The sequence below is a fragment of the Protopterus annectens genome, chromosome 1.part1, assembly GCF_019279795.1.
Source record: "Protopterus annectens isolate FY-2018-M chromosome 1.part1, PAN1.0, whole genome shotgun sequence".
Taxonomy (NCBI): domain Eukaryota; kingdom Metazoa; phylum Chordata; order Ceratodontiformes; family Protopteridae; genus Protopterus; species Protopterus annectens.
Genome location: NC_056726.1, coordinates 854,386,984 through 854,456,711, shown reverse-complemented (window position 1 = coordinate 854,456,711; position 69,728 = coordinate 854,386,984). Strand labels below are relative to the sequence as shown.

General features: G+C 39.9%; 1 long non-coding RNA gene across 1 annotated transcript; it reads right to left on the bottom strand.

The window, feature by feature from the left end:
• Nucleotides 1-21,714: 21,714 nt before the first annotated feature.
• On the bottom strand, nt 21,715-68,945 carry LOC122813414. The gene is made up of 2 exons (XR_006366681.1): nt 68,868-68,945; nt 21,715-22,101 (listed from the first exon to the last, which is right to left on the bottom strand). It is a non-coding gene; the product is annotated as an uncharacterized LOC122813414 (long non-coding RNA).
• Nucleotides 68,946-69,728: the final 783 nt, after the last annotated feature.

Below are 69,728 nucleotides of genomic sequence, written 5' to 3'. Positions count from 1 at the left end.
TTCCCAATGCAGCCTGCTGTGTGGTAATTGCAGTTCTCACTGTGATTTCAGGACACTGCTATAAAATGATAGGTTAGGTAGGCAAAGGCCTTTCAGTTTTGCAAGGCGGGGACCATGCTTGTTTGCTGTGGACACTGTTGAGTCAGTCAGAAGGTTGGTATATGTCTCATATCTGAAGCTGGGTTGTAGCCAGTGAAATGCATGTTGTACTGAAACTGACTGTTGCTTCTTCCAGTACACTCTTTTCAATGTGTAAGTTTACTCACACCTCCTAATGCTAACACTGGAAACATGGGAGTATGTACTTTCTTTTGGAATTAGGGAATTAACTGGCATACTACAGTAGTTATTGCAATGTATTCCTGTGGCTTTCTTATTTTCCCTTTACATTCACTCCTTGTAATGCATGTTATATTTCTTTATTGCAATGTATTCCTATGGCTTTCCTATTTTCCCTTTACATTCACTCCTTGTAATGCATGTTATATTTCTTTCAGCACCAAGTTATTGTATATCTGCTGTGGGTTAGCAGTACATCATGCAGACTGGTGAGTCCAAGGTGTGGGGTTTGAGACTGACAAGGGTATTTTATTTTGCTGTTGAGCAGTACAAGGGCCTTGTCATACAGTGTGACTAAGGCACTTTTAAGCAGTTGTAAGCAGGTTTGCGCAGGTTGGCGCGACGCTTAGCGATGCTAAGCTAAGCTTAGCTTAGCTTATTTCATGTTAGCAATACTAAGCTAAGCTTGGCGTAGCTTATCATATCTTAGCAATGCTAAGCTAAGCGCACACTGGTGCAAACCCGCTTACTACTGTTTACAAGTGCTCACTCTCGCTATCCCTCGTGCTCATTTCTTTGACAGAAAAGTAAATGAGGAGATAGGAATGTGGTGATAAAGGGTATATAAAGAGGGGAAGACAGTAGGGAAACCAGCTTGGGATGTACACGATGGGTGTGGAGAAGGTCCATAGCTGTCCATTTCTTTACCAGCAACAGATGTGCATATGCAATACATTAGGTGGGATATTTGAAACCTTCCACCCCTGAGATAGGGGTGAGGACAACTAAGTATGTTGTACTACCAGTTATGAATATCAGGCACATGCACTGTTTGTGAACTGCTATACTGTCATTAGTAAGTTACTCACTTCTGAACCGTTTGTGGTTTGTTTGTGTTGACATTAGCACAGTCTGCTCAGGACAACTGGACATATTTCTGTACTGTGTATGTCTACCTACACCCTTGGTTGTGCCTGACTACATGGGTATATAGTACCTTTGGGTAGGGGTGCAGAACTGCAGACTGCGTTATTTATTATCGTGTGATGTTTATCTTACTGAACATGCAGAGTTGCTGTGTACCTGTAAGTCTATGAAGGCTTGTAGTCTGTCTGAGTAGCTCCCACCTGTGGACATATCCAGATGGTAGACAGAGGTCAGCCTAGTATTCTTTGACTGTGCATCACAGCAGTGTTTTCAGAACCTGAACAATGGCATTGTCACAGGTGTTGCTAGCAGTACATGGCTACATCGTTTGATATTTCTGTGTTGTACTTCTATATAAGGGCATGCTTGTGGGATTCATTCTACAGCTATTTGCAGAGTGTTTAACAGCAGACAAGCTGATATGCCTTTGTGTTTCTGACTCTTCCAGGCCTTAGATACTCTCACATATATATTTGAACAGCCTCAGGGAAAGGTACATATAACTGGGATACACCTGTCATATAGTTCAGACACTTTGCAGTTCAGACTTTGGGGGATTCAGAGCATATCGATTACTACACCTTTTCTGATGTGCAAGCGGTGTCTACTCTCACTTATTGACATTTGCCATTAAGTGAGATTCAACACCTTTTTGCCTACTGTTAGTACATTTCACAGGGAGTCTGAGGGGCACAGCTAACATTTGTTTACAAATCAGGGTCATCACTGTAGAGCAGTCATTGTTGGGAGGCCTGGCCTGTGACCTATGCAAATCTGCCAGTGTTTATCCTGCTCTGATACTGTGTGTGGTTTGTAAGCTACTACTGTAACCGTATTCCCTACTAGCATGGCTGATTCTCTTTTCACAGTCATGTCATGCAATTCAACAACACCTGCTGGTTAAGGCCCACAGAACAAGATTTGTGTTATGCCATTCATATTTTCCCTTTACATTCACTCATGGTAATGCATGATATATTGCTTTCAGCACTAAGCTATTGTATATCTGCTGTGGTGTAGTGGTACTTCATGCAGACTGGTGAGTCCAAGGTCCCAGGTTCGAGACTGACAAGGGTATTTTATTTTGCTGCTGAGCAGTACAAGGGCCTTGTCATACAGAGTGACTAAGGCACTTTTAAGCAGTTGTAAGTGGGTTTGCGCAGGTTTGCGCGACACTTAGCAATCCTTAGCTAAGCACACACAAGCTCACACCTGTGCACCTTCACTAACTACTGCTTAAAAGTGCTTACTCCCGCTAACCCCCGCGCTAATTTATTTTAAAGAAAGGAAAATGGGGAGATAGGAAAGTGGTGAAAAAAGGGGCACAAAGAGGGAAAGACAGTAGGGAAACCAGCTCGGGATGTGCAGGATGGGTGTAGGGAAGGTCCATAGCTGCCCATTTCTTTACCAGCAACAGCTGTTCATATGTTTGAAATTTGGTGTGAAATTTGAAACCTTCCATCCCTAAGAGAGGAGTGAGGACAACAAAATATGTTGTACTGCCAATTAGAATTATCAGTTTACATGTCCAGCGGACAGAGTGAGAGTTGCTGGAGCCATGTCAGACTCGAAACCTGTCACAAGTGGCGTCCCACAGGGTTCTGTCCTGGGACCACTCTTGTTCGGTATATACTTTTCTGAGGTACAGGCAAACGTGGGAGGACTATGGCTCACCAAGTTCGCAGACAACTGCAAACTGGGCGCCATAATCAACTCTCCAGCTGACACAAACATCCTTCAGAAAGGTCTCACAGAGACAGATAATGGTGCCAGCGCCATGGTTTAAAGCTAAATGCCAAAAAATGTATAGTCATACCCTTTGGCAAAAACAATCTGCCCACAAATTACCACATAGGCGGAAACCCATTAAGTACAGAGAAAGTTATTAGGGACCTGGGGACCCAAGTTGATAGCAATCTCTCCTTTGAAAACCACATTGCCAAAGTGGTTAGAAAGACCTTCTACATAGCCCACCTCATCATGAAGGGTTTCACATCTAGATCAAGAGAGGTAATCGTGTTCTTTATTCATCCCTCATCAGGCCCATCATAGAATACAATGCCCCTTTGGGATGTACCTTACCCGACACCTACAGCAATTAGAAAGACCCCAAAAGTATCTCACCAAGAGGATCAAGGGTCTCAAACAGATGCCATATGCTGCTCGGTTAAAAACTCCAGCTCTACTCAGTTGCATACCGCCTACTGAGAGGCGATCTATGCCTGACATACAAAGCTATGTCAAATCCAGAATTAATGGACATGCTCCACCTCAGTAAATCTAAACCCTTAGAGCCACACACTGAGGACTTGAACCTCAGCACAGAAATAAATAGAACTTGCTGGAGGGACAGGTTCATAACCCAGAGGCTCCCTTCGCTGTGGAATAGAATTCCAGTTCATGTGAGGCAGAGCACCTCACTGAATCTCTTCAAGAAGAATCTCGATAAGTGGATGGGGGATCGTAGGTTTGTCTCAGGGATTACTCCCGTGTCACTATTAGACTGAGGCACAGTAAACTAAACCTTAAAAAGGGTACAGTATACTCAAATCAAGGGGTGGCGTAAGCCATACAGAATCGGGCTAGGCTTATAATTGCCCCAGGGCAGATAGCCTAGTATGAACCTATGAACCTATGAACCTATGTGTGCGAATTGGGCAGCTATGTATGGGGTGTCATTTTTTTGTCAGAACAGATTGCCCTTTTTTCTTTATTTTTTTTCAGGTGAGAGTGGAATGTGAGGTAGAGGATGTAGGTATATTTGGGGAGGTAGGTTGGGGTGGTAAACAGACAAGACAAACAAGATGCATACAGGGGCAGAGTTTGACACATGGGGTGGGTGAACACAATTGACGGGGAAGGTTGTTTAGGAATCGCAAGCCCATGAGCCCACAGATGGTAACTGTGGAACTGAGATCCCCACCCATGGGCATTCACCACTGCACCTTCACAGCCTTGAGGGTGGCTGTGCTGATGGATGAGTAGGATGGGCAGGCTCACCCGAGAGATGCGCCACTCTCGCCTCAAGCTGGCGTAGGGGATCAGTGACTGAAGGCTGGATCTCGCTACGCACCACAGCCCAGACCCTTCCAAGGGTGACAGGTGGCCCTTCTCCACCCACGCTTGCACGGGAGGGATGAGCCCCATCCCCTGCAGTGCTTCCACCCGAAGGTGGCACAGGACCAATGGAGGAGGGGAGCCCGGGCTGGGCACCAGAGCTGCTGGTGCCAGGTGCACTCGCCAACTGAGGAGGGACAGGTGGGTCCACTGGGACTGGCCTTCCCATACGTTCTGTGATTAGGTGTGTTTAATTACAACATAAACAACAGCATTCCAGATTAGTTGCAACAGCATGCAGTAATATTCCTATTAACCCAACACACCAAGGTTCCAACAGTTGAACAGCAAGCATAACACATGCATATATTGAACAACAGTGGATATTCCAACAGCATGCAGGGATGTTTGGTAGCAACAGGCCACCATGAACGTGGTGTTTGAACAGGGCACATGCATCAACATCAATTCCAATATTTATAAAACAATAGGACATATGTCCCAACAAATATTTAAGGTTACACATACCCATTGAGGTGTGGAATTGCATGGTTTAGGCACATACGGTAGGGTGTAGAAAAAACCTTGGTTAACATCTTATAATGACCTTTTAGTCTACACTACATTCCCAGTGACTGCAAGTGTATATCCCCTACCTGTATTATTACACTTGCCACCATACATTAGGTTGTGCCATGGGTTTGGCTAGTTCAATATATGCCTAACTAAAAAACACAGAGAACCACCGACTAGTAAAAACAAAATAGTGAACCAGAAAAAGAGTAATCCAAGGCACTGAGTAGTCCCGATAACAAAGTAATTAGATGCAAAGAAGTAAAACCACCAGGTTGAACTAAAACAGGAACCAAATTTAATTAAGCGCTTTTCATTTGCTGAATAGGCAAACTTCTTCAGACGATTACCACAGTACCACAATGCACTATTTAAAACACTAAACATCAACAATTAACAATTAAGTGAAGACAATTAATACTAATTAAAAAATGTATGTACTAACCAAAACATATCCATTAATACAAGTAAAATTCATAAACAGATTTGTCAACTACCAAATTAAATAAAATTTCTAAAAAAACACAGTAATAATTTTAAAGTAAAAATAAATAAGTAAAAAACAGGGGCACATGTCACCTAATCTAAACCATGACTACCCCTACTACAAATTATGATAGTAAAGTGGCTTTGCTTGCTACCATGAAAACCCACTTAAAAACCACATATATAAGGTGGTAAAGTCAGAAATCACTTGTACCCTAAACATTTAACAATATCACTATAAATGTACGTCTGCGACATAAAATATATTATGTTAAAATAAATGTAAATGATTTATGAACACTAAAAAGGCAAGTCGTGGTGTATTTATAAGAAACCTATCTTTTTAAACTTGAAATACTGAGTAGACTAGATATAGAACACGTTTCATTGAGACCTGGAGTATGGTATGCTTCTAGTCTAATCTGCCAGTGTAATTCAAGTTCAAGTAACTTGAGTTCCATTGGTCCACCTCTAATGTCCTGACTAACCTGATCTATCGCAATAAATTTAAACTGATGGGATGGAAATTCAAGGATGTGCCTAGCAAGAGCATTGGTTTCTTTATGCTTTCTTATAGCGTACTGATGTTTGTAGATATGCTCCTTGAACTTACGTTCGGTCTTACCTACGTAAAAAGCCAAACAATTTTGGCATTGCGCTAAATAGACAAGCATCCTAGAATTACAATTGTTCCTGTATTTTAGTTTAAATTCATAATTGTTAATCATGAATCTATTAGATTCAATAATTAATTTGCAATAGTTACAGGATTGGCATTTGAACATCTCCGGGGACCTAGTAGGTGGTGGTTTCATCTCAAACCAGGCTTTAAGATTCCTGGCCTTCCTGTATGCCACCTTAGGTAATAAACCCAATTTAGAAGAGACCACTGAGTCTGACTTAAACAAATGCCAATTCTTTTTAACAATGTGCCACAAATTAATGCTGTCCACAGCATAGGTGGTAATAAACCTAGGTAAATCCAACAACGATGACCCATCGTCATTTACATTAACCTCAATGTCGGAAGTAGGTAGTAATGTTGTTGGATCAAATGTGACACGAACCTGTAATAAGGGGACATAAAAACCAGACCTCCTTTTCAGTGAAACTTCACTTATTAGGTCCTCTACCAATTTGTTAGGGTACCCTCGACTCAAAAACATCATTTTTAAAATTGAACATTCCTCAATGAAGACGCCATCTTTGCTAGTGATTCTAGCAGCTCTTACAAGCTGTCCCTTAATAACAGCTCGTTTCTGTGTAAACGGATGACAACTTGTGAAGTGCGATAGAGTGTTAGAGTAGGTGGGCTTCCTATGAACCTTTGCTGTGAAACAAGCAGCTATTGGGTCCTTAACTAACAAGATGTCAAGATACGATATCCTCAAATCGCTGAAGGTTGAAGTAAACTCTAGAAAGTCAGTGGTACAATTTACATAACCTACATACTCACTCGCTTGAGTCTCATTCCCATTAAAGAGAATAAAAATATCATCTAAATAGCATGTGTAATACATTATGTATTCCGTATATGATGAATGATTGAAAATAAATTGGTGCTCCCATTGGGCCATGACCAAGTTTGCCACACTGGCACCACAAGGTGAGCCCATGCCAACACCAATTGTTTGTAAGTAATAGTTGTCACCAAACATAAAAATTTTTTTTGGCAGTATCAAATCCAAAAGTTCAGCTATTAGAGAGATGTCATAAGCACAGACTTCTCTAGATTTCAACCTGTCACAGGCCCACTCAACCGCTACATCCTGGGGGATACATGTATATAAATCTTTAACGTCCACAGTAAGGACGTTAAGATGGTCTTGGTAGTTTAACTCATTAATTTTAGATAGGAATGTAACATGAATCTTTGCAGATTTGCACCTCCTGAATGACGTATTTCCGTAATATATTGTCAACCACTTTCGCACAAGCGTAAGTGGGTGAACCACGCCCATCAATCAAGGGACGCATGGGGGGGTTGGTCAAATTTTTGTGAATTTTTGGTATACCGAAAAAGTAGGGAAATCTGGGGTAAGGAGTGGACATGTAGTTAAATAAATCCTGATTAATCCTACCCTCCAGATACATCTCATCAATATTGTTCTTTTCAATATATGCCTAACCTATATCTGACATACTAACTGTCCAGGATGCAGATGTTACTGCTACATATTTCTTGTTTGCATTTATATTTCTTTATCTACATATCTGGGATGTTTTCACATGACATTTTCACTTCGATCTGTACAGAACCCTGCATTTCTTGACACACACTCACATTTCTGGTGAATAATTACATGCTACATGTGTGCCAGGTTTACTTATTCATGCCAGCCAGTAACTGACTATTGTGGACTGTATATATGTTTCACAGCTACTAGCACTTCCATCACCCACTTTATATGGGACTGCATAACTCTGGGTTGCCAGCACATTTTCAAACAGTACTGTTTGTATAATGCAAAGGTACAACAACATTTCAGAATCTGTGACACAGACACACTCTGGGTTTTAGACCTTTATTAATGACATTGCCCACTTTTCCACAGGCTCACTCCTTTATTTGTTTTAACGGTGTTTATGGCAGACATGTTCAAGACATATTATACCTTTATTAATAGGTTAGAACAATCTTTTTTCAGGCTCACTCACTTATTTTATATGACAGTGCCTGCAGGGATATTATTCCAGACATATGTTACCTTTTTTAATGGGTTACTACACACTTTTTCTGCCTCTCTGACGTTTTTATCTGACAGTACATGCAGAGGACTTATTCAGGCAATTCTATGGCTGTTTTATTGGACTACAACACTTTTTTTCATGCTCCCTCCCGTATTTTATATAACAATACATGCAGAATAATCACTAGCCTGCCTGGTGGCACAGCCTTAGCAGCGTATCAGCATAGGCTTGCTGATTTACAGCACGGTCACCTGCAGCTGTAAAGTAAATGAAGGGATATTGAGACATACCTATCCATTATACATACTCCATTATCAATTCTTACATACTGCATTCCATGGCTACATACTCAGTTGTGGGGCATTCTCCATCCCATAGGCCTCCTGTATCCACTGGTTCAGGCGGTCCTGCTTTCATCTCTTCAGGTCTGCATGGTGGTGACGGACCTGCTCACCAGTCCGAGGAACACCTGTGGCACTGGTGAGGTCATGAGCTAATTGGTTCCAAGCCTCTGCCTTGTACTCCGTCCCTTGGAACTGGTCCTGCAGGAGTCTTGTCTCGTGATGGTGGACAAGGAGCCAAACCATGTATTTGGACTCCTTAATGCCCCACTGTTGAGCTCGGAAGCGAGAACCCTCTCCTGCACCTGACATTCTGACTGCAAATGTGAGCTACAATCAGTTATGGCGAGTATTCCTGCATTTCCCGCACTTTTTTGTGATTGGCCATTTTGTAAAATTCTCAGCTGACTGCAGACCTGCTTAGTAATGGTTAAACTACCATTCATAAGTTTATGAATGTTAATAGTGGCTGCTTCCCCTATGTTGTCATGGCTTAGTGGTTCTGTACTTTGGTTATGATGCAAAGGGTCCTGGGTTTGAACCTCATCATTCTTTTATTTTAATACTGTCTAGACAGGCTAGGGGGTGTGGCTGCATTTAAGCAACTTAGCTCTACGTTGCTCACCGGTGCCCTGGTTGGCGCAGCGCGCATGTCCACGCAAACACATTGCGCTGGGTAAAGCGCTTTTAAACTTTGGGCAACTCTATTGTGCTGGGTAAAGCGCTATTACACTATGGGCAACTCTGTTTATCTGTGTGAAGCGCTATTACATTATGAGCAACTCTGTTTAGCTGGGTAAAGCACTATTAAACTATGGGCACCTGTGTTTAGCTGTGTAAAATGTTGCTTAACAGCAGGCTATTATATATCTGGGTCCTTTAAAAATATATATTTTGTTCACTGATACATTGGCCATGTCATTGATTTTAATAAAATTGTAATCGCATATGTCTGGTATTATTTCAAATACTGATTTAAAACATAAATAAGAAGGGGAGTGGTGGAACTCAAACAGTGAATGCCTTCTCTTTGTGCATACGCTCTACCATTACGCTATTGCTATTTGGATTAATTTGCATAAGTAGTTCTTATATGCTCTTCAGTGTCACAATTGCTAACTGTGGCTAAGCAATGGGCACACCCACGCAAACAAGCGCAAATACGGGCAGCTATATCGTGGATTTAAAAAAAATAAAATTAATATTTTACGTTTTATAACTGTGATGGGGGTTTACTGTGTCAAGGAGTATGGTGTTGGGTGCAAGTTCATTTGAGCGAACTCGCTCTTGTCTGTTGACATTATGCTTTTTAAAACCTTGCAGTGGCGTGGACTTTTAGACTGCTTGGCAGTCTGCTTGCCTACTCAGTCCGTGTAAGAGTTACGGATGAGTCTGTTAAACAGTATGGTTAAAACCTGGTAATACATCAGCACAAAGGTGTATTATCCATTGATATTCCTTCATCTCAAGCTTATTGTTAATATCTCCCCTATCGCTTGAGATGAAGTAATATCAATGGATAATATGCCTTTGTGCTGATGTATTACCAGGTTTAAACCAGACTGTTTCTTTAAAACCTGTACTAAGGTATAAACAAATGTGTTTGAAATAGAGTTCTCTGCTTCTGCAACTATTGTTCTTAACTAGGATTGATTGTTTAATTGCATAATTAATGGCTGTGTGATTTTTGATAGTATATAAAAATGGTTAGTATGTGTTAGTATTTTATACACTGATGAAGGGTTTGTTTGACCTGAAAGCTTTGTTTTATTAAACACTTGTTCATTATCAGTATTGCTTGGTTTCTTTCATACTACAAACTGCATATTCCTGCCAGGGATTTCACCTATGACCCTCCTAGATATGGGCAGCTGTTTTTAACTAAGATCTCGAGTCTAGGCAAGATCCTTTACATTTGAGTTTCTCTAGTATTATATTGGGTATACACAGCTAGGCTTATAAAGACATTCAGGTCAATAGTCCAGTAACTACCTATGAATCTATGAACCTATGTCAAGCAGTCATGATGTACCCATAAAAAAGGTGGATGAGACAACTAATAGCCTAGCTTGTGTCTGCAGACAGACTGGATTTACAATACAGTATACAAATTTTAAGTATAATGCTAATTGAAGAAATCCATGCACTTGTGAGGTACTATTCTCTAATGTATATTGCCTAAGTATACATTTTCTGTAACTATGTAATCAGAAGAAAGGGGTTATTAGCATAGAAAAGCTACCTATCTTACTGCAGTTCCAGCAGGTATTCCCAGAGAAAAACAATGGTCTAGTAAGGACAATTCTTCCACCTGCAGAAATGTTGTCTTCAGGATTTGTTAAGACCAGATCCTACTAGCAGAAATGTATACCTGTGAGGGGGGTATAAGGAGTCTGGCTGACCACTCCCTATTAGCTTGACATGAGGGTGGCTATGATTTTTTGTCTTTGTGAGCTGCTCAGACAAATACATGATGGAAAGATTCTTATTTAGACATTGTTGCTGAAACTACATAGACAGATTTAATCAATCTAGACAGACAGGAGAAAATCCAGTTATGGGATACCCAAAAGAGAGGTTGCAAGATTCTCTGATACTGTGTAGTAATCATGCACAGAGGTGTATCTAGGTAGTGAAGGGGACAGTCATCCTGAATGTAAAGTTTTAGGGGGTGCAATCAGCAAATGCTGATCAGTCGATAATGCAGTAGTGGAATTCATTTCTGTACAACCAAATGAATGTCAATACTGATTTTGCAGTCTGGACTGAAGCACTTCAGCTCTTTGTGACTGGTACAAGTGGTAGCAAGCTGCTTGCTACATATGTATTGAGAAGCATGCTACAGTTTGTAGAAAGGCAGAAAGTTTTATTTTTATTTCACATAGAGGATTTTCTCTTTATTTTGCACCTCAACTTGGAGTTGAGGAGTGGGGTGCAGATGAAAAAGAACAGACCTGGCTTGCTGAGCAGTGTCACCTACTTAGACTTGAGGGGTGCCATATTAGGTAATGGCACCGGTCACCAGATGAGCCAGATATGCTCTGGTCATGCCTACTGAAGAGAAAACCCTTCTTTACATATCTACAGTTTGTGGTGTTAAAAACAGGTAGAGGGTTAAGATGTCTGATCACTTCTGATCAATATTCAAATGTCTGACCAATTCTGATAAATATTCAAATAGCCAAAACCTAAGAGCATCATACTCCATAGTGATGACAGCAAATTAAAGATTAAGTACTTCAGCATCTTCTATAACAGCCAAATGGGTGGGAGGTAATGGTGCTGGTCATCACTACATTTTTGATTTGCAGCATCATAAAATATATAGGTTTAATACCTAGCGTCCTCCTGTTAAAAGTAGGAAAGAAGGATGAGGTAGAGATGAGAGATTAAACCCAAAGACTGCATGAATTGCCACAAAGGTATGTTCCACCTGCTGTTAAATAGGATAGTGGAAGTCATACATAAAATGGTGCCAGTAGAAGGAGCCAGCTTTGAGAAGACTTTCCTAAGTAGCATCTCTTGTCAGTCGAGGAAAGGGGATTAAAATCAGGTTGATCATTTTCACTGAAATCTAACATAATCTGAAAAACATGAAGGCTTACCTCCAGTTAGAACAAGAAAGGAGGGAAGATGGTCCTGTACAAGTTGTACTGGACTGTATAGGAAACAGTGTGTCTTAGAAAATGGGGAAGCCTTTTCCTAAGAAGAGGCTGACAAAGTTAGTTCAAAGCAGAACATGATGAAATTTGACTAACCAGACCATAGAACATAAATGGAAAGTTAAGGTGAAGGCAATATACAAAGGTTAATGATAAACATTCAAATGAAACTTACATAAGTCAAAAGAGGAAAGGTGGGTGGAAGGTCTTGTACAAGTTGAAACAATGACAAAAGGATAGCTTCTGCTGAAATTTATATAAAATGAAACATAACTACAGTTCATCTCCAGTCAAATCAGGTAATAAGGAAAGAAGGCCTTTTCTAAGCTATCAGAAAGGAAAAAAAAAATAAGTCAGGGAAACCCATCAAGATGTTTGTCATGTTGAGGGTCAACACCAAACAATGACTATGAATAGCCAAGTTGACTGACTGAAGGTTGAGAGAATCAATGCCGAACCCTGCATGAAGAAACGCAACATAGGTCAAGCCAGATCTGACAGCTTAACCCAGCAGTCAAGGAGACACAGCAGCCAGTCTCACACTGGGAAGGGTTGAGGTCCAGATTCAATGAGGGACGGGGGTGAAGTAGATGTTGAGGTTGATCTTGACCTGATGGTGAACTTGGAATAAAAAAAGAATAACTTGAAGGAAGTCCAGAAGTTCAACGCTTATTCATACTACTGAGGTTGAATTTGAAGAGGCAGGCCCAGTAGATGAGGATGTCATTCTCAAGGGATATTTGGCCAAAACCTAAGCAGGACCAGTGAGTGGGTGAATGCTTAAAACAGTGAAATAAGGAACAATGTGCCTTTGGAGAGTGCCAGATAATTTATATCCAGGTCTAAAGAGAACTGAGCATAGTGAACAATTAAATACAAAAGAAAATTGCAAGCACAAAGGAGTGGGGGATGGGGGCAATGGCAGTCACAAACATCATGAACATATCTCAAAATTCCCTAAGAAAAATAAGCATACATACAGAGAAAACTTTGTATCCAAATGGTACAGGTTTCAGCTTTATCCAAATTGTTTGTTACTGGGAAATCATAATAGTAAGTACAAAGAAACAGAAAAATGTACAAAAATGACTGGAAACATTGCTATGTATAGATAAAAATGGTAACTGCAAAGGGGCAGGAAAGCATTTGAAATAATACGAAGCAGAAACGTTAAAGGAAATGACCATTGTTCTTCATTTGTGGATTTGTGGATTTGCTAGAGTTGTTTTTCCTATTTTTCATTTGCTGGTATCTTGGTTGTTCACATATTTATGGCGAGCGATCCACAACTTCATTTGCCTCACATTTTCAGCGACACAGTGGATGGCACACATATGTCGGACAATTTTTTAGCCAACTCTTTGAATCGTGCTGAAAGAAGTTCTTCACAAAGAAATGTGATTGGCAACGTTTCTAATGTTTGGGATAAATGGGAGGATGATAGGAAGAAACGTTTCCCTAATCCCTTCAATAATGTGGGGCGTAAATTACCGGCTTCCATCAGTATTGAAAGTAAGTCCCTGTTTGACGAGCTAGAGAAAAATATGTGGAAAGAGACAGCTACATATTTTAACATCTGTGGCTTACAAAAATATGTTGATTTGGACATAACACCTAGGGGGTTAAGAGTTTATAAAGATCCAACTACCCCTTTTGACTTGCAAAAAGATACAGACATTGCTTTCCATAAACGTTGGGTTGCTGCCGCTCATAAATGTGTTTCCGAATGGGTACACATTTTGATTGAGCGTGATAGAATTAAACAGCATGAATTGTGTTTAGAGATAAAGAGACTGTGTGAAAATCTTACAGTTTGTACTTCTGCTCCAACTATGGATGATTTTTTGAGCAACATGAATGAAAAACTAAGAGATTATGAGACTTTGTTGCTTGAAAGAAAGAAAGTTAAGTTATTTAGGGATCTATGTGATTATAAGAATAACAAAGCTTTTTTGTCTAGAGCCAATCGCAAGAAGCCACATCATCGGGTGCGTTTTCAAAACGACCATGGAAGTGAGGATAACTACAATTCTTAGTTTTCAGCGTCTGAAGGGGGTTATACTTCTTATGAAGAGATGGATAATACCAATGTAGAATTTCCAACACTACCAAAGCCTCAACAATCTGATAGATTTTATCAAACTTTTCGTGGAGAGACGAATAATGCCCGTGGAGGTCCCCAGGGGAGAAAACGCCAAAGGGAAGTACATGGTTCGTCACAAAGAGAACAATTTCCACAAGGTGAACATAAAAGAGGTAAATGGTGATGTTTTTTCTTTACCTCCAAATGAAAACTATGTAATTAATTTGTTGGGACATTCTTTTACGGAAATTGAGTTAACTGTTCTCAACCAGGGATTGAAATTCATTCCCACTGTAGTGTCTCGTATGCATGAAATGAAAAGTGATACTTACAGATTTGGTAGGAAGCTTTATTTAAAAAGGTTTTTTTCACAACTCATTTAATAATGTTAGTGCTGTGTCTTCCTTAGATAGTTTGGATTCTTCATGTGATAGTTTTTATACATGTGCATCTGAAGATATTTATGATGCGTATTATAAATTTGATACTAATTGTGTTAAGCAAGTTAATAGCTTTATTCCTCCAGTTTTAAATAATGATGTTGTGCATTTTGTCAATTTATTAAATTTTTCCATTGAATATGCATTTGAAGAATATATGAAATGTAGAGCTAATATACAGTATAATTTATGTCTTAAAGAATGGAAAGCTTTGTTAAAACTGAGCAAAATTAATGCAATTGTTTTTAAGCCATCTGATAAAGGCAACAAGCTTGTTGTTATGCACTATTCCCAATATTTTAGAATGTGTATTGAGCACTTAAATGATGAAAATGTTTATGAAAAGATAGGACATAGTTTGTATAATGATGCTTTAAAGGAATATGATGAGTTACTTGGGAAGGGTGAAAGGTTAGGTTATTTCTCCCAAATGGATTTAAAGAAGAAATTTAATAGAGAAGGTTGTAAAATGGCCAACTTTTATTGTCTTCCCAAAATACATAAAAGTTTGAGAACACCTCTAGGGAGACCCATTGTTTCGGGGTGTAATTATTTTTGCATAATTTGGGTCTTTTTTATATAATTTTTTGTTAACTAAGGTAAAAACTTTACCCTCATATATTACTGATGTTTTTGATTTTATAGAAAAAATTAAAGATGTTAAGTGGAATAAGCAAATGTATTGGATTACCATCGATGTTAAAAGCCTCTATACGAATATTAGTCATCAATTTGGCATGGAGGCCGTCATGTTTTTCTTAGGGGATTACCCTGCCACAGAGTATATTTTAGAGCTTATTCATTTTTCTTTGACACATAATTTTTTTGAATTTGATAATTGTTTGTATCAACAAAAATGAGGTACAGCCATGGGGGCAGCCTTTGCCCCATGTATGCAAATTTAGCTATGGGTTTATTTGAATCTGAATTTTTATATAGAAAATATTTTTTCCAGAAGTATGTTATTAAATATTTTAGGTTTGTGGATGATTTAATTTTTTTGGTTGAGGGTGGTGAAGTTTTAGTAGATAATTTTAATTTAGATTTAAATAGAAACAGGTTCTCTTTGGAATTTGTTGTGTTCAAAAAGGGTACATATATTCCCTTTCTTGATATTATTTTAAACATTGTTGATGGAAAGAGTTTAGTAACTTCTGTTAATAGGAAGTTTGATGGAGGTTCACAGTATGTTTATGACACTAGTTGCCATCCTCCACATACATTGGAAGCTTTGCCATATAGTGAAATTCTTAGAATTTCCAGATTATGTAATAATGAGGTTGTTTTTAATAAGGAATTAAACTTATTAATGCATACGTTTAGTCAAAGGGGATACAATAAGGAAGTTATACAGAATAGTTACAATAGGTTTTGTGGATATAGGTGTAAAAAAGTTGGTAACAATGTTTATACTAGGTGTTTAGATGTACAAAATGTCAAAGTTAAGCCGAAGGATATTTTATATTTTGTTTCGACTTATGGTTGTTTTAGTGGAGAACTGGTTAAGTTAGTTAATCATTATTGGAATTATTTCAGTTCCCTACATAATGTGTCATCATGGTTGGATGTTAATTTACGATTCTCGTATAAGAGAGGTAGGAATATAAAACATTTTTTAGTAAAGAGTAGATTTGTGATGCCTGTGGCTAGTTTACAACAAAGTTTATCATTTAGTGGCACTTTGAAGTGTGGGAAATGTAAAGCTTGTGATTTTGTGGTTAATAATTTTTCTTATATTAATAATGTTAGGTTTAACACTTGTGGTGTTTTCAGTTGTAATTCGGAGGGGGTGATTTATGCCCTTAAATGCCCATGTAATAAATTTTATATTGGTGAGACCAAACGGGCATTTAAGGTTAGGTTGATGGAACATGCTAGGGACATTATTAATAATAGAGAAGAAAGTTCTGTAGCTCTACAGTTTAAAGATTTTCATAATAGTAAAAATAAAGAACTTCAAGCCACAGTTTTAGAAAAAATAAATTGTTCCTGGCATAATATTTTGTACATCAAACAAGCTTTGGTACACAAGGAAGCTATGTATATTCTAAAATTTAACACTATGTATCCACAAGGTCTTAATGAAGACTTAAATTGGAGAGTATTTATTTAAATTATGCTACATTGTTAATTGATTAATTGAATTATTGTTTTATTAATTAATTTTGTATATATAAATGATGTGTGTTATTATGTTTTTTACTCCTTGAAGGCTACGGCTGAGACGTCAGAGGAAGAAATTTGTTTTCATTGTTCTTCATTTGTGGATTTGTGGATTTGCTAGAGTTGTTTTTCCTATTTTTCATTTGCTGGTATCTTGGTTGTTCACACACATATCTCAAAATTCCCTAAGAAAAATAAGCATACATACAGAGAAAACTTTGTATCCAAATGGTACAGGTTTTAGCTTTATCCAAATTGTTTGTTACTGGGAAATCATAATAGTAAGTACAAAGAAACAGAAAAAGGTACAAAAATGACTGGAAACATTGCTATGTATAGATAAAAATGGTGACTGCAAAGGGGCAGGAAAGCATTTGAAATAATATGAAGCAGAAACGTTAAAGGAAATGACCTTTCAAACTGCAAATTCTGAAGTCAGAAGTGAGCAAAACTACAAAAGGATTCTGAGAAGAACCCATAGCGCTCAACCTCTTAGCACAAATATCTGGACAAAGCCAAAAATAGTGGGGGAACAAAGCCCCGAATATAGGGACAAATTTTAAATATTGCTCTTATAAACTTACACAGTTGCAAGAATAAAGGGTTTTGTGCTGCCATACATTTTCTGAAGGATATGATGTCTGAAACTCAAATGCCTGTCATTATTAAGTGAATTCAGTCCTAATTGATTTGCACAAAAATCCAGAAAAACACAAATTTTATAAGGAATAAACCAAAAATATGAGGGAAAATCTGGATATTTTGTGGAAATCTGGATGGTTGAGAGGTATGGCTCAAGAACCACAGAAAACACACACACACACACACACACACACACACACACACACACACACACACACACACACACACACACACACACACACACACACACACACACTTTAGAAATAAAAAATAGTAGTCTGGGGCCAATTGTAGATGTGATAGCACCTTGTCTGGAACAAAAGAGATCTGGAGAAGGTTTTTTATTTGCAGAACATTGTGGGCCAACACAGTGGGACCAGATAGTCTGAGAAAATTTTAGATACCAACTTAAGTTTTACCTGCTTTGGTCCTGAAAAATGAAGCGGGATCTCCCAACCCCAGAGGAAGTAGTTGTGATCTAGCAAGTGAAAAAGAATAAGCATGCTTACATTTCCAGCAGATAATATACTATTTGTAATCTGAGTTTAATATTGAATTCTTGACAAAATAAAATATTTAAAATTTTAATAATCATTTTACCTCAAAAAAAAAAGATACTGTTTTTTATCTACTTATTACTGTCATTCCACTAATGTACACTCTAGTTGACATATATTAGTATATAGATTATACAATATGGCAATGAAGTCAAAGAGTTAAGGCTAAGAGGTGATAATGAGATGCTTTCTGCAGCCCAGGGTTTGATACCCACAGCCTTCATTTGCCTACTCTACAACTCTGAGCAAATCACTTAACCAGACAATGCAGTTATGAAAGTAGGGCTGGTGTAGTGAACTGCATGCCTAGCGAGTTCTGTTTCCCATGTGGAGAAATTTCTAACCACACATTGCCCCTGTATCTCCTTATAACAACATCCAGATTGTACTAAATTAAGGTGGCAAATCCAGATTGGGATAAGAATTGGTTCATTGTTTTCCAGCCATAGCCCAGGTACTCTAAATTCTAACTGCCACTGCTTTTTTATCTAACTCACTTTTCATTTAATCCATGGTAATTAACAATTTCACTTTTGTTCAGTGGCCATGATATTAGCTGAAAAGTTACCATAACCTTTTTACCACTAACATTTCCATCTTACACAGCTCTGACATTTTTCAAAAAAAATATTTTTTTTCAAAACTGGGTTTCCCTCTATCCATTTATCCTGAAAAGCAGTTCTAGAATATTCACTAGTGTAGTTATCCTAGTTTTCTTTTACATATTAGCAAGGCCAGTTTGTTCAAGTTTTAAACACTTGATTCTGTTCAAAAGAAGAACATCAAAATTATCATCCAAGGGAACCTAATTCACTTTATTTTTATTTGGAAATTTTTGAAGTGTAGGACATACATAGCAAGCCATTTTGTTGAATTCCTTTGTTAGATTTATTGTGTGGGCAATACTCCTCACCATACCCCCACAAAGGGACCTCTTTACTTACATCACTACCATAGCTAAGGTGGGGCAAAGGGAGCAGCTATCCTGGGCACATGTTGTTCGGGGTATGATCGTCCATGCAACTGACTTAACTATCAGGTATGACCACTGTATCAGAAGTCATTTAAGTAACCCAGATGGTATCTTGTGGTTGCATAAATGACTTTCAGTGTGAGTCCATGTTACTAACTAGCAAAGTGCTTTTACAGCTTATTATAATCTTTTTTTTTGTGATCTAGGTATACCTTTAACTTATATACTTTGCTCTGACATTGTGGGACCTCAAGGAGAGGATAATCATTCTATACAAGCATATGCAATTTCTATCAGCTTTATCTTCATATACTGTTGTTCAATGCAAAAACAACTTCTAGTTTTACAACAGTGAACGCCAACTGGATGGCTTTTACAACTTCTAGTTTTAGCTTGTACTCAGCTCAGACCTCTATATTTCAAAATTTCTTTGCATTTTTATTCTATTTCATACCCCCTGTTTTAATTATTTATTTATATTTAGCCATAATGCAGATTTCTTTTTCAGGATATCTGGCCAATGACGTGATGTTTTTAAAAACAATAAGGCCATTGTAAAATGGAAATTTTTTTTGTGGTTTGCAATCACTTTGCTGCTGTCCATATTGTGTCAGATGACTGAAAGGCAGCAAGCCACTTCTCCTAAAACCACCAGAGCTGTCATTTCTACCAAAACGTAACACAGGTTTACCATATGTTACAGTGACATATGTCACAATGCTCCAATTTCATCAATAGCTGAAGATCCTATTACTATATCTGTCGACATCAACATTTGGCAAAAAAGAACAAAGCACACATATACTGCACTGAAATCAAATGTTAGCTAAACTGCAATTACATTAGCCACCCCCCAGCATGAGTGGACTTAGGCAACTGGTGTCCTAGGCAAAAGGGCTCCACGGCACCCCCACAACACCACCTGGTGCCCGCATCCTGGTCTACCTACACCAGATAAATACTGGAAAAGCGCCCCTGCTACAGCGGTGGCCTACTCCTAAGGCTGGCTATGCCCCCCAGCCTGGTAAAATGAATAACTACTCAGCAGCCAGAAAGGGTGTAAAGCTTCCTTTTCTTCTTTTATCATTTAAGAGATTTGATAGCTCAACTGCCTGTCATGTGTCACCTTTATGTGTTTTATCAAGAGAGCCCCTTCAATTCCCTAATATTTTCAACAGTAGTAATTCTGCTTTTGTAATTTAAATGGAAAAGGCACACAATTTGCGATCTTTTGTAGCCCTACACAAAGATGTTTAGTAGACTTGATGAGCCATCTCGATTAGCAGTCCTTTAAATGGCACCCTGAGTCTGCCCAGTGAATTAGAGGGACACGAAGAATGTTGTCACCCTGCCTTCTAATTGCCATAGTATATTGCAATTGCTTCTCAAGAGGAATATTAAATATAGTTTATTTATTAGCATAATACACAGTACATGAACTGTCCCATTAGGAGCCAAATTGCAGACAACAATACTCCCAGGCACACACATTCATAAAAGAGCATTCACATAATCATCCTTAGTAATACATTCTTCTCTTGAACTGGATTTCACAGGTTCAGTTTACACACTTTGGCAGTCAGCTTGCTGGAACTGTCCGGTACATACTGTTGCAAAATAGCTATGTTCTACATCAATATTCTTTGAAGTTGAGACAGGTTAGAAGAAATATACAAGAAAAAATACAGTGTAGTCAGCTCCTAGGACTGTTCTACAAAATCAGTAAATGTTACAGTTGTAAAATCGCTTTGAAATCATTTCCTAGGTATGCCAGGTGGATGAAAGGAAATGCAGCCAGCAATTTGTACACACATTATTACTTGGCAAGGTTGTGTTTAGTTATTAACCTCATGTGTAAAGTGTGGATGCTGGATGTGCTGGCAAGCAAGTAGAACTTTATGGTGATCAGTCCCACAAAGTTTGCAGGAATACAACTTTCTAGAATGAGCTCATTTTCTGGAAATTGCATTAGGGAGAGAAAGATATCAGATACAGTCCACTGTTCTGTCAGACCTATTACATATTCATAAGTCTAATAGTACCACTTAAGAGATTCCAATCTATTTTTCAATATAAACAGAACACATTGGACCGACAGGCATGTATCATAGGAAATACTTTGTTGGTACTGTCTTCCACTCCACATAAAGCAACGCACTTCTCTTTCTCTATTCAACTGTAATTTGAATAAATGGATTTGATCTGCAACTTCACTGAAGGCTTAGCACCCCTGTCACTCCTTGTTAAGTCTGTCTCTTTGTTATTTTGTATGTAAAATACAAGGGATAAAAACTACCATGGGAATGTAAGGATAGGCTTCTTAAGATTATCACAGATCAAAAGCTTAGTAAGTAACTATGAGCCTATGATGCTAACTACATATTTTGTCCATTAAAAAAAGGCATAGCATCTGCAAATAAAGTGCACACACTATCTTATTCAAAAACCTCTGAATTTAAATAAGTGCATAATATAAACAAGTCGCGCTGAATGCAAGCAGCAGAGCTCAGACTTACAAAATGTATACATGAAACATAGTTGTCTGTTATATCAAAATGTTAAATTGTTTCTCATATGAAATAATATGTGCTATATTCAATAAAATAAATAATGTAGAGAAAGAGGACTTCATAGTGATGATAATAAGTAAAACATTCTATGGAATTATTAATTACTGCGAGCCTTAGTTTAAAAAATGTCAGTATCCATAGTTCTCATGTATTTGCTTTCTTATATATGCCATATTCTTCCCTGACCTAATCCGACCTTCAGCTTGTAGAATCTGCTGTTTGCCATGGTAAGAGTTACTGTGACACTTGAATTACACCAAGACATTACACTTCATGACAGAGAAATTTTATTACAGTAAATCAGACGAGGCAAAATCCCATCACAGAGTCAGAATCAAATATTGTTTGCGCCTTTTACATTTATAAATACTTTTTCTCTTTCCACATAGCTTCAGAAATTTGTCAGATTGATTTCTTCTTCGATTTCCAGGCTCCAATGACTAAGCCCCTAGCAATGTAGCAGAAGCATTTCTGCACATACAAGAGGAGTAGTCTGTGCACTGATGCTTCCACTCGATTTCTAGGGTTGCTATAATGAGATTTCTTCTTGTTTTCTGTTTTATTCTCTCTCTCTCTCTTCTGTCCTTTTTACTTTGTCATCTCCTTCAGCGCTTGAACTGCCTCAATGGGTTTCCATTCCTGATTCACTGTAATAAACTGAGAAAAAAAATGACAGTTACTTAATTTATATGATAGTGTGGGCATATGTTTACCCAAGCAGAACTATTTGGATAAAGTTTTCAAACTCAAAACATTCTAGTGTGACCACAACATCATCCTATAATTAAAACCAAGGATAGTATACTAGCAGGACAGATATCTACTAGCGTACATTACTGTATCAGAGATACTGGATGACCAGAAACGCCCACATTGTCTCCAAAAGAAGTATAGGCTTCATGGGTACAACAGTACGGCAGGTGAACAGAGAGGTCTTGTAATTCTTTTCATTCTACATTCTAGACAAATCACAATTGCGATTTATGAAGAGCAGCTTTCTTCATTTCATAAAGTGGACTTGGGGTAGTAATGTGAGGTGGAGACATTTTCAAGTGCATGCTAGTGTGCTGCTGAAAATGGAGATTCAAAATACAGAAGTGTTACTGAGTCAATTTATGTATTTTTGCATATGTGTGTGTGTCTCTCTGTCTGTCTTTGCATGTATATATATATATATATATATATATATATATATATATGTGTGTGTGTGTGTGTGTGTGTGTGTGTGTATACACACACACACACACACACACACATATATATATATATATATATATGTGTGTGTACTCACAAATATGCATTTGTGTGTATACATGTTTTAATGAAACACTGACAGTTCACTGAAAACTCAGTTCTTCAAAATAAGAATTTTTTTATCAGGCTTTTATTCATTTTTCTGCAATGTGGCATTGTGCTCTTGCACTCACCTTAACTAATACAATTGTGAAACAATGAAACTGAATTAAAAAAATATCATACTCAGAGAGCTGTGTTTTCAGTGAAATGTTTTATCCATTCATAATGTGCAAATTCTAAAGTTCACGGAAGACACTTTTTTATTTCAATGAGACTTAGAGCAGTTAGCGCAGTCAGCACAGATGACTAAGATTATGATCTGTTAACAAGCTTTGTCCTAAAGTCAATGGTTTGCTTCCTTCAGCATCCACTTGCCTATTGTGTGAATCTGAATAAGTCATTAACATAATAGTGCTCCTTGGCTGTCCCTGCGTACCAATCTACACCTCTAGTAAACAAATAAAAATACATACACTGGTGGGCTGGGCATTCATTACTATCACTGATGATTGACAATGATTAGACTAATCAGCTGAATTCAGTGACATCATAACAGAGGATATGCAGCCTTTGACCAAAACGTAACACTGAGCTGCCACAGAAATCTCCCTGTCATAGGGTCTAAAGACTTTCTAGGCATGAAGGTTTGGGGTTGGTATAACGATTAAGTTGTCTACCTTGCGGTCACACTACAGGGTTTAATTCTCAACTTTGAAAGGGAAATGAACTAGTCTTAAAGTGGTCCACAAGGGCTACTAGCTTAGTACTTGCCTATGAAATTAGAATGTCCATTTAAACCAACTTGTGAATATTATGTATATGGAAAAAAGAGAAAAATTGCATCAGTATTTGACCCCCTCAAAATAATAAAATACAAATATAGTTCTTGCTGGCTTGAAATCTTAAAATGCAGGACAATTTTATTGAGCAGGGATATCAAATAACAGGATGGATATAAGAATATATAGACTCAATAAAGAAGATAATTTGCTGCCATTTCTGAGTGACAGTGCCTTGATATCAGCTGCTCATGGAGAGAACACAATGTTAACAGCAGGACACATCTGTGCCTGGCCAGAAATAGCACTCACTGATGATGAAGTTTAAACTCTTTGCTCAAAAAGAGTAGATGTTAAAACATGCTGTAACTTAAAAGCAGGAACTTTATAAGGAAATAAAATGTGCCAGGGCATTGGCTTTTCAACCCTCACAATGTAACAAAGAAAGTAATAATAACCAGTTATACACCTACTAGGGAGCAAAAATATCACAATACCCCAAATAATGTACACGATCTATCATTTTGAATGATCTTTAGAGCAGTAACACTACGCAAATATACTTAGTAATAACAGGCAATAACTTTGCACTGGTCCTGCTGTACAGCTGTTCTAGTCAGCTGATGTATTATACCCTGGTTAACACCAAAGATATTCCAGGTCATCTGTACCCCCCCCCCGGCAAATATCTGGTTCACGTGACGCTTGACATATCCACTTTATCGTATGTACAGTGACTCTGCCATAATTTGAATTATACACTGGATTTTAATGATAATGGTGAGGTGAGGTCAGAAATATTGTGCAAGTAATTCATGGACAGCAGTACCTAAATGTCAATAAAATGTTTTGATAGTGCATTTTATTAATGTTTAAACATAACTAAAATGTTTTGTTAGTGCATTTTTATTTCTGTTAGTGTCCAAATGTCACTAAGATATTTATGTTAGTACATTTCTATTGCTGCTTCACAGCCTTGCTATACTTTATTTGAAAGTTTATTGTCTAGAATATGAGTCTGAGGGACAAAGAGGATGCAAAAATATTTGATTGTAATATATTTTGGAAAAATGCCTTAAGATGGAATCTGCTACACTGCAAACTCTTTCTCTGACAAAATCTAAATGACAATTGCAGAAACTTGCCTTAAAATATGCACCCTACCCTTAAAAAATCCATCTGGCAAAGAACCTGTAAAATGATGGCCTACAATCATACCAGGACATGTTCTATCATTAATAGGTGTCAGTGGCTGTGGTACAACAGGTAGCACACTCCCCTTTGGTACTGGAATACCAGAAAGCTGTGGTCCTGTTCCCACTCCAGGTGACTGGATCGCACCAGGACATGTTCTATGCTTTTGATAGATGGCAGTGGTACAACAGGCAGCACACTCACCTTTGGTACTGAAACACCAGAAGGATGTGGGTTCTATTCCCACTCCAGGTGACTGGATTGCTCATCACCAGATGTGACATTCAACCAAGGTCCCATCTGTTATAGTTGTGGTAATACAGGTGGATGTAAAAGATCCCATGACACAAAAAGGAGTAGGGGAACTTCCTTGTTGTCCTGGCCAAATTCTCCCCAGTAGTATAAATACTACCCTTCTGAAAAGAGGCTGATAGCCTTGGTCAACAAAGGATAAATAAACAAAATAAATAATACTCACTGATAATTGAGATCACTCCTAATAGCTGATCATATAAGTTGCTTCAAAAACTGAAACTGTCTTTACCCAAGTAGCATCTGTTATTGTCATCCAAGTGCAGGACTTAGCTTTCTGCTGGGTAGGGATGTTTGTTTCTAGGGACTACATGTAAACCAATATGTATACAGCTAAGCACCTCTCTGTGACTACTCCAGCACAACTAGTACTGAGATGCATATGCCATTATCAGAGCCTCTGTCTCTGTGGAGCTGCTAAGGATATGAGATAAATAAAATGAAGAGATATGGAAGAAGGTCCCTCTGGTCATTAATGAACCCCTTGTGTCTTCTGAGTGTGGTATGAAGAGATTTCATTCCTTTCCTGCATTTAGCACACATCTAGTGACCATAAGTCTACCCAAGACACAGTGAAAGTGCCAGACATGAACCTGAGTGACCTAACCTAGAACTTTGACTGGATAATAGTGAACTCAGGGTGGATATACAGTGGGGCATGACAGCACAGCAGTTATCATTGCTGTCTCATTGCCCTCAGTTCTCCAGTTTGGTTCTCGGCTACAGTGCTATAGGTTTGGGTCAGCACATTCTCCCTGTGTCTGTCTGGGTATTTGACTGATCTTTCAGTTTCACACCACATCTCAAATACATTTGACATGGGTGAGCTGGCAATCTGCCAAATGACCCAAAGGTGTCAGTGTGATCTGTGGGTGAGTGTGTGAGCTCATCCTGTGATGAGTTGGTACTCAGGTTTATTTTCACTCCTGATTACCCAGTGAGTAATATGATATGCTATGCCTCCCTGCAGCCTTGACATGGATTAAACAGGTTATCATAAAAATGTCTGAGGTTAGACATGCTAACTGACAACAGATGATTAAATGAACTCCCCATAATTAGTTGGGTCTTCACTGTACACTGATATGCCAGAAGACAAGCCATAGTTATTCAAGCCTGACTGACTTGTAAAGATGTTGAATGTTGTTTAAGATGTATGCCTCAATGGAAGGAAAGACAAATGCCAGGGCCATCTTATCAGTTTAGGCTGATAGGATACGAAGTTATTCCAAGTGTACTTCTATTCTACATCTCAGAGCAAATGATGAACAAATACATGCCAGGATTTCGAAAAATGCCAGTACATGGTATGTGAGGCTGAGATGCAGTGTAGACTGGGATTTTGCCCTTTCTCTGGTGTTACGCAATCTCAGAATTGATATATATATAATTGTTATGGGATGTGAAGGCTGCAGGTGGCTTGCCACCCTTCATAAACATTGTTCTTTAGATTTTTTTCAGTCATCCTGCATTCTATGTTTTATGTTTGACTTTGTGACATTTGAACATATGTGCTTGATATTATGCCATAAGCCACCGGGTGGTCTGAACATTGGCTCTAGGTGATGGTTTGATGGTTACTGTTGATGTGACACCCTGACTCCATGTACAAAATTGAAAAATGGGGTTGATGTCAATGCCGATGCATACGATGTATATGGGGTGATGTCAATTCCAATATATATATATATATATATATATATATATATATATATATATATATATGTCTGTGTGTGTATGTATGTATGTTTATATATTTTTTTATTTTATTTTATTTACCTCAAGCTTAATATTCAAAGATAAAACAGTAGTTGACAATAAAGTGAGATGACAAGTGATTGCAATGATCTGTAAATCCTATCTGGAAATACTGTCTGCCTCTCTACCCTCTAGAAAGATAGTAACCTTCTCTGTGTGCCTCTGGTGATATACTTGAATGAAATTCAAAATAGGAATTGCTACAGGCATATATTATACAACTGAGGGTCTAGAGGAGGAAACCAGAGCCCCTGGACAAAACCTACAGAAAGACAATGAGGAATTAACAAAGGTTACTGCATCATGTGTACCTCAAGGTAATGTTTTCAGATTCATAGGCATCCCTGCCATAATGATTTTGCGTGAAGATATGCAGCACTGCAGTAGCCTGTCTCTGCAGCAGTGCTACATACTAATGAGACAGTCCGAGGGAGAGGCAATGGCTAATTAGTTATGTGCTCTCTGTCCTTCACACCTGTCTCAGGGAAGACATAGCTCAGACATGTAGATTATCACAGTCACTCTCTCCATGCTTGTGTGTGCGTGCATGTGTGCGTGTATATGGCTAAACTAAATGAGTGTCTGTGAGTGCCACTGAGTGAGGAGGTGGCTTTTTGTGTGTGTGTGTGTGTGTGTGTGTGTGTGTGTGTGTGTGTGTGTGTGTGTGTGTGTGTGTGTGTGGTGGAGGGTTGGCATGGCTATTATACCCCTGTCACTCACCTAGACTACCAAGCAGAGTCTGCAAGACTGGGTGGAGGGGTGGATATTGGCCACCTTTGATAACTCGAATTCTTGTACCTTATTGGCACATTATCAGCACAGAGATCTGGGGGAACACTAGCCATCAGGGATAACACTTAAATGTTCATGTACATGAATGGCATGCAAATAGAATGGGGATCATGGGGTGGGGAAACACTAGACACCAGGGATACTCAATATGGAGTTCCTGAAAGACACATATTTAAAAAAATGGTGCAGGGAACCATTAGACACCAGGGGCAAAGTAGAGTGCCTTAATAGTCACTAAACAGACCTCAAACCCTCTACCTTCCCACCTCCCAAAGAAGATATTAGTCCTCAGCGCTGTGACTAGACACCAGGAAATGTTTTTTAAATTAAATACAAGGGAAGAATACATATGGGGACAAGGGGATTTGAACCATGCATACTGGGCATAAGAAATCCTTGCATTAGCCCAGTGTACTAACTGAGAAATGAGTCCGGATGCCGTTTCTTTTTACTATATATTGTGGAGCTTGGGCATCATGCAATGCCTGTAACATATTGTGACATATGAGGGATAGGGATGGGAATCATTCAGCATACCACTAAAGCTCATCAACAGCTTTTGACGTAGCAAGCATTTCCTAAAGGATATGAAGTCTAAGACCTGAATATATGGCATTAAGGACTGACCGTAATTATCCACGTATTACCTGGGTAGGAGGAAAGGAAATATCATTGATGTTCTGACAACAGGGACAGGTGTGTGGTATGTGGTGAGGGTGTGAATATGTGTTTTACTGTTTTATTGTGTGCTTGTGTATGTGGCAGAGTGATTGAAGTGGGAGAGGTACCTGTATTTAAATGCTGTGACTGCCATAGCTAAATACTGCGGGAAGTACTAGTCTGCACTTTGTGGCAGTTAACTGCAATTCATAGACAATGAGGTTTTTCCTCATTGCAGCTAATGTGGCTACGAATCACAAAATACTGTATCATGGTAAGAGTGCTTTTTACTGTAGGCTAGTGAAGGAAATCCTCATTGATTTGCCAAATTAAAACAGAAGCTTTAAAAGGAACAAAAATATGTAAGGCAAAATCAGTTGGAGACATTTTGCAAAATCAGGAATAGCTGAGAGCATTTGTAACACACACACACACACACACACACACACACACACACACACATATACATACTCGCATACATAACTACATATGTAAGCACACACACACACACACACACACACACACACACACACACACACACACACACACACACACACACACACAAATATACATACTCGCATACATACCTACATATGTACACACACACACACACACACACACACACACACACACACACACACACACACACACACACACACACACACACACACACACACACACACACACACACACACTTCAATTCAAAAATAAATGCTTCCTTTCCTTCTTTCAGGATAAGTGCTAAACCCACTCCTATCAAAAACATACAGTATTTTAAATAATTAATTACATTCCACTTGTTCATTTGCTTATATCTTTATATGCATCCAGTACTTTCCTTATAGTTTCATTTAGGCTGCCTGAACCAATAGAAATGGCTCCTTGCTGCTTCATACAAAAACCCAGGAAGCCCCTTTTCAAATTACTTTTCTGAGTTCTACAGCATTGCCTTTTTTCTTCTTTTGAGCTGCACATAATGCTGGAGCTGGTTTTGAAAGCAGCCTGGCTATGCAGTATGCCAATTACCTTTTTGTCTTGGATTCTTCAAACTTAATGGAGTCATTTGAACTTGGAAGGGCTCAAAACTATCCACATGTGCAATGGCATGTAAGGATTTTCAATATCAAGTTATGGAAATAATACTAAATAATATAAAACTATGATTTTTGTAAGTAAAATTAGAAAATGGTAATTCAATTTGCTTTGTTTTTTTTTTCCACCAGGAAGGCAACAACCCAGCAGACAGTACCATGAGATGTCCCTGGAAAAGGCTCAAGCAAACCATACCGGCTATACCAAATGCAATATACACTCTGTGTGAACTGAAAGACATTAACCCACAAGTAAAGGCACCTTTCTTTCTCCATCACTTTTGAAGGATTCAAGAAAAGTATACAGTCACCTACATAACATAGCCTTACTACAAAAATGCCATCCATGAGCCACAGTGTAACTGCTTCCAAATTGAGGAAATTTTGCTCAGGAGATATAAAAATGCACTTTGATATCTAAAGTGGCATTGATGAAATGTTCCTACAGAAAGATACCATTCACATGTGGTCAGTCTATAAGTACCAAATATTTTATAAACAGAAGGAGTTGTCTTTTTACATTTAGTCTTCTTCAGACACAATTTGCAGTCTGATATAATATAGATCAAAATGTATAGCATGCTAGTTCATTTCATTCAATGCCTCTCCACCACTGATAAATACATACCCCTGGATTCACGAATCCTCCATGTAAGACTAAATAAGTCTACTCGGAGACTGCAGTTGAACGGTATGCCATGAATATTCATGAGGGCACGCTGACTCTACTCCAAGTCTAACACGGACCATGCAGGAAAGCAGGGGGCGTGTCCAACTGCCGAGCAGTTTAAAGGTCCACGCCCCTGCAAGTGTCTGAAATGCAAAATGTCAACACACAAGAGCGAGTCCGCTCAAATGTCCATGTACCCAACACCACACTCCCAGACATTGTAAACCCCCATCACAAAAACATTAATTTTTTTTCTAATTCCCGATATAGTTTGCCCGTATTTGCGCGTGTGTGCGCGGGTGTGCCCATTGCTTAGCTGCAGTTAGCAATCTCGACATGTAAGAGCATAATAAGGAATGTTGATGCAAATTACACCAAATAGCAATAGCGTAGTGGTAGAGTGTTCGCACAAAGGGGAGGCATTCATGGTTCGAGTCCCACCACTCCCCTTCCTATTTTATGTTCTAAATTAGTATATGAAATAATTCCTGACATGTATGATTAAAATGTTACTAAAAAGCATTGAAATGGCCTATGTATCAGTGAACAAAATGTATATTTATAAAGGAACCTGACATATAATTGCCCGCAGTTAAGCAATGCTTTACCCAGCACAATATAGTTGCCCGTAGTTACGCAGCGCTTTACCCAGCGCAATGTAGTTGCCCATAGCAAAATAGCTCTTTACCCAGTGCAGTTGGTTAACCAGTGCACCGTCTGGCAACGTGGAGCAACGTAGAGCAAAGTTGCCTAAACACAGCCACACCCCCTAGCCTGTCTGGACAGTAGTAAAATATAAAGCAATAATAAAGTTCAAACCCAGGACACTGTGCACCATAATCAAAGTACTGAACCACTAAGCCACAACAGCTTAAGATAAGCAGCCACTGTTAACATACATATACTTATAAATGGTAGATTAACCATTGCTAAGCAGGTCTGCAGTCAGCCGAGAATTTTCAAAAATGGCCAATCACAAAAAAGTGCGGGAAATGCGGCATATTTAAGCCCTATAGGCGGGAATACTCGCTATAACTGATTGTAGCTCACATCTGCAGTTAGAATGGCTGGTGCTGGAGAGGGTACATGCTTTAGAGTGCAACGCTGGGTTATCAAAGAGTCGAAATACATGGTTTGGCTCCTTGTCCACCATCATGAGTCAAGACTCCTGCAGGGCCAGTTCCAAGGGACAGAATACAAAGCAGAGGCTTGGAACTGGTTAGCTCATGACCTCACCTGTGTCACAGGCATTCCTCGGACTGGTGAGCAGGTCCATCACCACCATGCAGACCTGAAGAAATGGAAGCAGGATCTACTGAACCAATGAATACAGGAGGCCTGTGGGATGCAAGATGCCCCACAACTGAGTAGGTAGCCATGGAATGCAGTATGTACGACATGCTAATTTATTCTATATAATGGATAGGTATGTCTCAATATCCCTTCATTTACTTCACAGCTGCAGGTGTCCATGCTGCGAATCAGCAAGCCTATGCAGATAGGCTTCTAAGGCTGCGCCACCAGGCTGGTTAGTAATTATTCTGCATCTATTGTTATATAAAATATGTGAGAGAGCCTGAAAGAAAGTGTTGTAGCCCTATAATACAGCCATAAAATGCCCTGAATAATTCCTCTGCATGTACTGTTATAGAAAATAAGTCAGAGAGCCAGAAAAAAAGTGTAGTAACCCATTAAGAAAGGTAAAATATGTCCGGAATAATATCTCTGCATGTACTGTCATATAAAATAAGTGAGTGAGCCTGAAAAAGAGTGTTGTAACTTATTAATATAGGTATAATATGTCTTGAATATGTCTGCCATATGCACTGTAATATCAAATAAAGGAGAGAGCCTGTGGAAAAGTGTGTAATGTAATTAATAAAGGCATACAACTTGGAGTGTGTCTGTGTCACTTACTTTGAAATGTTGTTGTACCCTTGCATTATACAAATAGTACTGTTTTAATAAGTGCTGGCAACCCACAGTTGGGCATTCCCATCTAAAGTGGTTGATGGAAGTGCCAGTAGCTGTGAAGCACATATACAGTCCTCAACAGTCAGTTACTTGCTGGCATGCATAAGTAAATCTGGCACATGAGTAGCTCGTTAATTTGTTCCCCAGAAATGTGAGTGTGTTACACGAAATGCAGGATTCTGTACAAATTTAACTGAAAATGTCATGTGAACACATCCAGATATGTAGATAAAGAAATATAAATAAAATCAATAAATATGTAGCAGTAACATCTGCATCTTGGACAGGTAGTATGTCAGATATAGGTCAGGTATATAATGAACTACCCAAACCCATTACACAACCTAATGCATGTTGGCAAGTGTAATAATACATGTAGGAGATATACACCTGCAGTCAATAGGAATGTAGTGTACACTAAAAGTACTTATAAGATGTTAATTGAGGTTTCTTTCTACACCCTACTGTATGTGTATAAACAATGTAATTCCACACCTCAATGGGTATGTGTAATCTCAAAACATTTGTTGGGACATATGTCCTATCGTTCTATAAATATCTGCATTCACTTTGATGCATGTGCCCTGTTCAAACACCACAATCATGGTGGCCTGTTGCCACCAATCATCCCTGCATGCCGTTGGAATGTCCACTGTCCTTCAATATATGCATGTGTTATGCTTGCTGTTCAACTGTTGGAACCTTGGTGTGTTGGGTTAATGGGAATATTACTGCATGCTGTAACAACTAATTTAGAATGCTGTTGTTTATGTTGTAATTAAACACACCTAATCACAGAACGTATGGGAAGGCTGGTCCCAGCGGACCCACCTGTCCCTCCTCAGCTGGCGAGTACACCTGGCACCAGCAGGTCCGGTGCCCAGCCTGGGCTCCCCTCCTCCATTGGTCCTGTGCCACCTTTGGGTGGAAGCACTGCAGGGGATGGGGCTCGTCCCCCCCCCCGTGCAAGTGTGGGTGGAGAAGGGCCACCTGTCACCCTTCGAAGGGTCCGGGTTGTGGTGCATAGGGAGATCCAGCATTCAGTCACTGATCCCCTACGCCAGCTCGAGGCGAGAGTGGCACGTCTCATGAGTGAGCCTGCCCATCCTATGCAGCCCCCAGCACAGCCACCCTCAGGGCTGTGAAGGTGCAGTGGTGACTGCCCATGGGTGGGGATCTCAGTTCCACTGTTACCATCTGTGGGCTCATGGGCTTGCGATTTCCAAACATCCGTCCCCATCAATTGTGTTCACCCACCCCATGTGTCATACACCGCCCCTGTATGAGGCTTGTTTGTCTTGTCTGTTTACCTCCCCAACCTACCTCCCCAAATATACCTACTTCCTCTACCTCACTTTCCACTCTCACCTGAAAAAAAAAAAAAAAAGGGCAATCTGTACCCACAAAAAAAGTACGCCCCATACATAGCTGCCCATTTCACACACAGGTCCGCTGGACATGTAAACTGATAATTATAATTGGCAGTACAACATACTTTGTTGTCCTCACCCATCTCCCAGGGGTGGAAGGTTTCAAATTTCACTCCAAATTTATTGCATATGCACAGCTGTTGCTGGTAAAGAAATGGGCAGTTATGGACCTTCCCTACACCCGTCCTGCACATCCCAAGCTTGTTTTCCTACTGTCTTTCCCTCTTTGTGCCCCCTTTTTCACCACTTTCCTATCTCCCCATTTTCTTTTCTTTCAAAGAAATTAGCATGGGGGTTAGCGGGAGTAAGCACTTTTAAGCAGTAGTAAGCGGGTTTGAGCAAGTGTGCGCATGTGTGTGCTTAGCTAAGCATCGCTAAGCATCGCGCAAACCCGCACAAACCCACTTACAACTGCTTAAAAGTAACTTAGTCACTCTATGTCAGGGCCCTTGTTCTGCTGAGCAGCAAAATAAAACACCTCTGTCAGTCTCGAACCCCAGACCTTGGACACACTAGACTGCATGAACTACCACTAAGCCACAGCAGATATACAATACCTTGGTGCTGAAATAAATATTTCATGCATTACAACGAGTGAATGTAAAGGAAAATAGGAAGGCCATAACACAAAGCTTGTTCTGTGGATCTTTACCAGCAATTGTTGTGGAATTGCATTACATGAGTGTGATATGAGAAGCAGCCATTCTAGCAGCAAATAATATTACAGAGGCATTTTACAACCCCCACACAGTATCATAGCAGGACAAACACTGGCATATCTTATTAGGGCAGAGGCCATACTTCCTAACTGTGACTACCTTTCAGGGATGTCCCTGATTGTGAAACATATTTTAGCTGTGTCCCTCTGAATCCCTCTGAAAAGTACTGATGTCAGTCAGAAAGGTGGGGTATTACACAATGAATACTGACATTAATAACAGTAGACACCACTTGTACTTCATAAAAGGAGTACTAATCCATATGCACTGCTTCAATCAAGTCTACACTTACTGTCTCTATTATGTGTAAGGTGTACCTCACTTTTAACTACCTATCCCTGACTCCATGAAAAGATGTATCTGAGTGTTTCATAGGCCTGGCAGAGGCACAGACACACAGGCACATCAGCTATTCTGCTGTTACACACTGCAAATAGCTTTGGTAGGACTTCCACAAGCATACCCTTATGTAGGAGTACAACACAGGAATACCAAAGGATGTAGCCATGTACTGGTAGCAACTGACTGTAACAATGCCATTGTACCAGTGCTGAAAACACATGTGAGTTGCACAGACAAAAAATACCAGTGTAACATCTGGCTACCATCTGGATAGATTCACAGTTGGGAACTATGCAATCAGACCACCTGCCTTGATAAACTAACAGGTACACACCAATCCTTTAAGTTCAGTAAGATAACATTCACACAATAATACATAATGATCTCTGTATGTCAGCATCCCCCCCAATTTAAATATACTTGTGTGTTTAGGGTCTACCAAGGATGTAGGTAGGCATACTCAGTACTGGAATTATCCAGTTGTCCTGAGAACCCTGTGCTAATGTCAACAATAAAAACACAAACCCTGCAGAAGTGAGTAAATTAATATTCACAGTATAATAGTTCACAAACAGTTCATGTGCCAAAATAATACTTCTCAATAACTACTTTTGTATGGCAGTTAATTATATGAGTAGAAAATAAACTACATACTCACATATATCTTGTGTAAGCATTTGTAGGGGTGAGTTAAACTCTACACTGATAGCTGTGTACTGGAAGTGGCAAGAGTCAGGTCTGAGTACAACATGTACATCACTGTCTACACCTCTAGCTTCAGATATAAGAAGTATAATAACCTTCTGACTTACACAACAGTGTCCACAGCAAACAAGCATGGGCCCCACTCTGGAAATCTGAAAGGGCTATGCCTACATACCTTAGCAATTTATAGCATTGGGTTGCTATGACAGTGAGTACTGCAATTACCACACAGCAGGCTGTATGCATTTACCAAATTTACAGTGTGGGTTCTGTCAGTAAGCCAGTTCGCAACCCATCGAGTGATGTAGGGATTAAGGCCCAGCTTAGTAAGTTTATCTATGATTCCAGAGTGGGGGATGGTGTCAAAGGCCTTGGCAAGGTTCAGGTAGGCTGTGTGGACTGCCTTACCCTCATCCACAGCTCTGGAGACTGATTTGAAGAAGTTAATCAGGTTCAGGAGACAAGATCAGCCCTTCATGAACCTGAACTGGGTGGGGTCCAGTGTTTTAAGGTTGCCAATGTCTTTGTTTATAAGTTCCATGATAATACATTCCATGGCCTTGCAGATCAGGCTCGTTAGACTGATGGGGCTTTAGTTCCCGGGATTCAAAGTGGATCCCCCCCTTGTGGAGTGGGATAACTGTAGCTGTGTGCCACTCAGTGGGCATGATGCCTGAGGTGAGGGTATGATTAAACATGACACTTAGGTGAGGTGCAACTTCATTTTGTAGTTCATGTAGTACACAGCCTGGGATGTCATCTGTTCACAAGGATGCTGTATTCTTAGCTTTGGAGAGTGCGTTTTTTACCTGTGTGGCCATTACTACCAGAATTTGGCAATCTTCCGGTATTAAGATGGGCCATTTAGGGGGTACGAGGGGGTGACGTTGGCACTGAATTGATCTGCCAGGATATTGGCAATATCTTTGGGATCAGTATATTTAATGCCATTCTGTTGTAGCTCAGAACAGATCTGAGCATTGCCATTTTGATTCTTGACATAGTTATAGAATGCCTTGTGGTTGTCTTTGGAATCTTTGGCAATTTTATTTTCGTAACTAGCTTTGGAGGATTTTATGAGGGATCTCAGCTTCTTACTGAGGCTGGTAAGGGAGTTTTTTGCATCCTGGGATTGTCCTCTTTTCTGCAACAGTTTCTTCCTTTTGTTGTAAAGTTTGTTTATGGCAGGGGACCACCAGATTGGCTTCTTTTTTTTGGAGGAGAGCGTCTTGGTTCTATTTCGGATGGCACGATTCATGCATGAGTGGATGTGCTTGTACAGTGCCTTAGCGTAGGACTCAGCAGTCGAACTTTCAGTTCCCATCTGCATGGGTGTCACGAGGTTTGTAACTTCTGACTTAAGTAGCATGAAGTTGGCTTTGGAGAAGTTTTTTATGGAGGTTTCCTTACTGGGGGTGGGGATGGGATGTGGATGTTAAGGGTGATTAGCTTATGGTCTGACCTGACCAACAAGGGGTTGACCATAGATGTGGAGCATCGATTTCCCATGTTGGTAATGACCAGGTCTAGGATATTGGAGCCCCTGGTGAGACTATAGATTAGTTGATCAAGGGCATTGGAATTTATGAATTCCAAGAACCATTGGGCAAAGGTGTTGGTACATGAGTAGTTTTCCCAGTTAATGGCAGGGTAATTGAAATCACCCAGAATTAGGGTGTTTGGTTGTATATTAATATTTTCCAGTATGTTTAGAAAGGTGTATTGAGAATCTTGGGGCATGGTGGGGGATCTGTAACAAGCTACAATTTGGATTATACATATATATATATATATATATATATATATATATATATATATATATATCACACACACATATATATATATATATATATATATATACATATATACATATATATATATATATATATATATATATATATATATATAAATATATAGTTTGTGTTGCATGCCATAGCCCATCCTTCAACAGGACAGTGCAAAACGGTACATAAGGTTATGTAATCATGCAGTATTTGCAGCTGTTCACATACCTGAACACCTGTTAGATGCTTGTAATTGGATGTGTATGAAAATAAGATTAAGAGAAAGGTAGAAAACAGAGGGACACTGAAGGCTAACATACAGATGTGTGCTGGATGGAAGAAACCAGGTCAACATTTTTTGGAGGGAAGGGGATAGGGCCCCATTTTTTTCTATTACAAAGAGAAGATAAAAGGGGGCAGGGTGAATGGAAAAGAATTGCATGAAATGTAGTTAATACGGTGTGCAATGGCAGAAAAAACACATATGACAACATACAAATGGTGGATGTATACGCACTATGATAGGAAGACATGGAATACACAGAGAAAAACAGATGGCAGACAAACAGAGAAAAACAGATGGCAGACAAATGGTGATGGGGAGAATTGGTGAACAAACAGAACATGGAGTATGACACAAGACAAGAAGAAGGGGTCACACCAGACTAGGGATACAACAGCCTTGTCTACCACTCTGGCCCAAAGGGACATTACTGACAAGACAGATCATGCTCCCTGGTGGTATGGATGATACACTGTCCTGGTGACCTGATGGTTGGGGCGAGCCAGGTGAGGGAATCTGCTATCCACTCCAGGAGGGTCTTCATCTGGGCAATATATCTGCCTACTACAGCATCTACCACCTGCTGTAGCTGTTGCTGGACCACCTTGGGCAATGGTGCTAGGCTACATGCCTGTGTCGGGCCATGACCCCACTCTCCAATGAGGCACTCCTAGTCTCAACATCCTTTATCTCCTCATCTACACACTCATCAGGGGCAGACTATGGTTTAGGTAGGTACTAATTTTATCTAACATCTGGACTTGCAGAGAGAAGACAGAAATGGAACTTTGTCATAAATGAATCCTAGCTGGCTGTTAATCTCTCCTCTACCCAATGGTAGGCGATGTAGTTCATATCTCATTCTGCTCATGCTCAAAGAGAAAGAGTCACAGCTGATAAATGTAGCAATTGTAAGCCAAGATGCTAGAACAATACATACAATTCACAGTTCCATACATATGTCACTTTATCTGCATGACAGGTGGCATGTGGTTGTGTCTCTTTTTTTCAATTTCTCCAAATCTTTTGGTTTTCTAATACTATGACAGGAATAGACCCTATTCCTCCGTCAAAGAATGATTAAAGTTCATGAAATTAGTATTTTTTCACTCTATGATGTCAGCCTAAAAAGTTATTTTCAGTACCCACAATGTGCCCAGTAATGACTCCTTCTGCAATTCGTATGGAGTTACATGTATTGCTAGCATATCTAAATATAAAGTAATGCGACAAACTGATAAACAAAAAACTGTTGCCAGGAACCAACACTGCACATAGCCGAGTAGGAAGTAAAAATTTAATGAAAGACTGCTCCTATTACACGACAAGAACAAGTTCACAGAAAGCGCTTTTCGTTTGGAAAATGCCCAAACTTCTTCAGATGTTAAACACAATACACTGAACTGGTTTAAAACATAACTCCATGACGTAAATAATTAATTCATTGATTAAAACACAATTAAATCGCAGTGATCATTTAAAGCAATACTCAATAAACTTTTCTTTGAGATATTAAAAAATGTTTGACATAAAAAAATCAAGTCCTTTTGAAAAACTTTTTAAAAATAATAATAATAATAATAATAAACCCAACCAAGACGTGATGAATGAAAACATAATATTACACCTATTAAAAATATAAAAAAATATATGTCACAATAAGTAATTCAATCCCCAAAATATGCTCTGGACCAACCTATAAAAAGTCTGAATAAAACCCAAGAAATACAATTATTTAGAGGCCAATGATATGTTGTTTTATAAAGCACATATAAATTAGTAACTAGTTGATATACCATTGAATCTACAAGTAGTTAATAAATGAATAAATGTTCCAACAAGTTTCTACAATGAATCACCTGAGTAAACTTTTCAATTTCAAAATACTTGCCAAAGAGTCAATTTCGTTAATACCTGGAGGGACACAGAAATTAAGCTGTAATTGCCATTTCAGTTCACTCTCTTCAAGATGCAACTTGACTATATTACTTTCTGAATATCTCACGCTGTTGTGTGAGATTATTTGTGATATAGCCCTAAACCTAAATACATGACCATGGTTATCTTTGCAGTCCCTAGCTAAAGCATTGTCCATTTTTTGTTTGTTAATAGCATAAGAGTGTTCATATATCCTGTCACATAACCTACGGTCTGTCTTGCTGACGTAAAAGTCTGGACAGGCTTGGCATTGTGCAAGGTACACCACTGATCTAGAATTACAGTTAAACTTACCCTTAGAGTAGTAAATGTTGTTTCTCACCCAGAATTTGTTGCCTATTTCAATATAATTACAATACCGACATGTGTCACATCTATACATTCTCACATGCCTATTAATCGGTTTAACAGTTGACACCATCTATTTCTTTAAATTGAGTCCCTTCCTGTATGTATTAGTTGGATACTCCCCTAACTTAACAGAGATCTCTTTGTCCATGGAAAATAAATGCCAGTATTTTCTGACTATTTTATAAATTTCCGCAGCTTCTGAAATGAATGTAAAAACAAAGGAAAGGAAAAAAATCCTAAGTTGGTTATTTCCCCCCTCCCGTTCACTTACTGCACTTGTTGAATGAAAACTCAAATTAACTGAACTGTATGGTTCATTTGTAGTGCAGTTGTTCAAAATAGGCTTGTACACACCTTGAGATCTTTTTAACTGGTCCTCATTGATGATCCCGGCCACAAAATTAGGGGGATATCCTCTATTAAGAAACATGTTCCTAAGGCTACGAATCCCACTAGGCGCTGAGGCAGAGAGGTTAAAAAGTTCTTTTATTGCACACAACAAGAAAACCATCCAAGTAACCACTCCAAGTAACCACTGTTCTTAACAGGCTTTTTCAAGTGTGATTGTCATCAATTGATTAATTTTTTCAAACTTTTCTATATGCAAACTAAGGAAAGACTTGATAGTAAAATTGCAGTTTTTAATGTTTTGAAAAAAGAGTTACGGTTTTTTTTTTTAAAATATTTAATCATATTAATATGACACAATCATGCAATTAATTTAATTTTTACCTGTCCTGCTCGTTCAGTTCTCTAGTGTCGATTAGTTTCAGTTTTAGTGATCCTTTTCGTGCCTCAGCGCTTGTGTCTTAAACGGAGGGTTTTCAAATGGTACTGGTTTGTTTTCATTGTATATGTTCCTAAGGCTGATACATTCCAATTGAAAATCTGCCTCACTGGAAACCATCCGAGCTGCTCAGACTAACTGTCCTTTTACAACAGCCTTTTTTCTGTTGAAGGGGGTGGGCACTAGAAAAATGCAAGAAAGAGTTTGAATAAGAACTCTTTCTATAAATCTTCACCATATATTTTGATTCCTGGATGTTTTGGGAAAGCTCAACATCTAAGTAATGAATTATAGATTCCTGGTAATCTTTGGTGAACTTTAAAAAGCCAACCGAACTATTAAAAAAATCAACAATATTAGTAGCTACATTAATATCACCTCCAATAATCAAAAAGATATCATCCAGGAATCTGGTATAGAAAACAATGTTTTCCATCCATTGACTAGAAAAAGGTAGTTGGTTTCCCAAAAAGCCATTACCAGGTTGGCAAAACTAGCTCCACAACGGGACCCCATGGCCACTCCCATCTTTTGAAGGTAGAACTTATCGTTGAACAAGATAAAATTATTTTTCAAGATGATACCTAAGAGGTCTTCAGTAAGGCATAGTTCATTTTCTGTGGCCCCTCTAGTCCTAATAAATTCCAACAACCATTCCGTACCTGTATCTTGGGGAATGGACGAATAAAGGTCACATACGTCCACAGTTAAAAAAATTAGATTCCTTTTTAAAATTCAGGGTGTTTATTTGCTCCAAGAAGGACCACGAGTCCCTACAAATTTGAGTCTCCTTACTGACATACCTCTTGAGAATAGAGTCCACTACTTTAGCACATGGATATGTGATCGATTGTCTAGCATCCACTAGTGGTATCATTGGTGGATCGGAAGTCCCCTTGTGTATCTTAGGAACACCAAAAAGAGAGGGTATCCTAGGTGCAGGCATGGACAAATAATGATTAAGATTGACATCAGTTAGCCCATCAATGAATAAATCATTAATGAACATTCTAATCCTATTATAAGCAATGTTTAATTCATTTAAACTAACCTCCATATAAGTGTCCTTCTCTAATAACTGGTTCATTTTTTTGTTTGTTCATCTGTTTGTTTGTTCATTTGATGTCAGCCTAAAGTATTCTTTGCAGTACCCACAATGTGCCCATTAATGACTCCTTCTGCAATTTGTATGTAGTTACATGTATTGCTAGCATATCTAAATATGATTGTAGACTCTTTATTATTTATAAGACCCATTGTTCCTACTAATTGGAACTATCTGGGTATCTTTCTTCCACATTGCTCTCATTTCTGCTTGAAAATCCTGATATTTTATGACTTTGTGTTTTTCTCTGTACGCAGGACAATGTAGTCACTGGGTATGGCAATTTCAATGAATAATGCTACTTTTGTTTTCTTTTCTTGGACCACTATATCCTGTTTTCTAGCATCTACCTTTTGAACTGTTGGCAATGGATGATCATATGTGATGTAGACTTCATCATTTTCTATGATGCTTTGTGGCTTATGTTTCCAGTCTTTTTCAGCCACTTCAATACCATTATGTTTGAACAATCTCCAGTGCAACAGTCTCACCACATTATTATGCCTTTCAGTATACAGTCCTTCTGTCATTAATATGTCACAACCAGCAATGAGGTGTGCACCTATTTCCAATTCTGTTTTGCAAAACCTACATTTGTCTGTTATTCCCAGATGTTCAATGGACTTTGTAAACCAATGTGTATGTAGCCCACTGTCTTGTGCCACCAATATTAACCTTTCATCCCTTGGTTTGAATTTGCCTCTCCTTAACCATTCCTGTGTTCATTCCTGGTCAACATGAGGTTCTTCCAGAAGTTTTCTATACATGCAACTATATTTATGCATTTTCAACATTTCTTGCTTTCTCATCTGGTCCTCCACCTTATATTCTTTCTTTTGTTTTTTGGCACATTCAGTTGCTGCCTGGTTTTTATCCACTTGTGGTTTGATTTCCATTCCTGCTTGATGCCATATGCTTCTGCTAGCCTAAGCAGGGAAGTCACCATAGATTTATTTTCCTCATATTTCAAAATGTTCACTATATTTGGGTCTTGTGAGGTCAGCAGATATGTGTGGAGTCCCACAATTGCAGATCTGTATATGTAATCAATTTCAAGGAGGTCTATCCCTTCTTCTGAATGGGGAATATATAATCTTGGTATGCAGTGATTTTTATAAATCATTTGGTGTGCATGAAGCATCCTTCTTGTTTTTCTGTATAATCCATCCAACATGATTGGGGCCAGTCAATCACTCCAAAACTGTAAGTTAGGACAGGAAGAGCAATTTGGTTTATAACTTGGATTTTGTTCCTAGATGTCAACACTGTTTTCAAGATTAATTTAAGTCTTCTAAAGTTCTCCTTACTAAGTTTTATTCACATTTGTTCATGTTTTATTGTTGATCATTCATCAATTCCCAAATATTTATACACTCCCTCTTGCTCAAGTTCTTTTATATCACATTCTTGTCCTAAAGCTGAAGTTTTCTTTGTGCTGCAGTTTTCCTGCTTTAAGGGTTGCTTTTGCACATTTGTCAAGACCAAATGACTTTTTATATCATCTGAAAAAGTTTTGACAGCTTGCAGTTGTACTTTCAGTTTCTCATCTGATGAGCTATACAGTTTCAAATCACTGACAAAGAGAAGATGAGACATCTTTATACTTTTTTTGCATTCTGGGAACCAAATTATAGCCATGACCCAATCTGTTAAGCAGACAGTTTAATGGTTAAGGGCAAGACAAAAAAGTAACGGTGAGTCACCCTGGAATATCCCCCTTTAAATTTTTATCCCAGGGATAATAATTTGTCCTTTAACTCTTAAACAGGAGCATTGCTTTTCCTGTTGTTAGCCAGGTTGATGTTTGTTTGGGGTGCACATATAAATAGTTCTTACTCATGGCTAAATCTTCATGCAAAGATGTTAATACTTTTAACCAGAAGTTAGGTACTACATCTGGGCCTGGGGTTTTCCAATTTGAGGCTTTTCTTAACTTTGTCTCAATCTCTCTGGCTGTTACTTCATCCCATTTCATATCCTGTACCTTTAAACTTCTTATTCTTTCTTTTACTTTTTCTATCCATTTAGCATCTTTGTTATGTTTCACAAGATCTTCATAGATATTTCTGCAAAATTTATCTATTTTTGTTTCTTTTTTGGTGGTCTTTCATTTCCTTTTGCCTTGTTTCCCAATTCTCTATAAAACATTTTGGGTCATTAATAAATGGCTTATTTTCTACTTTTCCTTTATATTTATCTACGTATTTTCTAAATGTTTCCGTCTGTGCTGAGATTTTTAGTTTGTTACTTGGGATAATGCATGATAGATCCTGATCTGTTTTAATACTGCACATTGCTTTGATCATGTCTATCTTTCTAAGTATTTTTGTCGATCTGTTCCCTCTTCTATAGTCATCTAACTTCTTGTCTTAGTTGCTTTATAGTTTTCTCTATTCATTACTTCCATGATAGTATTCGATTTCTCCCCTCTCTCTCCCTCACTACCCTGTGCTCTTGTGGTAGAACTTTATCTGTTATTAATTTAGCTGCACAATAATATAGCCTGTTTACTTCTGTCATATCACATGGATCTTTATGAACAGTCCTAATTGTTGTGTTCATTTGTTTTATCAAACTTCTGACTTTTGGGGTTTTATTGACCTTCTGCAGTCTATTTCTTTCATTGATCTTAATATGTCTGTCTATCTCTATTAAGTCAAGCAAGTCTTCTCTTAGCTCGTTTTCTTCTAAACTGAGGGCACATTTTTTGTTTTCTTGTTCCTGCGGGCATTCTATAGAAAGTTTCATTGCATCTTCCTGTGGCACATTCTCTTCAATTTCCTCCTGTGCCATCCATTACTCTGTCATATGAGAACTCACTGCCCTATCACTCGTCAATATTGTGTCAGAGTTTCCACAGTTTCCTGTTCCTTCCTTTGCCGTCAAGCTTCAAGTGAACATTTAAACTCATTTCCTGTGGAGGGCTCCAAAATATCTTCACATGGCACCTGACCAATTGCTTTCAATTCTACTACTTTCCCCTAAATTTGGAGTGGAGTTCTATTGCTCTATCCTTTTGTGGTGCTTTCTGAATTAGATTTTCTACACTGAATCCTTTACTTTGGAGGTACTCCATAACCTCAGTTTCTATTTCTTTAACTCCTCCATTACTGATCTCCATTTCTTCTTATTTTTTGTATTGTAAAGTTTAAAATGTCCAGATTCCTTTGCCTGTATTTCTCTTCAAATATCTTTGGTGCTGCTTTTTTTGTATTGATTAGTTTTGCTTTCTCCTTTGCATAGATATTACACCATATTAACTCACATTTTCTTTTCCCATGTCCATATTTCTTCTTCAAATGTCTCCTGATCTTCCTGTTTCTCCTTACTTTGGGGACTCGTTGCATCATGTTATGATGTAACCTATGTTAGATCTTGTACAGCAAATCCTTCACTTCGCAGGCACTCCATAACTTCAACTTCTGTTTTTTTAACTTCTACTTTTCTAATCTGCTTTTCTACATTCCCTCTTTGTGATATTATTTTTTATTGTGAAATTTTCCATGTCTGGATGCCTTTGCCTGTATTTCTCTTCAAATATCTTTGGGACTGCCTTTTTATGTCTATTAATTTAACTTTCACCTTTGCATAAATATTGTACAGTATCAAATCTCTCTTTCGCTCCCATGACCATATTCCATTTTTATACTTTTCAAAAATATCTGTGTTTTGTTGTTTATATTTTCACACTTCCTCAGATGCTTCTTTTTCCAAACAGATCAAAGTTTCTTGGTCTATATACTGTTTTTCAAAAATCTGTTGTATTAATGACCATCAATTTTTATTTGAAGCTTCTGACAGTTTTTCTTGCAGAAGTATTTTTCTTTTCTCTAATTTATCTTTTAATTTTTTTGCATATCACATATCTGGAAATTCTGGGCTTTTTGCATAATATCAACAATCAATAATTTCTTTCTTATCCTCAACAGTCCACTCTTTCATCTTTATGGCTGTTCTTTGGCCTATCAGTTTTTGTGATTTTTGTGGACTGCTACTTCCTTCTACAACAGGGTGTCATCCTCCTCCTGGGCCTGGCCTGGCCACATTGTAGGATGTTTCCATATTTTGAGGATTCTACACTGTTATTTTTTTTCACTCCTTGCACCAGTGAGCCTACCAGAATTGGACACTTTTTTATCCTGGATCTTGTGCACCCATCTATCTTTTTAAATTTTTGACCTACTTTTGTCCATGATATATGCTAATAAATATAGTCTATATATCAGTGTTGCCTTGGTAAGATTTTGTAGAAAACAGGGTCCACCTCATGAAGGTACTCACCAAGACTTTAGGATGAATTCAGTTTCAGCACTACTACTCCTCTCCTTTGCCTGCTGTTTTTCATCTGTCCATTTGGACCCATTCTCTTCTATATGTTTATGTATACGTATTTATTTTTTTATTTATCATTTTATTAACCCAGAAAGTCCAACTTGGAATTAAACCAATTTTCTGCGGATGCCTAGGGAGAAACTCTCCAGATATATGTCTTTGCAACATGGAAGGAAACCGGACCACTTGGAGGAAACCCACATGAATGCAGGGAGGGCATGTAGACTCCACACAGAAGGCACCCCAGCCAAGAATCAAACCAGAGAACCTCTTGCTGTAAGGCAACAATGCTACCACTGCACCACTGCAACTTCCAACTGGTGTATACTGTATGTATACGTATATGTTAACATACCTTCACAGAAATTGCTATGTTGCACTGGGGCACACTAAAATGCAGATACACTAACATGCAGAAGAGTAACACCCCCAAACAATAGGTCCCTGCAGAAATCCGCAATAAATACAGTTGGCATATTACACTAAGTCCCATTAACACTAACTCCATGTGAAGCTGAAGCTCCCCACAGCAACCCACATATATTCATTAAGCTAAAACTGACAAAGCTCTAGCAGTAGCAAGACTCGTCACAAACATAAATCAAGAAAAAGAAATAGAGTGCTATCCACTTACTATTCCATTTGGGCTGTTGTTGCTTAAATTCAGCTTCCCATGAATGGAGACCTCAGAGATAAGGCTTCTCAGGTTATTATATCAACACCTGTACTGTTCTCTTGAGCTGATAATTCCTAAGCTAGCATCTGAGTTATTTCTTACCAGACATCTATTTTTTTGACTGGACTGTCAAAGAGACCCAGCAGCTGTTGCCTGAACTGTTTGTGAAGGAGGTACAATGTGATCTTAGTCTGGCAATCATTACAGAGAGTTAAGGCTGTGAGCTGTAGGTCCTGTGGTAGAAGGTTTAATTCTCTTAGCCATAATTTACCATCCCTGTGACCATGAGCATGTCACTTAACCAGACATTGTTTCTGTGTTCAGTGGGCCTACTTGGTTAACAAATGGCTATTATTATCTTGATCTCCTTTGTGCACCATGCATGCAATCTCAAGCAGAAACAGGCAGATAAGTAGAACTGAATATATGTGAATTTCCCCAAAACATGGTGCCACTTTTATGAAGAATAAAATGGTGACCAGAAAATCGCATAACAAGATTTCAGAATCAGGGTTGGCACATAATGGAGCTACAAAGTAGCAAAATGTGCATACTTATGCATGTCTCTTGCACTAGCTCATGGCCACAAGCTGTTAGAACAAGCTACATTTTATGAGTGTCAGCAAAATAAAACAATTCACAGACATTCAAACAACCTGATATAATTAGCACACATACTGTATCACATAAGGCATAAATCTGTGTTGCTTTAGGTTTTGCTGCCATTTTCTGTACTAAACCGTGCAGATTATGGAAGCTGCATTGGATATTTCAGTAGTATTAGGAAGAAAAGAAACACTTTCATTACCCACAAACAGCTTTGAGGACAAGCATACTATTCTGCAAGTGGGTAATAAGCTGGTTTGTCTTCCTTTCTAATGATATGCAGCCATGAGAGGGACTTTAGTTTATATAAGTTTAGCAATATGACTATATGCACTTACAAGTTCTAATTTTACATAGACTGTACTGGTAACAACATAGCCCACGATATCAGGACAACCTGTCCCTGTACATGCATGCTAAGTTCTTACATAAATGGTATGCCCTACATACTCTGTATTGTGGCTTATTGTGCTGAGTACAGCTTCATCATACCTATACATGCATGTCCTCCCACTGTATTACAGCAGAGCTGTGTCACTGGTGCTTCCCTAGATGTCATAAGTGTTCTCTATGAATGTTGACAGAAGAGATGATGAACTTACCCTATAAATACATGTATGTCCCAGATAAAAGGGGAATGCATATGTGCTAGTGTGTGGGAAGTGCATTTGCTGTATGTGCTACCATATCTGTCCCTACAACATACTCCCATAAATGTCCCTTTTACTACAAAATGAATATATATATTGTATATGATTACTCTTTTGTCTGTAGCTATCATCCTACCTGTCCCAGCTCTGTACACTCTATAGCTCTATGTCATTCACAGGTAAATGCACATCTGGAGGAAAAGGGGGACAGCAGAAACTTGACAATGTCAGCCATGCTGGAAATACTGTCCTGCTGCAGATAGTCAGAACACATGAGCAGGGACCTTTAAGGAGAGAATGGAGAGATGGAATTAGTAAGAAAAGTAGATTAGTATTGCTGGAACTAACTTCACCGTCAAGTCTTGATGAGTACCTTCATATGGTGGACCCTGTTTTCACAAAATCTCAACAAGATGACACTGAATTATAGACTGCATTTTTAAAAGTATATATATTATGGAGAATGGTAGGTTAAAAAATAAAAAAGATAGCTAGGTGCACGTCTCAGCATAAAAAATGCCCAGTTGTGGTATATGCATTGGTGCCAGGACTGGAACAAAAGGAATTGTAGAATCTCAAGATACATATATATTCCTACAACAGGGTTAGGCCAGATTCAAGGGGAAAATGGCCCCGTGTTGTCGATGGAGGAAGTAGACCACAAAAAAACACAAAATCTGACAGGACAAAAAAGAGCCATAAAAATTACAAAGTGAGCTATTAAGGATAAGAAAGAAATTGTGCATTGTTTCTAGTACACAAGAATGTCAGAATTTCCAGAGAGAAGATATTTTGAATGATTATAAGTGAAATTAGGGGAAAGAAAATACTTTCACAAGAAAAAACTGTCAAATGCTTCAGATAAAGATTTGTATTCATTAGTACAACATATTTAAGAAAAACATTACATAGATGAAGGAACTGAGCCACCTAAAAAAGAAACGACAGAGAAAGTGTGAAAATATAAAGAACAAAATCCAGAGATTTTTGAAGTGTATAAAATGAAACATGGACATAGGAAAGAAAAAGAGAGCTGGTATAATATTTATGCAAAGGAGAAAGCCAAATTAATCAATACAAAAAAGCAGCTCCAAAAATATTTGAAGAGACATACAGGCAAAGGCATCCAGATATGGAAAATTTCACAATATAAAAAAGTCAGAAAACAAAGGGGGAATGTAGAAAAGAGAATAAGTAAGGTAGAAATTAAATAAATACAAACTGAAGTTACTGATTAATTGTAAAGTGAAGGATTTAGCATGAGGAATCTAACACAGGCAGTGTTGCACTGTGATGAAATTATGGGTCCTCAGATTGAGGAACAGGGATCATCTGAAGAAGATTTACAACATAATGATGCTCTGGAGCCTTCTGGAGGAGATGGGTATGAAAGTGAAGTTGAATCTGCACAGCAAGGGAAGGAGAAGAAAACAGTGGCAACTCTGACACAGGTAATGTTGCAGAATGATGGGCCAAAGGGCTTCCATATGAAGGAGCAGCAGATGAAGCAGGGTGCACCTGAAGAGGATATGTCACAGGAAGATTTTCTGGAACTTTATATAGATTCCTCACAGGAAACAGAGCACAAAGAAGATGCTCAAGATAATGATTTAAGGGAAGTCTTGCTTGATTTAATAGAGATGGACTGACATATTAAGATAGATGGAAGAAAAAGATTACAGAAAGTAAATAAGACACGACATGTGAGAAGATTAGTAAAACAGATAAACACAGTAATCAGGACTATTAAGAGAAATTAATGTGCAATAATAGAAATAAGTAGAATATATTACTGTACAGCTAAACTAATAATGGATAAAGTGCGACCACAAAAACATAATATTAAAAAGGGAATGGAAGGAAGCAACTAAAATGCCACCATGGAAATGCTGAATAGAGAAAACAATAAAGCAATTAATACAAGAAGTTCCACTGTTAGAAGAATACATAAAAGTGAACAGATTGTCAAAAATACTTAGATATAGGTGGTAAAAGCAACACCCATTATCAAAATAGACTAAGATTTATCATATAGGTTCATAGGTTCATAGGGCATTTATAAGCTTACCACTCTCCATACTAGTAAAGGTACAAAACCAGAACAAATACAGACCAGCAATGAGACCACAGGAAGGCAAAAAACTCAGAACAAATTTTCCAACGAATTGACCTAGATTTTTTTAAAGAAATTGAATTCATTAAATCAATGTTCATTAGGCGAGGGTATCCATCAGCGTTATGCACGGGTATAGCTGAAGAGGTATTTATTGGGCATTATTACATGGTAAGTCTGATTCTGAACCTTCGGTTGGCTACGTTAAGGAAGGTGTGAGTGGAGGTATTATTGCAGTTGAACCCGAGATTGGGGGTAGAGACATACGGGGTAATGAGGATGAAGGACTTTTCTTCATCACTACTTATTCCTTTGATGCACCTTACATTTCTGAGATAGTTAGAGGTAATTGGAAATTTTTGAACTTAGATAAATGTGTTAGTGACAAATTGGGGGTTCCACCTAGATGTGTTTTTAGGAAAGGTCGTTCATTTAAGCAACTACTGGAAAGGGATAATGTTCCCCAATGTACTACCAATAGGAGTAGGGGCACCTTTAAGTGTGGTAGATGTAGCATCTGTCATTTGATTAATTCTACTGGTTCTGAATTTAAAGTGACTGGGATGACCATCAGGTCCAGGGCCCATTTCGATTGTTATAGCAGGGGTGCATTTATGTGGCCTTATGTCAGCAATGCCCGGCTTTCTACATTGGGAAGATCTGTAGGGCTTTTAGGGACCGTATTATGGAGCATCAATCTGACATTAGATTGAAGAAAAAGACAAATGCCTTATACAGGCATATTGAGTCTAATGCTAGTCACCTTTTTAAATATAGTGTGATACAGCAAGTACTGGTTGGTAATCAGGGTAACCAGCTTGAAGTCCATCTAGACATCTGTGAGATGAAATGGCAGTTGAAATTGAATGCTTTAGTCTTCCCAGGCATCAATGACTTTCTTAGCATCAAACCTATTCTGAGATAAGGAATATTTTGGGTTAGGTTTGGTTACGGATTTTCTTCACTGTTAATATGTCCATGCATTAACACACTCAATTTACTGTTTTGTAAATGATTTTATTACTATTATCATTGGCCGGGGCTTACTAGGCTGTTTTTGTTATAGGTTTCTGCAATTTTTATTCATGATGGTTCTGTTGCTTTTATTTTGAAAGCTGGTCTTCTGCACTAATTGTTTGATGATGTCATCATCATGTGTTTTATATAAAAAGTGTGTGGTTTTTATCATTTGTATTCTGAAGAAGTCTAATAAAGATGAAACCTAGGTCAATTCGTTGGAAAATCTGTTCTGAGTTTGTTGCCTTCCTGTGGTCTCATTGCTGGTCTGTATTTGTTCTGCATTTATAAGCTTAGCCAGAGTGTGTTTGGCTTTCGCCACCCATTTTAAATTAATTTTGCTATGCCCTTTTTCAAGGTTAGTATACTGTGCCTCTGTCTAACAGTGACACAGAAGTGATACCTGGGGTAAACCTATGATCTCCCATCCACTCATCAAGATTCCTCTTGAAGAGAGTCAATGAGGGACTCTGCCTAACCTGGACTGGGATTTTATTCCAGAGTGAAGGGAGCCTCTGGGTTATGAATCTGTCCCTCCAGCATGTCCTATTTATTTCAGTGCTGAGGTTCAAGTCTCTCGAGCACGTAGCTCGATGGGATTTGGATTTTCTGAGGTGCAGCATGTCCATTAATTCCAGGTTGGACATGGCTTTATACGTCAGACACAGATCGCCTCTGAGCAGGGGGTATGCCACTGAGTAGAGCTGGAGTTTCTTTAACCGGGCAGCATATGGCATCTGTTTGAGACCTTTGATCCTCTTGGTGAGGTACTTTTGGGGTCTTTCCAGTTGCTGCAGGTGTTTGGTAAGGTACATCCCAAAAGGGGCATTGTACTCAATTATGGGCCTGATGAGGGATGAGTAAAGAGGCACGATGACCTCCCCTGATCTAGATGTAAATCTCTTCATGATTAGGTGGGCTATATAAAATGTTTTTCTAACCACTTTGGCCACGTGGTTGTCAAATGAGAGACTGCTATCAACTTGGGTACCCAGGCCCCTAATTACTTCTTCTGTACTTAATGGATTACCATCTATGTGGTAATTTGTGGACACTTTGTTTTTGCCAAAGGGGATGACTATACACTTTTTGGCATTTGGCTTGAGGCCATGGCTCTAGCACCAGTTGTCTGTTTCTATGAGGCCCTTTTGGAGGATGCTTGTGTCGGCTGGAGAGTCAATTATAGCGCCCAGTTTGCAGTCATCTGCGAACTTGGTCAGCCACAGTCCTTCCATGTTGGCCTGTACCTCTGAGAAATATATACCGAATAAGAGAGGTCCCAGGACTGAGCCTTGTGGGATGCCATTTGTAATTGGTTTGGAGTCTGACATGGCTCCAGCAATTCTAACCATGTGGGTTCTGTCCTTCAGCCAGTTTGAAACCCATCTAGTGACATAGGGATTTATATTTAACCTGGTGAGCTTATCTATAATGCCCGAGTGGGGTATTGTATCGAAGGCTTTTGTGAGGTCCAGGTAGGCTGTGTGGACCTCAAAGAAATCAACCAGGTTTAAGAGGCAGGATCTGCCCTTAACAAAGCCAAACTGGGTAGGATCCAGTGTCTGTAGGTCCCCAATATCTTTATTTATGAGGTCCATGATGATCCTTTTCCATAGCTTTGCAGATCAAGCTAGCTAGGCTTATGGGACTATAGTTTCCAGGATCCGGTGAGGCACCACCTTTGTGGAGAGGGACCACTGTTGCTGTACGCCACTCTTTGGGTACATATCCTGTAGTAAGGCTGAGATTGAACAGTAGTTTTATGTTTGGGTTTAGCTCTTCTTGAAGTTCATGTAGGACGCAGCCCAGGACACCGTCTGGTCCCATTGATGCTGTGTTTTTGCTTTGGAGAGGGCGGCTCTTACCTGAGCATCTGAGATGTCAGCGGGGCAGCACTCTGCTGGGATAGATATTTGCCGTTTTGGTGGGGAGGGGGGGAGAAGTTTGCACTGAACCTGACAGCTAGGATGTTGGCAATGTCTGTGGGATCGGTGTATTTTTTGTCATTTTGGACTAATTCTGAGCATATCTGGGAATTCCCACCCAGGCTCCTAACATAACTAAAGAAAGCCTTGTGATTATCCTTAGTGTCCTGTGCAATTTTTCTCTCGAAGCTGGCCTTAGATAATTTTATGAGTGCCCATAGTTTTTTGCTAATACTGATCAGAGATGCCTTCCCTTTTTGGGATTTTGCTCTATCATGTAGTAGCTTCCTCCTTCTATTGTATAGTTTGTTTATGGCTGGGGCCACCAGACAGGACGTCTGCCTTTGGAGGATTGGTCTTGGTTTTAGTTGGGATTGCATGATCCATGCATTCCTGAAGGTATTCATAGAATGCGTTTATAAAGGATTCTGTGGTCTGGGCCGTATTTTCCACAGGCCCGGGGGCTTTGAAGGATTCCACCTCGGTTTTGAGGAGTGTGAAATTTGCTTTAGAGAAGTTTTTCACTGTGGTTTTCTGGGCAGGGGGTGGGGTCGGGATGTGAATATCCAGTGAGATTAGTTTATGGTCTGATCTTACCAGTGAGGGATACACTTCTGGACAGGAGCATAGAGTCCCCATTTTGGTGATGATCAGGTCCTGTATGTTTTCCCCTCTTGTGGGAGTGGTAACAAGTTGTTCCATAGCATTTGAGTTTATAAATTCTAGGAACCTTTGGGCTAGGGTGTTGGAGCTAGAGTAATGCTCCCAGTCTATGTTTGGGTAGTTGAAGTCACCCAATATAATGGTGTTTGGAGAGACCTTCATATTTTCCAGTGTTCTCAGGAAGGCCGAGTGGGGTTTATGGGTTTGGGAGGGTGGTCTGTAGCAGGCTATAAACTGAAAGGCAGTTTTACCCACTGTTAGTTGCACATGGATAGTCTCTGATGCTTCGTGCTGTGCCACCAACCTGGAGGTGTGGGTATCTTTGACGAATATTGATACTCCCCCTCCTTTTGTAGTTCGGTCCAAGTTTTGGGGCCAAAAAGCATTGTATGAGGTATAACCTGGTAGTGCTGGAGTGCTCTCGGGAGCCTTGAACCAGGTTTCTGTTACTGCACAGATATCGATGTTCTCCATGCTAAGGAGAGTTTCGAGTGCGTGCATCTTGAGGTTTAGACTTCTGGCGTTGAGTAGCATTACTCTTAGTTTCTTATCCCTTGTGATACCTATGGAGGTAGGTTTGTCTTTTGAGCCTTGCCTAAAAAAGGCACTATGGGGGAAGCAAGAGCCTTTGCCAATATCCGAAAGCCCAGGGGTGACAGGTGCATATAATGTTGCAAATAATGAAAGAGAAATATCAGCACAGGCAGAACAACTTAGAAGGTATGCAGATAAATATAAAGGAAAAATACAAAATAAGCAATTCATCGATGACCCAAAAAGACTCTATAGGGAATTAGGAAACAAAGGAAAAAGGTACGGAAACACCACCATAAAGGAAGAAGAAATAGTCACATTTTGGAAAAGTATTTATGAAGACTCTGTTGAACATAACAAAAATGCTGAATGGATAGAAGAATTAAAAGACACAGTAAGGAGCTCTATTACAGAGGATATGAATCGGAATGAGGTAACAGCCAGAGAACTTGACACAATATTAAGAAAAGCTCCTAAATGGAAAACTCCAGGCCCAGATGCAGTACCTAACTTCTGGCTAAAAGCAATAACATCTTTATACAATAATTTAGCTCTTAGTAAGAATTACTTTTATGCACATCCCAAATAGACATCAAGCTAGTTAACAACAGAAAAAATGTACTCCCTTAAGAGTGACTGTGCAAGCCATTGAAAGAGCAACAGACTATCCTAAAACTATAGATCAACAACTTGCCTTCTGATAATATACAAACTATATACTGGAACTAGTGCAGGCAGACCTTATACCCCAGGATTCAGCAAGGTCTGCACAGTGTGCAGGAATAGTGCAAGAGCTGCTGCACACAATATGGCCGACGAGCGATCCAGGAACGAGCTCCCGGGACGTACATGAGCGCTCCTACACTATTCCTGCATGGACACCACTGCTATATGCTAATTACCCCATTTGCATGTGAAAACCATACAAATGAGGTGAATTAGCGATCCAGGAAGCAGGCAGGCATCTGTGCAGGAATAGTGTAACCTGCAGAAATGCATTCGGTTATTAACTGAATACATTTCTGCAAATTACAAAACGCAGGCATGACAGCTTCAAAGAAAGCATGTATTCAATGGAGTAGGCATGCCAATGACCAAATATATGGCCATTGGCATGATAAATAGTTTTGGCCAATTTCAGCCGCTTAAGCGTAGGGCAGTGGTGTGCAAACAGGATCGGGCCGAAAATAAGAAAAAAAGTTGGAAATAAGCTTATAAACCCAAATCAGCATTTCCCATGATAGTCAATGGCATGCATAAGACAACAATACCAGGGAATAGTGGTTGCTAATGGGGAAGACTCAGCGTGAGTGTTGTAACTATGAATTAGTGTTCTGTTTTATGCAAATGAGGGGATTGATACTGAATCACATATTTCCTCTCAGTGTTAGTTTGCACTTTAGTTTTAAAACTTAGTTTGCACACAGATAGGGAAATTTTACTTGACAAAACTAACAAAATGTTAGGGGCTGCTGTCACTCTCATACATCAATATGTGCAAGAGGCTGAGGGAGGTGAGGATGTGAATGCTGATGACCAACCCACAGTGAGGAGAAGGAGAAGAGTGTACAGACCCAGGGTAACGTACTAGGAGCTACATGAGCTGGAGATAGTGGAGCACTATAGGATGGACAGGGACATTCATTCTACAGCATATTGTTGAGCTGTGATGGCCACACCTCACATACAGAACCAACAGAGGGGAACCCATCCCAGTGGCTACCAAGGTATATGTAGGCTTAAGAATACTTGCCACAGGTACCTTCCAAAGGCCAACTGGGGGATATCATAGGGAAATCACAGGCATCAGCATCCAGGGTAATCCACCAGTTCCTGGATGCCATGTCAGCACATGCCGGTGAGAACATATATTTCCTCAACACCCATGAGGCATTGACCAGCAATATGCATTTCTTCCACCAAATAGCAGAATACTCTGAGGTAGTGGATGCTATAGACTGCATGCACATACACATCAAACCACCAACTGGAGTGTGGGGTAGGGTCTAAATAAACTGCAAGGGCTTCCCCTCCATCAACTGGCAGGTCATGTTCGATGTCCAGGGCATTATCCTGAATGTGTGTGTGTGCTGGCAGCCTTAGAAGCTATCACAGCTCCCACATCTAGCATATGACACAGCTGTACCAGTCATTTGCCAGTGGGGGCATCCCATATGGCCACCTAGTGGGGGATGCTGGTTACGTACTGGAGATGTGGCTGATGACACCCCTCATAGTGCACACACACCCAAACAAGAACTCCATAATGAGGCACATGCACAAAAGAGAATCACAATAAAGCATATGTTTGGGATGCTCAAGTCACGGTTCCGCTGCCTGGACATATCTGGTGGAGCTTTGCAGTACTCTCCACCTACATGTACACAAATGCTCGTAGTATGTGCCATGCTACACAATATGATCTTGTGGAAACAGCTGCAGCAGGAACAGCACAGGGCAAGGCCACAGACCCCCCACCATTGCCAAAGCCATCACAGGCACAGAGTGACTTGGAGGAGGAACTACCTGAGCTTGCCCATGTAAGCAGATGGAGGCGTGCCCAATATGTCCAGGCCTTGGCAAAGAGACAAAGCATAGCACATACACTGACACAGCAGGGACCCAAGGAATGACACCTCTCTCTGACTCGCACATACAGTAAAAGGGATGCCAAACATGACACTATCTGTTCTTTACCATGAATAGGGAGTTTACTATGTGCATCCGACATAGTCAGTCCTCCAGCACCATTCTCAGTACTGGCACAGCCACAATGTAAGTCAGTCTTCTTATCAACTGCTGAATGGAGTAGTATGTTCTGATAGTTGCATCTATGGTACGGATGTGAGCATGCAAGGGAATTGGGTGGCTGAATGGGATGAAAGCAGATAGTGGACACCTATATGAGCAGCATGAAATCCATAACAAATACTGCTGTCAGCATACTAGGCAGTACTAGACAAGGTGAGAAATCCCACTGCAGTACATGTGGTGGCCCAAATGTATATCCATAGGTCACACACATGCTTGTCAGTGCGGCTCACATACCCACGACCAGCCTCAGCCAGCAGGACAGGTGTAGATGACCATAAAGAAAGGCTGGTCTAAGGCCTCCAATTGATGGCAATGGTTAACAGCCCCCCTCCAGACCTACACAGACAGACTCCAACAGGTCTGGCAGGTGTATTTCAGTTATGAAGGATAAGAAGTCTGAAACTGAAATTTAGGTCAATAAAACCTAAGATCTGTACACTAATGATATGCTTCCAGTCTGCATGATAGGTCAGAATACAAAATGAAATGGAAGCCAACAGAGTACCTGAAATACCAGTACAATCATAGCAAATGTTTAAAGTTGTCAGGTGTGCCCCCCCCCCCACAATCCCATGTAGAAATGCAGTAACATGTAAGTGTGAGATGTAATAACAGTGGAGCGCAGATTACCCAAGCTGGTCCAATCTACAGGATAGATTGTTGCATGTGTACAATATGCAGAGGTCCACGTGTTAGGTTGTCATGTGTTCAATATTGTGTGAAAGTGGTCAGCTTGTAGGCATGGAGGGCTGTGTCTTGGTGGCCTATGGGCAGTACTGTGGATGACAGGGCCATGTTCTGACAATTGCACAATGCTTCTCAGCAATACCCATGTCAGCAGTCGTCCATACTCACTGTCCAGATGTTAATATCTGTCACTGTCTGAAAGATGGACATTCCATGAATGTGGGCCCATACATACGCACAGTACACAGGTGGAAGTACCCTAGACAGAGTGCATAAAATTTAATGACCAACTGCACACACCTTTGGAATTGTACATACAGGTTAGCAGCACATTAGTTGTCTATGTAGTATGGAATACTGATGTAGTCTGGACAATAACTGGCAGACCACAAAAGGCACAGTTATGAAGTAATGAGAGCCTGTCTATGTCCCTGCACAAGGCAGCATAATGGAAATGTCCCAGGTACATAAGTGTGTCAGCTGCAAGTAGCTTCCATATCACATATGCACTCAGCTCACCCCACCATCAGCCACAGGTTTATCACAGGTCATATCCTTGCTGTTGGGAAAAAGAACAGTATGACCCCACTTCTGTAATGGGAATACCCACAGAATGCAGCATGCTGAAGAGGTGTCTTATGCAGGTGTGTCCCTAGCTGTATGCAGCACCCTGCATGCATCCAGACCAATGGGTCAATATGTACAGGAACGATTGCCATTAATACCTAAAACACTTATCCTGTCACCCCAGGGGAATCCACTGGCTCACAGGCTGGGAATGTAGGAGTGACGGAATGCACTGGCCTATGACAGATGGCCTGCATTACTACCAACTGGCCAACAGTCCTCTGTCAAAGGCCTGTGCCTCACCCGTGCCAATGTATGGTATCTCATGGGGTCCCAAATAACAAACTAACACAGTCAACAGAACACAAATGTAAGGTCATATTGACAAATCCCAGTAGCATGCCCCCCATGTCCTACTGCATGAACTGGGGACCAATCCATAAATACTGCTGGGATGAAGGGCCAACTATAGGGATACTTCCCAGATATCGCTTGCTTAATGTTAGGAAGAGGATAGAATAAAAGACTGGGAGGGGTGTAGATGCATGGACTTCAAGGAGTGTGTGAACTCTGAAACTCTGATGTGTGCGCATACTACCCCTGCCTGCAAACTCAGTAATGGGTGGCTACAAACCTGCTCGTAAACCACAATGTGAAGGGGAACTGACCAGATATATGATCCCTGCCTCAGGATATGTGCCCACAGAGCGGCGTACAGCAACAGTGGTCCCACTCCACAAATGTGGAGCCTCTACGGACCCTGGAAACTATCGCCCCATAAGCCTGACTAGCTTAGTCTACAAGGCTATGGAGAGGATCATCATGGAGCTCATAAACAAAGACATTGGGGACCTACAGACACTAGATCCTACCCAGTTCGGCTTTGTCAAGGGCAGATACTGCCTTTTGAACCTGGTTGAACTCTTCGAAACAGTTACCAAAGCCATAGATGAAGGGAAGGTAGTCCACACAGCTTATCTGGACCTTGCAAAGGCATTTGACACAATACCCCACTCGGGCATCATAGATAAGCTATCCACCTTAAATATAAACCCCTATGTCACAAGATGGGTCACAAACTGGCTCAAAGACAGAACCCACAGAGTGAGAGTTGCTGGAGCCATGTCAGACTCGAAACCGGTCACAAGTGGCATCCTACAGGGTTCTGTCCTGGGACCACTCTTGTTCGGTATATACTTTTCTGAGGTACAGGCAAACGTGGGAGGACTATGGCTCACCAAGTTTGCAGACGACTGCAAACTGGGTGCCATAATCAACTCTCCAGCTGACACAAACATCCTTCAAAAAGGTCTCACAGAGACAGATAACTGGTGCCAGCACCATAGTTTAAAGCTAAATGCCAAAAAAAGGAAAATAGTCATACCCGTTGGCAAAACAATGTGCCCACAAATTACCACATAGGCGGAAACCCATTAAGTACAGAGAAAGTTATTAGGGACCTGGGGACCCAAGTTGATAGCAATCTCTCCTTTGAAAACCACATTGCCAAAGTGGTTAGAAAGACCTTCTACATAGCCCACCTCATCACGAAGGGTTTCACATCTAGATCAAGAGAGGTAATCGTGCCCCTTTATTCATCCCTCATCAGGCCCATCATAGAATACAATGCCCCTTTTGGGAAGTACCTTACCCGACACCTGCAGCAATTAGAAAGACCCCAAAAGTATCTCACCAAGAGGATCAAGGGTCTCAAACAGATGCCATATGCTGCTCAAGTTAAAAACTCCAGCTCTACTCAGTTGCATACCACCTACTTTGAGGCGATCTATGCCTGACATACAAAGCTATGTCAAATCCAGAATTAATGGACATGCTCCACCTCAGTAAATCTAAATCCCTTAGAGCAACACACTCGAGGGACTTGAACCTCAGCACAGAAATAAATAGAACTTGCTGGAGGGACAGGTTCATAACCCAGAGGCTCCCTTCGCTCTGGAATAGAATTCCAGTTCATGTGAGGCAGAGCACCTCACTGAATCTCTTCAAGAAGAATCTCGATAGGTGGATGGGGGATCGTAGGTTTGTCCCAGGGATTACTCCTGTGTCACTATTAGACAGAGGCACAGTAAACTAAACCTTAAAAAGGGCACAGTATACTCAAATCAAGGGGTGGCGTAAGCCATACAGAATCGGGCTAGGCCTATAATTGCCCCAGGGCAGATAGCCTAGTATGAACCTATGAACCTATGGGTAACCTGTGTGAATCTGTACACGTGACAGGTATGGCCACAGCAGGATATGGCCATTCTTTTCAGTTGAGATATGTACAACAAGGGGATCCTCAGACACCATACTACCAAGGTGCTGGACCATTTACACAGACCCATCAGCAATTGTCTGTAGCTAACCCTCCAGAATGGCAGGAGTGTGCAAGAATGTGTAGGCTGTAGACCACAATACTGGACTCAGCTTCATTCATCTTGGATTTCCCAGTAAATAACTATGAGCAAATAATTATATCTGACAGTAGTTGATGACATAATACATCACAGTGTAAAACAGTACATATGTCTCAACATTTCTGCTAACACCATGTAACACAAGCAGCACAGACAGCAATAGTTACAGTATCCCTCTATCTCTCACCCATTGTGACTCCATATTGTCAACCTATCTACAGATATCCTGCAGAAACAAGTTGCTATCTCTAGGTTGAGAACACCAAACCCTGGACTGGAGTAGACCCCTACCTGGAATGGATTCACACACTCAATAAAGAAGGTCATACTGGGCATGCTCCTACACTTAGAGAAATGAAGCCTGTGTCTGACAACACAACGGATTACACATAGCTATCATTTGCAGATGTCTGTGCACACACACCAAATTGTACACCATTTATGCTTCACACACACATTGGATAGGAATACTCACACATATCCAAGGCCAACACACTTTAATATGTCAAACATACACACACAGAGCTGTGGGGAAGAGAGAGACAGACAGTGACAGATAAAATTCCATTATAAGGCCTTTCCCACCCACTACACATCCAATTGGTCGATATCGCATGATGTGCAAATCTCAATCACTGTAGACATTCCTTTTGGTAGCCCTCAGCCCTAAGGTGTCTGTGGTGCTTGTGATACGTGTGCAACATAATAGTAAAAAACAGTATACATGTGGCTTTTGTATAGTTAATCCTGTCAGATGTAAAGTTGTGTGTGTGTGTGTGTGTGTGTGTGTGTGTGTGTGTGTGTGTGTGTGTGTGTGTGTGTGTTGCCAGAGGAATGATTTATGGCTCATTCACACACCCTGCACTTCCCATTGCCCGTGTTACCACGCCTGCTGATGTCAGTCACCTTGAAATAACCCTTTGGCCAAGTCTCAATCCTATAAGCTCCATGCCACCAGTAATAACTGAGTAATACCACAGTGTAGCAAACTAGTTAGGTAGGAGTTTTAATCCTGGTCCTGGCAACTGTGGAAATGTGTGTGTTTGTGTGAGAGACTGTGTGTGTCCTTGTAGAGACCTGCTTTTGTGTTCATTCACACTTACTGCACTTCTCTCACCCCTCTTTTAGTACAGCAGCTGATGTCACTCACCTTCAAAGATACCTTTGGACAACTTTCTATCATGTAACTGCCATGGCACTTGCGATAACTGCGTAATACCATAGTGTAGCAAACTAGTTAGGTAGGAGTTCTAATCCTGGTTTTGGCAACTGTGAAAATGTGTGTGAGTCTATGTTGACACCTGCTTTTGTGGTCATTCACACTTACTGCACTTCCCTCACCCCTCCTTTAGCACTGCAGCTGATGTCACTCACCTTCAAAGATACCTTTAGGCAGCTCTCCAATATATAACTGCTGTGGTGCTTGCGATAACTGTGTAATACCATAGTGTAGCAAACTAGTTAGGTAGGAGTTTTAATCCTGGTCCTGGCAACTGTGAAAATGTGTGTGTTCGTGTGAGAGACTGTGTGTGTCCTTGTAGAGACCTGCTGTTGTGTTCATTCACACTTACTGCACTTCCCTCACCCCTCCTTTAGCACAGCAGCTGATGTCACTCGCATTCAAAGATACCTTTGGACAACTCTCTATCATGTAACTGCCACGGCACTTGCGATAACTGCGTAATACCATAGTGTAGCAAACTAGTTAGGTAGGAGTTCTAATCCTGGTTTTGGCAACTGTGAAAATGTGTGTCAGTCTATGTTGACACCTGCTTTTGTGGTCATTCACACTTACTGCACTTCCCTCACCCCTCCTTTAGTACTGCAGCTGATGTCACTCACCTTCAAAGATACCTTTGGGCAGCTCTCCAATATATAACTGCTGTGGTGCTTGCGATAATTGTGTAATACCATAGTGTAGCAAACTAGTTAGGTAGGTGTTTTAATCCTGGTCCTTGCAACTGAAAATGTGAGTCTTTGTTGACACCTGCTTTTGTGGCCATTCACACTTACTGCACATCCTTCACCCCTCCTCTAGCACTGCAGCTGATGTCGCTCACCTTCAAAGATACCTTTGGATAGTGTTCCAGCATATAACTGCCATGGTGCTTGCGATAACTGCGTAATACCATAGCTTAGCAAACTAGTTAGGTAGGTGTTCTTATCCTGGCCCTGGCAACTGTGGAAATGTGTGTGTTTGTGTGTGAGTCTTTGTTGACACCTGCTTCCGCGGTCATTCACACTTACTGCACTTCCTTCACTCCTCCTTTAGCACTACAGCTGTCACTCACCTTCAAAGATACCTTTGGACAACACTCCAACATATAACTGCCATGGCGCTTGCAATAACCCCTTAACACTATAGTACCAATACATAACTAGGTAGGGGTTTGAAACTCAATACTGGCAAGTGTGGGTATGTGTGGGTCATCAACATCCTGTGGGGGTGTTGAGGTGGTTGTGTAAATAACAGGATCCACTGGAGGGTGGGTTTTGCTGCATTTTCATATTGAGGACCCATATGTCCCAATGTCACATTACAAGGCCAACAGTTGTCAAACACCATAGAGGTTGTAGGCAATGCACAGCCATACATTTATATATAGGCAACCATTATAATACCCAGAGACCTCTCTCTACCCACAGATCATACACAAATATGCTTGGCTCTTGCTATCTTCCTTTCTTTCTTTCCCTTGGTCTCTCTCTCTTATCCCCTCTCTGGTAGATGTGGGAAAATGCATCTGTTTTGCATAGGCAGCAGCTTGACTTTGGTAGGTAATGCTCATGATCAGCTGATGGCCTGTGCATGAATTGGAGTCCTCCACTTGCTAATTGCATGTGGAACACCTTTGGTATCATTCCTATAGCCAATTGCATGGAAAGACACCCCTATAAGTAAGCAGTGAAAGTGGGTGTTGACTCTTCTCCCTCAGTGTAAGCAGGACATCATGTGGGTGTGTGACAAACAGCATCACAGAGGGTAGTTGGAAATACCTCTTACAACAAACACTGTGGAGACAGGCCATAAAACTGGAGGGGGGTTTTCCAGACATGGGGACAGAATGTAAGTATTGCTGTTCTACATTTGAAGTAATGTTGGTTTAACAGGGTTTGTGTGGATATGGCTGTTCTGTATGATTTAAAGTCTGGCATGACAGTGTTATGTGGTTGAGAAAACTCTCACCTGTAGGGCTATCTGCAGACTGGCCAGAGTTTGGAGCCTGAGATTTGCTTTGTTACTCACACACTTTCTGTCTTCATAAATGCAGTAGCATACTCTGATTATTGTACTCAGGAAATGGTAACATCCATGTGTGTTACTGATTTCATAGCCCTCAGAAGAGATATGTCACAACAAACGCTGTTACACCAGCAGTGTTCTCAGATTATAACTGCAATATGTCAATACTGGCCCTGTGTTTATGCCTCTGTCCCCCAAGTCTGTCACCCTTTGTTCATATGCCATGCAGTAAGAGGTGGATCTATACAGTATACCATTATTTAATGACATACTTCCTGATATCAAGCCAGTGATATATCAGAATGCCAGACATGTAATGTATAGGAGGCCTAATAGATGAGGACAAAACCTGGATATTCTGCAGTAGTCTGTACAGTAGTGAGGTCTGTGTACTTATGGTGATTGTTGACAGAGTGTCTGTATTATGCAGCAGTGTATTGTGATCATGTTATTTGGCCTGTGTACAGGCTAGGGTAGATGTAAGTATTTTTGGTCCTCCTCTATCTGACAGTGCAAGCTCCTCCAGTTTCTGATACCCTATCAGTCTATATGTTTGTAGGGCCAGACTGAGTCATGTCCCATACCACATTTGGGCATCAGACTACACTGTGAATTGGGCCAGTATATGTAGGGCTGGTGTGTGAGTGGCAAACATGATGATGACTTTTGTTCACAGAGGCCATAGACTGTACTATTACTTAGGCTTACCATTATGTGACTGTGTTGAGATCAGTTGAGGGTATGCACTTTCACACTGGTGTCTGTTACTCCTTGCTGTTACACACCTGTAGTGCCTGCTACATATGCAACTACATGTGTATTCCCCCATAGGTAAATTGGGTTAGTGTTGTGGCAGTCTGCCTGTAGTGTAGACAGTACTTGGTGACATGCCTAGCAGCTCAGTGTATTTACCCTAGTGTGATGTTATGTCCATATATTTGTCAGATGCACTGTTGCTTGACCACCGTACGTGTTGTGTATTGCTGACAAAACAGTGGGCTGGTGTGAAGATGTATGTCACTAACTAGTGTGAAGTATGTGGCTTGGGATCTCTGCTCCTCCAGTTAATATGTGTTAGGACAGACAGGAGGGTGTGAATGCATCAACTGTGTGAGCTTATCTAGTCCAGTATTTGTAATATATCCCCATTTCCATGGTTCTAAACATCCCCATTGTCTGGCTTATTCCATATTTCTTGCACTAAGGTGTTCTGTGTATACCTTTTGACTGACCAGATTGTTTCAAACTGTCCATGTTTATTGCTCATATTATTTCTATAGTCTATAGGATCATTACTGTGATTTGTGTGGTACTTCACTATGATGATTTTATGATGTCTGTCAGTAACTGATGGTGTACATGTCAGTTTCCGAAGACCCTTCTTTCACAACATGTATCTAGACACAACCCCTGTCACTGTAGCAACATTCTACATTTATAACTGCAATACATACATTACGTTCCCTAGTGCTAACAAGTTGAGAGTTATGGTGCTGAGGTATGACTCCACTACATGTCATGGGCCTATGCTATATATACATGCATATATATATGTATATATATATATATATATATATATATATATATATATATATATATATATATATATATCAATCATGTATAAACATATATCTATATCCCTTTATGTGTAAACATGAGTGTTTTAAACACCTTCTCTGATGTATCCCACCATATTAATCTGATATGTTTATATTTACATATAAGAACATGACTGATTCAACATGTTTTTCACTTACAAGTACTAAACAATTGTAGTAGTCAGAGCAGTTGTTCACTACTATTCAGTATGTGTACTGAATGATATATTTGAAAAATAACAGACATCTTCACAGCTCAGATGGCTTAGTGGTTAACGGCTGTGACTATAGTGTACAGGGTCTTGGGTTCAAGACAGCAAGGGCTGTTTCTTTTGTTGCTAGGCAGAACAAGGACTGCTGGATACAGAGTGGTGAAGGCAGGTATGAGCACCTTTAAGTGGGTTTGCGTGGGTTTGTGCGACTATAAGCGGTGCTAACGTACAGTTAAAGAAAAGGCACTTACACCGTGTAGGCTTCACTTACCAGTGCACAAATCTGCTTAGCATTTACATTTAAGTAATGCTTACACCTGCTAAGCATAGGTCAGCCCTGGTAACCAGTGATCGCATTCACGTCTGATAAAATAGCAGGGTAATGACATATTTAATTAGTGTATTTAATTCCATGTACATAACATGCTTCTATGTGCTGTCATTACAGTGGCAAGGGGTGTGAGCATACTGTATGGAGCACCTGAGTATACATGGGTAGTGCCACAATCTTTTCTCTTTGTATGTGTTTCATACTTGGGTAGTATCCCAGGATATATGAAGTCACACATGCATGTATTGTATCATTATATTATTACTTTTAACAGTGCTTTTCCAAGTAAGAGTAGATTGCAGATTGTATTACTGGAACCAAAGACCCCTGCATGCAAAGCTGGACTCCGTGTACTGACTATCATGTTCTTAGTGTTTGACCTGTATGTTTTTATACATCTCCTACTGGATATTGATATATGTTGATATTAATTGTGGACTACTATGCTTTTAGGGCATGTTGTTGAGGACTGCTGTCATGTAGTAATCTCATACCTATCAGTTTCAGACGTCTATCTGTCAGAATATTCATCCTAATGCATAACCTGTTGCTAGCTACTTTCTGTCTGTCCTCTGTACAGATGTGCAGATGTCAGGCATTCATCTTGGCTGCTTACAGACAATCTCTGATTGACTGACACTTACATGTTTGCCCAGCTGTCTTATGAATGCCACAGCTAGGAAACCCCGCTCTGTATGCACCACATACCATGGATACCTCAAACAGACTACCACAGTCGACAGAACATGTTTGGGTACAGGACCCTAACCCAGACACTGGCCATGTTATGCAATATATGTTGCATACATGTCAATTGGAGCACATCACTAGCCCTCTTCAAGAGAAAACCAGAGGAATGGATGTTGAATTTAACCATCACCCTGGGGATCCCTCATGTGGCATCAGTTGATAGATGGCCTGCTGACAAATGTCAGGTGGCACAGTACCAGTGTACTCACATGCCCTTCTCTTCTCATCCCTCCATGGACATTAGCCTGGTACACACCTAGGAACACCTGCATCTATGGACCTCAGTACTGAGAAATGTGTGTGTGCATTATTGAATATAACAGTGTCTGTGTGTTTGTAAACTTGTAGTTGAAAATCCTCTGAGGGCCTTCTCACCCACTACACCCCCATTGCTATACTTAGAAACAGCTGCTGCTGCAATTCACATTAAATGTACCTTGTTACACTCTTCACCCTATGGGCTACCTGGAGCTTGCAGTAGCAGCATAACACTGATCTACAAATGGGTAGATAGGTGTGGGTTACCCTCTGAGTCCTGGCAAATGTGGGTATGTGTGTGTGTATCTGTGTGCAATTGTGTGTGACTGTGCATATTTGTAGGAGACAGCATTCTGAGGCCACATTCTCCAAATACAATAAACCTTGCCATACATTATAAGGGATGGTGATGTTGCTGACATTAGGAAAGTCATGACAAACCCTTACCCTACTATCCCTGTGGTATGTGCAATAAATGCATATCCCTGTAGGAGCACTTTTTAGATATACAAGGGTTTGTATTGTAGTCCTGGTCAATGTGTGATTGTGGGTATGTCAGAGCATTATCATGGGACTCAGTGAGTACAATATCCAATGTGGGATGTGGGTGCCAGGTATACTGTATTTACACCACGGTACCCCCAGTACATGTCCCAAGGTCCACTGCATGAGGACCACTGTCACCATCACCCATACAGAGAACTGATTACACTATCCAGTTCAAAGATGCATGTGCTGTGTGCAAAAACTCCCTAACAGTATGGAGTCACTGACAAGGTAGTTAGCACTGCTAAACCCAGATCTGTCAAGTGTGTCTATGATTGTATGTGTTCGTCAATGTGTATATGCCAGCATGTCATACTATGTATTGTTCATTAACACCCAGTACATCCTCCATTACCATACTGTACAAGGCCTGGTGATGTTCTTCACTTAACAGGAAACTCAGGGCACACCTCATCCTAAAAGCTCTGTAGTGTGTTCATAGGTTCATAGCTTCAATTGTGTGTGCAATTAAGTGTGCAATTAAGGCCAAACACATTAGTAGCAATAAGTACATAGGTAGGGGTTCTACTCTCAGTGCTGCAAAGTAAGTGTGTGTGTGTGTGTGTATGTGAAGGGATCTACTTCAGTTTGCAGAATATATATGTCCCAGGAGATCATTTGTCTGAGAACTAACTGGCAAATGGTAACATTTCAAAAGAATCATTTTGTGGAAATTAATTCTATCAAAACTAGTAGTGGATGTGTAAATGCCCTCTTCCCCACTATACAGCTGTACAGCGGAGTTGGTATATATATATATATATATATATATATATATATATATATATATATATATATATATATATATATATATATATATATATATATATATATATATATATATATATATATATATAGTTGGGTGTGGTTGTTGTGGGCACAGCCACCCACATTGGGGTTATTGTTGTGCGTATACCCCCATTTAGTCTGCTGTTATACTGTACAGTTTATGTTAGCAGGTTAAGTATTTGTTAATCACACTATGTGTGATTCTATGCCACCCCACACCCTCCAAAGTGGGGGGCTGTGTCACCCACACCAGCACACCTATGTTTACCAACTCCAGGATTGCACTACATTGGGGAAGAGGACATATACCCTGCCAGTACCATCGTCAATGACATTAAACTGTCAGACTGATTATTTGCTGATATGATGTTTTGGCTATTTGGCCTTGGTGAAATTATATAGGCCAAAATGAGTTCACTACAAAATTAAGTTCATCCATGTGTACACTATTCTCTGTGTATTGCATCAACACCAAAGCCTCTGTGTGTGTGTGTGTGTGTGTGTGTGTGTGTGTGTGTGTGTGTGTGTGTGTGTGTGTGTGTGTGTGTGTGTGTGTATGTGCGTGTGTGTGTGGTATTCACAAACATTTGGTGTATGACACCCAGTATACTTACCATTGTCTACTGTAGAAGAGCTGCTGACATCAGCCATCATGCACTCACCTGTATACACCCCTCAGACCTATCAGCCATGTGGCACATACAGTAACTGTTATGCAGACCTGTTACTTGTTTTCAGTTGCACCCAGGATATGACACAGTCAATGTGTCACCACAGTGTCATACCCCTTGTAGGAAAGGAGAGCAGAACAACATCCTGCTGACGCATAGACACCTACAACATAAACAGAATACATTATGGAGACCATGATCAGTTAGTGTTAATAACAGCTATAATGCATCATGGCTGGACAGCTACACACCGTGACATGTAAGCATTAAACATTCCAGCTGAAAACACATTACACAACATTACATTGTTAAACCTTAGTACATTCACCCTGTGCATCAGAACCATATTAGCATGTCCTTGCAGCAATGGTATGGATGACAGGGATGTGGCACAGGTATCATTGTATGCACAGGGTGTGTGGTGGATTTGCCAGAGGCCTAGGCTCAGCTGTTAGGTTGACATCATGTGTGTGTATTAGGGGGTTCTTTATCAATTGGGCTGTGCAGATGTGGTGTGTGTCAGTATGAAGGTGCCCCAGCTGTGTTGGTGATGTGTGTGTGTATATGCATGTACACAGTTCTGCCATGTGGCTGCCCTATACAGGAGTTTTTTGGACAGCTGCAGACCATACATGGCAGGGTGTACAGTTCACCGTCTCTGGCCATGGATACAGGAACTGTGCCTGACAGGGGTTCCACAGGCACTACCAGGTAGAAACCAGATATGGTACTCTCCTCTGATGATGACAATTGTCTGCCAGATCTGTGTTCCTGTTGGGATCAGCCAGGACCACATGTACATGGCCTGCTGCATTGTGGTGTGGACAGCACCCCCCTGCAGTACTGCTGCTGGTACTGCCAGTACGAGAGCGGCTGTGAGTTGTTGCACGTCCATGAAGACCTCTACCTGT